Genomic DNA, 72,089 nt, shown 5'->3' with positions numbered 1-72,089 from the left:
CGTCGACATCTTGCGAGCATACATCACAAGATGGCTGAGAGGGCATGTGTTTCCCTTATACTTCTCAAAGTCATGTACTTTGAATTTAATAGGGATCTTCATGTTGGGTACAACGCACAACTCAACGACACTTTTACCAAAAAGGTCTTTCCCCCTCAGAGTTTTCAATTCCTTGCGAAGCTCAAGGAATTGGTCTTTCATATCATCCATCTTCTCATAAACATCTGGACCTTCAAATGGTTCAGAATGGTAGATGGTATCTTCAACTCTTGGTAATGTATGCACAACGGGAGGTGGCACTGAAAGGACCGGGCTAGATGCCAGCAAAGAAGCAAGGGTAGGAGCGAAACCTTCTGGCATGAAATTGGCAGGCATTCCCCACGGGAACCCGACCGGCATAGATGGCGCAAAGTGGGCTGTTGCAGCAGGCACAGCAGAAGTCACGACCTCAGAAATAACCGTCCTCTGGGGAAGAGTTGTAGGTGTTGGGGAAGACTGGCTTTGGGCAGCCATGAATGACTCCATCAGGGCAGTCAGTCTGGCTACTTTCTCCTTCAGCTCGCGGTTCTCTTGTTCCAAATGATCCATCAGTCTCGATGAGTTGGCTCTGGTGTAGTACCGGTGAGTCAGCTTGTCTTCAAAATAAATGAAGAACACAGAGTTAGACCATAGGACAAGAAGCCTGAAGCAAAACCTGCTTATGTACATGATGCATGCAATGCTTGTGCATATGATTTGTTTTTATATCAGAGGAACTTTAGAGTTTTATTTGCAAATTTTGGGAAATATTAAACATTTATCTCATATGGAACATAATATATGGAAAATATTTTTACATCAAAGAAGTACAGCTTTGGTAACCAAATATAGTACAAGAGAGAAGGAAAATGATCATTCTATGGATCCCTAGAAACAATCATCTAAAGCTCGAGAGACTGGAAGATAAGATGCACGAAGCCTCTTCACCTCCTCCTCGTAGGCTGCCTCCATATCTGCCTTCTCCTTGGCGAGTCGATCGTACTTCCTCTTCCAAAACCTGGAAGACTGAGGAAGTAGAGAAGTCCACGCATCATTAGGATCATCAATAACCTGATGCTCGAGGAACTCTATCAAAGCATCCTTCTCCTTGATCTGTTGAAGCAACTCCTCTCGTTCACAGATCCAAGCACGTGAACGGTCTTCGTCTCTCAACTCCTCTACTTCTTGGTCAGGGAGGGTTGAAGGCCCAACCACAACCAAAGGTGTAGGTCTCGGATACTCGTAAGGCATGAGGTATTCACCAGCTCTCCTCCTAACCCAAGAAGTATAAGGCTCCAAAGCGATACAATTCTTCGGTCCCAGTTCCTTCCTTCCTTTCCTATGGATCTTGCGCCAAGCGCGGGCCATCCTGCCTTTCAAGCCTTGGGGATCTTTACCCTCCTGAAAGAACACACCCTCTAACAAAATGTTATTGGGTTTATCTTTTAGGGGGAACCCAAGCTGACGACGTGCCAAGATAGGGTTGTAGCTAATCCCACCACATGTACCAAGAAGAGGCACATTGGAGAATTCACCACAAGAGTTAATAATCTGCACACCATCATACACACGGTTGTACCAGTATATATCATCATTAGTGAGAGACATAAGTCTCGTGGAACACCGTAGACATCCTTTGTTCTCCTTGAAGGAGACCGTCTGCGGAAAGTGAGAAATAAACCACTTGTACAACATAGGCAAACAACACACAATGGTACCACCACCCTTTGCATTCCTCATATGCAAAGAAAAATAAGTGTTACCCAACAGAGTCGGAACGGGATTAAGAGTAGAGAAAATCCTAATAGCATTCACATCCACAAACTTGTCGATGTTGAGGAATAACACTAGCCCATAGATGAGAAGTACAAATATGGCCTCAAAGGCATCCTCACTCATAGCCTTCCCATACATAGTAGCTTGAGCAATAAGGAACTCAGAAGGGAGACCTTGAATTCCACCTTTGGTAGTCATATGCGCAACAACCAGAGATTCATCCATATACAACATAACATCTATCTCTTGAGAAGTAGGAATATCCTTTAAGCCATTGAATGGCAACTGGTCTAGGATAGGTATACCCACAAGATAAGCATACTCCTCAAGTGTAGGCAAAAGCTGGAAATCCGGAAAAGTGAAGAAATGGTACGAAGGATCATAAAATTGCACCAATACACTCATCAATCCTTCTTCCACCTGAGTAGTCAGAAGAGAAAGAAGCTTCCCAAAACGAGCTTTGAAACCCAAGGGATCTAGTACATAGGATGTCAAATTCCTTAGCTCTTTCAAGTCGGGTTGTCTAAAACTGTACTTCTTTGTACTCCTTCTTTGTCTTTCCATGTCTGAAAATTTGCAAATAGACCTCTTAAGTTCCTTGAAAATTTTCTTATTATTTTGATGATATGGATGCAAATGGGTGCATGAATGCATGAATGCAACAATCACACTCAAGGATCAAGCAAAGCACACCAAACAAAGGTCATGGGATGGATCATGTTATCCTTAATATCAATCATCCATTTTGGTGGATCATGGTTTACACCTTATCAACACCCAAGTTCCATTGATATTAAGGATACGTGAACGGATCAACCATGAATCAAGGGTTTGTTGCAAGTCACGAGCATGGAGTCTCGGTTAAGAACCACCCAAAGGGAGTGTACTAGGGTTTAACCTGCCAAACATGTTCTACAAGAGGTTCCCATAGTCATCATCCCATCTTTCGGATATTATCGGAGAAACGACTACTCGTATTCCAAAAATATTCTCAAGAGAGACTCTTATGAGTGTAGTATCGCGTAACAATCGTATCAAATCTTACACTTGAACGACTTTCGCACTACATCCTAAGAATAGGCCAAGATTGGCTTGGTAAACTAAGGTCCTTGGCTTCTAAGGTCTATATTGGAAAGAGTAATGTCTAACCACAACTACTTGTGTGACATTATTGATCCCAACATGGCCTCCACGAAGTGAATGGACTTGCAAGTCAACTTGCTAAGGAATAACTCCACACAAGTCAACAAGACTATGCCATTCTCCTATCCTAAGTGCACTCGAGTTCGGGTATAGAACTCATCTCACAAAGATCACCAAGCATACAAAGAATTAATATTCAAGCAATTCAATCATTACATACAATACAGTAATCCCAAATTGCACAAAAATATGTCACAAAACAATATACAATACAATACAACAAACTATGAAAAGTAGGCAAAACCCACTAGGAAAATGTCCCCAGCAGAGTCGCCACTTTTCTGTGGCGGGGTATTCGTTACCATTAGAGATATTGATTAAATCCAAGGTAAACCATACAAGTCGAGTCGCCACCGCACTTCTATTTATCCAAAGGAATGGTTAGAAAGCGAACAAAAACCTAAAAGTTTTATCAAATCAAAAACTAGTAAAAATGTCAGAGATCTGGGTAAGGGGGTTGGTTATGCAATGGGAAGGTTTTAAGCACCCAAAACATCCTAGGTACTCCTAGGGAGCCCTTTTCACACTTGTTGTAAGGTTGGTATTTTGTGAAAGTTTATTTGTGCAAACATGATTGAAGAGATGAGAAGAGAATATACAAGTTATTTACATTTTGTGTTTGGATGGATAAACCCATTGCCTACGTACCATCTTAAAAAAGATTAGGATCAAAACCTCGTAGTTCGGGGTAAAAAATCTCAAAATGAGTTGGTGAATTGATTGGTCCAAAATCCTTAAGGTCTTTTGTTATCCAAGGGAGAAAACTCAACCTAAAACCACAAATCCACCATGTGAGGATAGCTTCAACATGCTAGTGAGGGGTTAACCCTATAATAAGCATGGAAGACTCATTGTCCATCACTAAGGATATAGGTGAGTATTACATCTACCTCAAGGATAACTCAAACCTAATAGCTAAGGGTTATGAAAAATTTGATTAAGAAGGTGGCCATTGAAACCACAAAAAGGCATTTGAATGGGTTATATTTACCAATGAAAAGTATGTACAAAATATGGTCAAAGTTGATTTAAGGATTCAATTCAACATAAGTGTTATGAAAAGAGTTTGAAAATCAAAAGCATAAGGCTTAGGTTTCTAATGTTTGAAAACAAATGTTAAATGTTTGCACAAAAGTTTTGGCTTGGGTTAGAGTGGAGGGAAGAAGAAGAATGGCTAAAGTCCTAGACATAAAAGAGATAAGGGATAAGAGAACAAGACCACAAATGGAGTTCCTCTCTTGAGATCATATTGATGATCCAAGTAGCTCCCATCCTTTGGAATATGCAAGCAAAATAGTAGTAAGCTTAAGCAATCAACAATCAATTTAGCTCTGGGAAAGTTCCTCAATGGCTCTTAGATCTCTCTCTCTCTTAGAAGCTCATGGCAATGGTTCCTCACTTAGGCTCAATGTTGGAATCCCTAGCACAAGAACACGCACATTAAAAAGTTCCATCAAATAATCAAGAATGAACAAGAAGGTGTTTTAGAGATTGGTTCTTTCAAAGTTCTCTTCAACATTTATAGCATTCTAAAGGCCCAATGCCTAGTTGCTCTTGGACTTTTATAGCACTCTAAAGGCTCAATGCCTAGTTGCTCTTTGACTCCACATTTGCATAGGGAAAGTTCTAAAGTCTAAGTCCATTTTGTCCATTTCTTTGCATTTGGTCCACAACAATTAAAACAAAACACAAGCATAATGATATATACACAAATATGTGCTCAAGTGAGCAAAAGGAAAATTGCATTAACATAAACATGTGCTCAAGTGAGCAAAGGAAAAAAGCAAATGAATAATATGTACAAGAATAATAAATTGCATAAAAGTAAAGGGCAAAAAGTAAATGTTAATTGTTAATGGTTAATGTTAGTAGTTAGCGTGCCATAAGGCAAATTTAGCGCTATGTTAAGCAATCGTAATTGGACTTATGTAGAAGTCACAACTATCTGAGGCCGGTCAATAATAATGTAGGCAACAACACAAGTTAGAAGTCTTGATTAGTGAACCAAGTTCCAACAAGTTGCCATGCCAAAAAGAAGATGAGAAATGATCTTGTATTGGTTTAAGTCCTTTGCATGATTTAAGAAGCAATCTATCCTTAATGCAAAGCCATTCACTTGATCATTTGATCAAGATGAATTAGATTTGAATCAAGGAAGATTAAACCTCCCTAATCAATGCCAACTTATCAACCTTTAACTCATTGATCAAAAAAGAAAAGAAGAAGAAGAAGATGAAGGAGATGGATAATAGAAATGAAGAAAATAAAGTGCATCCAATGAAAAGGAATGTACCAATCCATAAATGTTGACCAAAGATTGGGAAGATCAAGGTCAAACCCTCAAAATCAGAAATGAGATGAAGATTGGAAGTCAAGAAATAAACAAAATATTTTTGGCATTTTTAATATTTGAAAATAAACTTGAATTAAAATATTAAAGAAAGGTCAAACTTCAAAATCACCTCAAATCAACTTTAAAAAGTCCAAGTGAATTATCCCAAGTTTAACAAGGTCAAACAAAGTTTGACAAAAAATTTCAGCATTTTTAAAAGTCAGAAACTATTTTTTATCAATTAAAAATGAAGAAAAATAACCTAATTGAACTAAAATCTCAAATAAATCTCAAATCAATTAATAAATTGATGAGAATATTTTTCATAGATCTATCATCATTCAAAGAGGTTGAGAAAATATTTTTGTATTTTTTGAATATCAAAAACTATTTAAAATGAATTAAAAATAACCAGAAAAGAGAAAATTCACAAAAAAAATCAAATGATAAAATAAAAAATATTAAAAATCATTTTTAGAAACTATAATTAAAAAGAGAAATAATGCAATTGGTCCCATATTTTTTGGAATTACAATGAGAGAGTTATGAATTTTTGAAATAAAATGGAATTAAAGAAAATAAATAGAAATTAAGGAAAATAGAAAAATCGGGAAGCGTTGGATGACTTCATTAATTGACGTGGCAACATCCAATGGATCAGGAGCGCGCATGTACCATAGTCATTAGTCAACTGAGAAACGTATTGAATCAAAAAAGTCATAACAATGGAGCGTGGAGATTAGATCTGGAGATTGAGATCAATGGATCACATTGAATCTGGCAATGAGACGGTGGCCAGTGCCACCGTCTTCTCTGGTGAGCTCCGGCGAAGGTCAAAAAATGCAGAGACTCAAATGCTCACTAAAATGGACGATCCAGGCACCATTCGAAAGGTGAAGTGATGTACATCACTCCTATATCACTCACTTCCACTCTAGATTCCTATTAAGAGAGAAATCAGAGATGGAAGTTTGGTGATGTTCAACTGAACTTGCTCGATTTCAACAATTAAGCACTCAATAATAATGTCTCTATAGAGAGGACTTCAGACCACACAATATCAAGGTTAATGGATCAAAGAATAAGGACATTCGAAGCAAAAACCAGTTGATCCAAACCTTTGGATTATGAAGATTTGAGTCCCTTTCCTTGGTTCCTTTTGCAAAACAGAACTTCAATAGATCAAATGATGAAGGTCTAGGAACTTTAGATATGAAAATTCAACCAAATGCAATTGAATTTCAGATCTGAATTTTTGAAGAAAGATGAACTTGTTCCTTTAGGTATGGCTAGGGATTCAATCTTGCAGCATTTCAAGCGCCTTCAGGTTGGAGAATTATGAAGCATAGCACATGTATTTATAGCTGAAATGGATGCAAGCAAGTGAGGAACTCGTGTGCATGGCAAATGGATTTTTCATTGCATGGGTTTGTGTGATCATGTGGAAGGCCCAATGAAGACTGAAATGACCTGCTGAGTTCATTTGAATTGCAAATGGACGTGCACATTAAGTGTAAACAGCTCATGCATGGCAATTTGAATGGAATTTCACAAAATGCACTTAATCTTCATGTCTTCGAAAATGGTGCTTCCAAACTCCAAATGCCACCTTATGAGTAATGGTTAGAGAGCTTGTTGCATAAGGAACAAATGATATGTTGATCAAAATTTCAATTGGGCCTTGGAAATTAGTGAATTTTGAGTTTAAAGTGTAGGGTGCAAAACATGCATGAGTGAAGTTTCCAAATTTGGCCAATGTTCAAGCCCTTCTGTCTCAATGATGCAAGCTCCAAATGATAAAACCTTCAACATTAAAGTTGTATATCTTTTCAATACAATCAATTTGGACTTACAGTTTGCATCATTTGGAGTTTTAATGAAGAAGTTATGGGCACTTGAAGTTGGACTTTTTTCCATTTCAATGACTTTGGTCCAAAGTGACCTATAATGTCTTGCATTATCACATGTATTTCTTTTGATATTTTGAAATTTTTCTCAACATAACATTTGAAGTAGACACAATAATATTTCCAATGCACTTGGTTCCAACTCAAAATCATAAAAAATGAATGAGTTATGTTCTTGGGAAGTTGACCCAAAATTAGGGTTTCAATCAAAATAACCTATAATGTCTTGGAATGGAAGATGACTTTCCAAGCTTCAAATCAAATTTTGATGAACATTAAAGTTGTTCATATTGTCCTTAATAACATTTTTTCTCTTGGGATCATCTCCATTTGACCAACACATAAAAAGTTAGGTCTCAGTGCATTTCAAAATAGTCAGATGAATTGACTGACCAACTTCTCAAGTCCATGCCTCAAATCTTGATGAATTGATGATTGAGGGCACTCAAATAAGTTCAAATATGCATGGAATAGTGGATTAAATAATTTCCCTTGATTGTATTTGACCATGGGCTTAGGTTGCTTCATGAGCAAGGCATTGTTGATGATCAGATGAATTAGGGTTTCCTTGGGAGATAAACCTCAAACCCCTTGACTTGCTTTGATCAAAATGATGAATTGAGATACTAGGGAGGAATATTTGATGGATGAGAGCTTTGGGAACCATTGCCATTCTTGCTTTCATCTTCTCTTGACTTTATCATTGCACAAAGGATATCCTAGAAGCTTCTAGACCTTGTGATTGCTCAAGCTACAAACAAAAGATGTTAGTGACATATTTTGTGTTTTTGGTTAATAAATACAATGAGAAAAGTAATGATATACAATTCAAGCATGCTCGGTGATCTCAAACCACTCACAAGAGGTCCCACCTAAAGACAAAGGGAACCCAGATGCTTATGATCCTTAAGGCTTTGTAAATGCAATGTTATGATGCCATGAGGGATCTTAGGGCCAAAATCGGGGTCTTACACATGCATAATCATAGCATTCAGATATTCATGTTGCATACTTTGCCATATATCTTTGCTTGTTATCTCCTGTTATTGGTGAAATATTCTCCCCAAGCAGATGTTTGCGCCTGATCTCTCCATATAGAGTCAACCCCACAGGCAGAAAGTGTTTATCTTTCTTTCTTTCTTCCCCACTAAGTTATGTCCTCGTGGATAATTATCATTTCAGTTTCCTCCCCAGTTGTGTATCTGGATGGAATTACTCCCCTGAGTTATATCCTCACTGGGTTGAGTCTTGTTTAATTGTGTCTCTCCAGATTGTTCCTGGATTGACTCGTCTTCCTGTTATTTCCCCTGCAGTAACCAGTAATTGTCCATCTTTTTCCCCAGTGAATTTTGTGGCCCTCTACCCAGTAACCGGTAGTTGTAAGTCCTATTTCTGTGGTTTTCTACCCAGTAACCGGTAGATGTAATCCCCTATTTGTTGGTTATCTTTATCCAATATTTGGTATCGATATTCCTTCGTTTTAAGTATACCACCCAGTAACCGGTGATATATCTCCTTGATGGTTGCTTTTGTTAAGCAATTCATCCCCCGTCGAGTCATCTTTCATTTACCCTTGTTTGGGTAATGATTGTTTCTCTTTTTGACTGGTCATCATTTTATACCCAGTATTCGGTATCTCGATGTCCTTTCTTGTCAGTCGATTTATCCTTTATTAACCGAGTAACCGGTTATGGATAATCTTCCATGCGAGTATATTATCTACGTTATAACGGTAATAGATAATATGTCTCATGCGCTCTTCGGTCGAAGTCTTTTTCTTCCCCAGTTGAGGAAGATTCGTATCTCCTTGTGGAATCGAATGCCCATCCTGTAAGTCGAGTTTGCTTTTTCAGCCCTCCTTTCAGATGATGAGTGTCTTGGATATGTTCCCAATTCACGCCTGGTTGGTCACCTATTATATGCCTAGTAGTCGGTATCCCTGGTGTTCCTTCCTTCTGCTCCCTATTATGACTTTTTGTCCCCTGTGGAGTCAGATTTTCCTGAGTTGAAATATGCCTTTTAGGTCTTCCTCATATGTTTCGGGTGATTGATATCTCTCACCCTTATACCGGTCTTAGATATTCTTTCTCCCTGAGCGTGTTGTTCTCTCACCCAGTAACCGATGTTTTAATAGCATGTCTCTCTTTGAGTTTATTACCCGGTAGCCGGTAATATCTCATTGTTTCTTCCTCAACTGAGTCCTTTGTGGACAACTCCGTCTAAGTCCGGATTTTTATCCGAGGTATTCTTTATGGATAGTTTCTCTGTATTGGCATATTCCCCAATACATGCGTCTTTGCGTCAGCTTGAGTCGTTCCACCAATTTATTTTTGGGGAATCCCTTCGTGTCTCCCAGCAAATTTTCAAGTCGTGGCCTGCTCACGCATTTTTACCTTTTTTCTCCCCAGAGTCTTTGTCTCCCTAGTGAGTGTGTTACTCCTATGGATTTTTCAGTTTCTCCTGATTTCTTTTTCTTCATGGCAATGATTCACCATGAAGATTTTCTTTGCATGCATACATTTGCATCATGAGGTCTCTTATGGACCAAAATTCGTCTCTTTGTTATTATTTAAGCCCATTCTACATCACCGAGACGAAGATTTTAACCTTCATATCTCGGCTAGAATTAACTTAAATAGGGGCATCTGTAAGACCCTAATTTTGACACCTAAGATCCCTCATGGCATCATATCATTGCTCAATGTATTGCCTCAAGGATCATAGCATGTGTAGCTCCTTAACCCTAGGGCGGGACTTGTGTGGGTTGGTTTGAGACCACCAAGCATACTTGTATTGTATATTATTGCTTTTCTTATTTTGATTACTAGCCAAAAGCACAAAAATATGTCACTAACTCTCTTTGTTTTGAAGCTCAAGTAATCATGTGATCCCCTGCTTCTAGGAGGCTCCTATGCTCAATGAAGTGGATAAATGAAGATGAAAACAAGCATGAAAATGGTACACAAAGTTCCTAATCATCATATATGTCTCCCAAGTATCTTAATTTGTCAATTTGATCAATATAATCCAAAGGGCTTGAGGATTGTTTCCCAAGGAAACCCTAATTCAACTGTGCCTCAACTGTGCCTTGCTCATGAAGCAACCTCAACCTATGATCAAATTCAATCAAGGGAAGTTCTTTAATTCATTATTTTATGCATATATGAGCTTATGTGAGGTTCCTCAATCACTCATTCATCAAGATTTGAAGTTTGGCTTTGAGAAGTTGACCAGTCAAGTCATCTGACTAAATTGAGGATCACTAAGACACAACTTTTGATGTGTTTGTAAAATGAATATGACCCCAAGAGAAACAATGTTCTATAGAACCATATGAACAACTTTAATGTTCATCAAAAATCCATTTGAAACATGGAAGGTCATCATTCATTTCAAAACATTATAGGTCATTTTGACTGAAACCCTAATTTTGGGTCAACTTCCCAAGGACATAACTTCCTTATTGTTTATGATTTTGAGGTGATACTAATTTCATTGGAAAGCATAAGATGTCTACTTCGAATGTTATGTTTGACAAAATTTCATAATCCTAAAAGAAACACATGTGATAATACAAAACATTATACGTCACTTTGGACCAAAACCATTGAACTTGAAAAATGTCCAACTTCAAGAGCCCATAATGCTCTCATTGAACATCCAAATGATTCAAAATATAAGTCCAAATTTATCACATGGAAAATATCTACAACTTTGATGTTGGAAGTTTTTCCATTTGAGGCTTTCATCATTGAAACAGAAGGGCTTGAAGTTGATCACTTTTGGTAAACTTTTTCAAAGGGAACCTAGACATGTTTTGTACCTCAAACTTCAAAGCCAGTTTTCGTAAATTTCCAAACTCCAAATGGATTTTTGCCCAACATAGCTTTTGTTTCTTATTCCAAGAGCTTTCCAACCATTACTCACATGACCATGTTTGGATTTTGCATGTGTGAGTTTTGAAGAGCTAAATGTTTATGTCCATTTTGCAATTCACTTTGTAACTTGATGTGCAAGAAAATACCAAGCCACGTCCAATTCATTTGCACATGAGTTCATCTTGTATTTCCATCCATTTTTGGGCTTTGCACGCGCCTGTACAGGCCCATGCATGGAAGGTCCAATTTTCATGCACACGAGCAAGGCACCTCATTGCATCATCTCCAACTATAAATAGATGTGCTTGCTCATTCAAAAACCAACCTGAAGGAGATCTGAAACTCTGCTGGATTGAAACCTCTCCCTCACTCAAAGGAATTTCAGTTTTCATTTCTCAATTTCAAGCTTGAATTTCAACATCCTTAGTTGATCTTCAAGTCTTAATTCCTTAGCCTTGCATCATCATTACATTTCCAGATCAAATTGGGATCAAAAGCTTGAAGAGATCGTGTTGTTCAAAGCTGCATTTCAGAGGTATATCACCAAACTATTTTGATCTGGATCTTGATATACAATGTGACTTGCTTTAGTTTGAATTGTTTTCTGAAGTCCTCGAGCAAGAGGCAGGCCAGTGGTGGTCTTAATTTCATGAATTATGACATTTTAGATCAAACACCATGATCTTCAATCTCTTGTTTCTCTCTAAATAGAAACATTGAGGAATATCCAAGGTTACAGTGGTGATGTACATCACCCCAACTTCATTTTGATACCTGGCTTGTTTATTTTGGTTAAGTTTTGAATCCCTGCGCATGGTGGCCGAAGTTGGTTCTCTGGCCGGAGAAGATGGTGGTTTCCACCACCATCCCCACGTGGATGCTTCTGGTCCTTTGGATCTTGGCAAAACGTTATAATCGTGACCATTGATTTGTTTGACTTGTTTTAATTGCAAATGTGATGCGCTTGACCAAAGACCATGGTGAGACCGCGCTTCTGGACCGTGTGATCATGCCACGTCAATTAATGAGACAAATCCAATGGCAGCACATTTTTGCTATTTTGCTATTTTCTGATTATTTCCATTTAATTCCTTTTATTTTCAAAAATTCATAAATATTTTATTTGAAGTCACAAAAATATGAGACCAACACCAAATTTTTTCTTGAAAAATCTAGTTTCATATTTTGATTTTTAATTATTTTTGTGACTTCATTTAATAATTTTTGTGAATTATTTGGTTTTTAATAGTTTTAAATCATTTTAAAACGCTTTTTGATATCTGAAAAATCCAAAAATATTTTCTTAACACATATGGATCATGATAAGTCAATGAAAAATAGTCTCATCAATTTCTTAATTGATTTGAGATTTATTTGAGATTTTAATTCATATTGTGTTATTTTATTTGTTTTTAATTATTTTAAAATAGTTTCTGATTTCAAAAATTGTTGAATTTTTTTGTATGTTAGACCTATGAGAATTTAATTGGACTTGTTGAAGTTGATTTGAATTGAATTTGAGGTTTAACCATATTTTGTTCATTTTAATATTGCTTTTATTTTAATTCCAAAAATACCAAAAAAAATATGTTTGACTTGTTGACTTCTAGTCTTCATTTCTCTTCTGTTTACCATTGGTTGATGATGATTTGATTCACTTTTGACCAATTGTGTTTGACATTTGAATTATCTTTCCATTTCATTTTCATCTTCATCTTCATTTCTTTTTATTTTTGGCCAATGAGTTAATGTCTTATGGTTAGCCTTGACATATGAGAGGCTTAACCTTCTTTGATCCAAATCAAACTCAACTTGATCCAAGATCAAGTGAGTTGCTTTGTGTCCAAGGTAGGTTCCTTCTTGGTCAAGCAAAAAACCTAAAGTCCATACAAGACCTTTCCTCTTTTCTTTTGGCATGGCAAGTTGTAGGAGCTTGGCTTACTAGTCATGATCTCTAACTTGTGTTTATTTGCCTATAGTTTTATTGACCGGCCTCAGATAGGTGTGACTACTACATTAGTCCACTTACGATTGCTTAACATAGCGCTAAATTGTCTTATGACAAACTAACATAACCACTAATTACTAATTTTAATTTGAGCATTTAATTTCTTGTAATTTACTTTAATGCACTTTACTTCTTGATCATTTATTCATATTGATTTTCATTTTGCTCACTTGAGCACATATTTTATGTTTATGTCATTTTTCCTTTGCTCATTTGAGCCCATTATTGTATATAAATATATTGTTGTCTTGTGCTTGTTTTTGTGTTTGTTTGTGTAAATCCAATGCAAAAAAGGAGAAAGGACTTAGAATTAGGACTTTACCTATGCTTAAAGGAGTTCAAGAGCAACTAGGCCTCATGCCTTTAGAATGCTAAATTTGTTGAAGAGCAACTAGGCCTCATGCCTTTAGAATGCTAAATCTCAAAGTTGACTTCAAAGGACCCCTAATCTAAACTCATTATTTGTCCATTCCTCTTATTGTGTGGTGAACTTTTTGATGTTTGCTATTGTGTGATAGTGATTCCATCTTGAGATAGTAAGAAGGACCATTGTCATGAGTAGCCAAGCTATGAGAGACAAGCCAAATGGAGATCCTAGGAGCTTGAATGTATATTTGTTTTGATTGCTTGTTGCTTGCTAAGTCCAAAGGAAATGAGCATCTTGAATCATCTCTATGATTTCAAGAAAAGGAACTCCAAGGGTTTTATCTTCTCTCTTATCTTTGTATGCTTTAGGACTAGCCCTTCTCTTCTTCTCTCCACTCTAACCCAAGCCAAACTCTTTGAATGCTCTAGGCCTTATGCCTTTGACTTTTCAAAATCTTTTCATTAATACTCATCATGAATAAATCATAATTCAACTTTGACCTCATTTTGTAAATACTTCTAAACTTGTAAATACAACTCACTTCAAGTTGTTTGTGTGGTTCCAATGGCCACCTTTGTTAAAACCTTTTCATAAACATTAGTCATAGGTTTGAGTTACCATAGTGGTTGATATAAATCTCACCTCATCCTTAGTGATTGGGTTATAAGTCTTCCATACTTATTATAGGGTTAACCCCTCACTAGTATGTTGAAGCCTTCCTCACATGGTGGATTGTTGGTTTAGGTTGAGTTTTCTCCCTTTGATAACAAAAGACCTAAGGCTTTTGATCAAATCAATTCACCAATCTTTGTGATTTTTACCCCGAACTACGAGGTTTTGATCCTACCTTTGTGATGGTACGTAGGCAATGGGTTCATCCATTCAAACAACAAAATTTGTAAATATAACCTATTCTCTTCTCATCCCTCCAATCTTGTTTGCACAAATCTTTTCACAAATACCAACTCACAACACACATTTGCAAAAAGGGCTCCCTTAGAGTACTAAGGATGTTTTGGGTGCGTAAAACCTTCCCATTTCATAACCAACCCCCTTACCCAGATCTTTGACATTTTTATTAGTTTTTTATTTGATAAAACTTCTTACTTGGTTTTTTGTTCGCTTTTTAACCTTTCCTTTGGATAAATAAAAGTGCGGTGAAGACTCGAAATTGTATGTTTACTTTTGATTTAGTCAATAAATCTAAAGGTAACGAATACCCCGCTACACCCACATATCCTTCTCTTTCTTCATCTTGGCGAGTGCGTCTTCCAACTCCTCTACATCTTAGTTATGGAGAATTAATGGCTCAACCACAACCATAGACATAGGTCTTTCACAAGTATACGACATGTTTAATTCCAAAGCTCTCTTCTTCACGTAAAGAGTGTAAGCTTCCAAAGTTACACAGTTGCACAGACCAAGCTCGGATCTTCCTTTCCTATGCATATTATGCCAAGCATGTACCATATTTTGCTTTAAATGTTGGGGATCTTTACCCTTTTGAAAGAAAATACCTTCTAACTGAGTGTTATTAGGTTTGTCTCTCAAGGGGAACCCAAGTTGACGAAGAGCCAAAGCAGGGTTGTAGTTGATTCCTCCTTGTGTACCAATGAGAGGCACATTAGAGAATTCACCACAATTATCAATAATATCCAAGCTACTAAATGAAGAATCATACAAAACTATATCATCATTAGTGAGAGACATAAGTCTTTGGGACCACCGTAGACATTGTTTGTTTTCCACAAAAGCAGGTGTCTGAGGCAAGTGCGAAATAAACCACTTATATAGAAGAGGAACACAACACACAATAGTTCCACCACCTTTAGAATTACTCAAATGCAAAGAGAAGTACATATCACCTAATAAAGTAGGCACATGATTCCCAATTAAGAAGATTCTAATGGCGTTAACATCAACAAAACCATCAATGATAGGGAACAAAGCTAAACCATAGATGAGCAACACAAAGATAGCTTCAAAAGCGTCCATACTACCGGCTTGAGCAAAGGCAGTAGCTTTCCCTATGAAAATCTCATAAGTAAACCCAAACACTCCTCCTTTCTTCACCCAACGAGCCTTCGAGTTGATCTAATTCCATTTGATCTTGATCTGAATTTGATTGCTTTCTCCTCCTCTTGCTTGCAGAAACCAAATGAGATGAAAAGGGAAGTGAATTTTAGGAGTTTGAACTTCCAAACAGAAGATGAAGTTCAAGCTCAATTTCAAGAGAAACCTTCAGAAATTCTATGACAGTGAGGGTTTGAATTGGTCTAGCAAATCTTGGGCAAGGTGTTGATGATGAATCTGAAGCCTTAAGCTTGTTTAAATAGGCAATGCACTTGATATTTGCACCACTTGAATTTTGGACAAATTTGGAAACTCCTTTGCATGGATGCATGAGCAATCATTTGGGCCTTAGGGATGATGCAATCCACTCCCAGTTTGTGTACAAGGTGTGCTGAATGCATCATGTGTAAGCATGCAAAATAATTTGATCACTTGAAATCCAATATTTCCAAAACACTTTCCATGATGAATCTATGCGCAAGTCCCTCCATTTTGATCCAAATGAGATGATCTTAGATGTTTTGGAAAGGCGAGATCAACGGGAACAAAATTAATGTTGAACACTTTTTAATTTAAAGCGTGGATCATGATTAATTTTGAGGTGGGAGTTTGGAAAATCAAACATATTTGAAAATTTTCTAAGTCCCAAGTCAAATGTTCACTTCTTCCACCTTGAATAAATTTTTCTAGAGACTTCATATGAGAAACGTTCCTTCATAAAAGTTGTAGCTCTCTCAAACCTATTAAATTTGGTAAAAAATTTGACCTCATTTGGATTTGGCATGAGGGAGTTATGCGTTTTAGAAGTTGAGGAAAATCACTTGTTCAATGGTATTGGCCCAAAATGACCTATAATGTTTCCTCTTGGCACATGCATTTGCAAGTTGAATTTGCACTTCCTCCAAAAATCAAAGTTGAAGTAGACATATTGAATTTGATCATGAAATTTGAATGTATTTAATCTCATAAAAAATTGAGCAAGTTATGGTTTTGCGAAGTTGACCTCCAAACTAGGGTTTAGACAAAATGACCTATAATCTTTCACCATAAAAAAAAGACTTTCCAAACAAAAATAGATCTTGACTTAAACATGAAAGTTGTTTGTAATGTCATTTTGAGTAACGTTTATCTTGGAATCATTTTCATATGACACAAATTATAGGAGATAGGGTCTAGGGAACCCCAGTTTTGACTAGTTGACTTCCTCTGGTCAACCACCATGAACCATCTTGCCAGCTTGACATTCTCTTGAATTTTGGGACTCATGGAGGATCATATATGGATAAGAGTATGTAATGTGAAGTATCCCTTGAAATATTTGATCAATTGTTGAAGAAACTTGTTGAAGAAGTTACACAAGATACCCAGATGAATTAGGGTTTCCCAAGCAAACCAACTCCAAACTCTTGATGATTTCTTGATCAAAATGACATGTGAAGATCATGGGGACCCATATATGATGTCTAGAGCCAATGTAAACCAATTCTTGATTGAGCTCCTTGCATTGAGGGTCTTAAACCCTATATATGAACTTGATAGAACACCTGTGAGCATGTACACTACCTACAAAAGCAACAAACTATACATCAACATATTTTTGGTATTTTGGTTAGTAAAGAAAGAAAAATGAAGTATGATATAACCAAATGTGCTTGGTGACCTCTCCCAATGCAAACCCAATGAACGAGGGGGGTAAGAAGGATGCCAAGTTGTGATCCCAATGCTAATGCATATGATGAGATAGCATGAGGGATCTTAGGGTCAAAATTGGGGTCTTACACATAGCATTCTAGTAAGTGAGATTGTAAGTCTCCCATTATTCATGGCATTGTATGGAAACTTGACCTTTTTTCCTATCATGAGAGCTAGTGTCATACTTGTTGAATTATCCAAGTTGGAGCCCTTCTCATGGAAGATGTCTTGGTTTAAGGATTCATACTTGTGAATGAATCGTTGAGTGTTCTCCAAAGAATGACTTAATCAATTAAAACTAAACACTAACCTTTGACTAACCACTGACTAACTCTTATTCATTACGCTTTTACTTTCAAGTCATTTGCTTTATGCAATTTAAATTTCAGTCATTTACCATTCATCTGCCATTTACATTTCATATAACTTGTTTATGTTTCAAGTCATTTTCACTTTGGTCATTTGAGCCATATCTTGTGATTGTATATATTTATGTGTGTGTTCTGTTTTTTGTTTGTGGTCTTAGGACCTTAAAACACCTAATAACAATAAAAACCCTAAAAAACATTTGGTGGACTATTGGACTTGATATGAGCTTTTAGACATAGAATTAGGCAACATTCCCTGTGCTACAGGACTTGGCCAATGCCAACATCTGAGACTGAGATATCTTTGACAATGACTTTCATCTGATGTAAACCTTGGAAACCTTGGATTTATCTGTTACTCTGTCTTTGTGCTTATTTGCATTATTATTGTCTATGTCTGATGTTTTGTTCTGAGTTTATCAAGGAATATTTCATCTGCTTCATTGGAAGACACTGAAGACTGCTAGCTATTGGAATGCTTGTTTGGATATGGCCAGCTTTATTTGATGCCTTGATCTTCATGATGTCTGGATATTGCTCATTGCTTATTGCTTGTTGCTTGATTAAAGTCCAAAGGAAAATGGGTTTCTATATGACATTCTTGTCTGTTGGATTGCATCCCATTGGTCAAATCTTTTCAACTCTTAACTTTTAAATTTTTGCTTAGGTTAGCCTCTTCATCTCCTCCCACTTCTTTAATTTCAAAATCTCTCCCTCTTTTCAAAAACTTTCTTTGCTTGTGATTTCAAACTTAGACATGTTTTAATGATTAGAAACTTTGGCCTTATGCCATTGAATGTTTAAACTTTTTCTTAAATCATATTTGTAAATAAACTTAACCATATTGACTTAAATTTCAAAAGACAAAAAGAACCGACAACCCCATTCAAATCTTTGGCCTTTTGTGCCTTTTTACTTAAACTTTTTGTTAAAATTAAACCACCAACTTCTTTGAAATTTTTACCACGAACTATGGGGTTTTGATCCCTCATTTTTATGTTGGTACGTAAACATGAAAGTCTTGTCAAACACGAAAAGATAATCAATGAATTTCTTTATCATCCCCACACTCTATATTTTGTCAAACATCATTTATACCCAAAAATATATGCACACAAAAAGGGTCCTCTGTGTAACCAACCCCCTTACCTGAAATCTCTGGCATCTTATTAGTTTTGATTTGAAAACTTCTTATCCTTGGGTTTTGTTCATACTTTTCCCTTTTCCTTTAGAAACAATAAAAGCGCGGTGGCGACTCTGATTTTATTGACGTTCAGCTTATCCATAGCTTGATGGTCATGAATTTACCGCTACAGGCAGGTATTAGCACCCAAAGTGTCCTAGGTACTCCTAGGGAGTCCTTTTTTGTGTGCAAGTGTCTTAGTTGAAAAGATATTTGCTGAAAATTGAATGTGGGGATGAGAAAAGAATTCCTCTATTACATTTTTGTATTTGACAAGACCTTCGGTCTTATGCTTACGTACCAACATAAAAATGAGGGATAAAAACCTCGTAGTTCGTGGTAAAAATTTCAAAGATTGGTGGATTAATTTTAACAAAAGCTTAAAGATCTTTTGTTATCAATGGCAGAATACTTAACCAAACATCCACCAATAATGAGTGCTTTACAACATTTAAGAGGGAGGGCTCGAACTTGGATTCAATCAACAAGCATGCCACTAACCCCTAATAAATGGAAAGACTTATAATCAATATTTCATGGAATGGGATAATTATATCTCAACCAAAGATAACTCAAATATAAATGCTCTCTTTTGAAAAAAAGTTAAAAGAAAAAGGCACAAAATGGCCAAAAGGATTAGATGAGGTTGTTAGTTCTTTTTGTCTTTTTGAAAATGTGGTCAATATGATTAAGTTCATTTACAAGTTTGATTTAAGAAAATATTTTGAAAATCAATGGCCTAAGGCCAAAGTTTCTACTCATTAAAACAAGTCTAAGTTGAAAATACAAACAAAGAAGGTTTTGAAAACGAGGGAGAGATTTTGAAATTAAAGAAGGAGAGGAAGAAATGAAGGGACTATCCTAGACAAGATTTAAAAGTTTAGACTTGAAAAGATCTAACCAATGGGAAGCATCCACAAGACAATGGTGTCAGATAGAAACCAATTTCCTTTTGACTTTTTAGCAAGCAACAATCATAATCATCCAAGCAATTAATGAGAAGACCAAATGGTATCAAATAAATATAACCAAACATCCAAGCAAGAACTCCAAAAGCAAGCAATCTTCAATGTCTTTTTAGATGTATCAGATGAAAATTCCCTTGAAACATACTCAAAGAGAAAGCATCAGATAATATCAATAAGATCAAAATAAAAAATCAGACAAGAGAGAATGAATATAACAGATGAAACAAAGGAGTCTCTCAAGGCTTGTATCAAATGAATGGCATTGGCCAAGAAAAGGTTTCAGATAATGGCATTGTCTAAGTTCTTCCATAGCTAATGGATATTGTCTACTCTAAGTCCATAAGTCCATATCAAGTCCCAGACAGAGGTCCAACAGTCCACCAATACATTTTTTAGGGTTTTTGTTGTTATTAAGTATTTTAAGGACCTAAGACCATAAAAAAAACAAAGTCATAAGCTCACAATATATCACAAGCACAAATAATGGCTCAAGTGAGCAAAGTGAAAATGACTGAAACATAAACAAATTGCATGAATGTAAATGGCAATGAATGATAAAGTGCAAGAATTTAAGTTGCATTAAAGTAAATGGAATTAAAAAATAAAGTCAATACAAAGAGATGTTAGTGAATGTTAGTGGAAGAAGAAAGTTGTTCAAGTCATGTTTTGGAGAACACTCAACCATCCACTCATAAGCATGAAGATATGAACCTAGACATCATTCATGAGAAGGGCTCTAACTGGGATAAATCAACAAGTATGCCACTAGCTCTCATAAATGGAAAAAAGGTAAAATCTTCATATAATACCATGAGGAATGGGAGACTTACAATCTCACTTTAAAAAATGCTATGCCTTCGGGACAAATTTAGCTTTATGTTAAGCAATCGTAATTGAACTTATGTAGAAGTCACAACTATCTGAGGTCAGGCAAAAATAATATCGGTGTTAATACATGGTAGAGACAAGGTATAAAGAACCAAGCTCCTAAAGCATACCACACACAAAAAATAAAATGGGATGGACCTATCTCAATCAAGCTCATGTTGATTCATCTGACACAAGGTCACTGATGAATCAACTAGCATTTTATCCTTGAGAAATCATTGGTCATGAATGGATTGGGAAAGAAAGAGATGAAGATGAAGAGATGAGATGAAAGATATTCCAAATTGATCAAGGGATGAACTTCATTTTATCAATACTATCCATTCATCTTGAGGGATGAAGTTCAAACTTCATTAACCCTATAAATACAACAATATTGATCAAATGGAAGTCCAATTCAACTAAGATCAAGGCCAAATAGAAAATGAGTCAACACAAAGTTAATCAAATAGCTCAACACAACTTTAAAACAATTAAACAAATTAAATTCAATTTTTAAAGGGGAAAAACCTCAAATCCCTTTAAATCACCAAACAAATGGCCAAGGGATTTATAGTCAAACAAGGTCAAAGGACTTTAGAATATTTTTTTTGGCATTTTTGAAAAGTCAGAAGTATTTAAAATTAATTAAAAACAAGTCAAAAATCACAAAATTCACTAAAAATATCAAACTCAATCCAAAAAATAATTTTAATTCAGAAAATGGAAGAGAAAATTATTTGTAAAATTTTGGTGAAAGTCCCATTTTTTTTATTAATATTAAATTTTAGTGAATTAAATGAGAAAATGGCATTTTAAAAATTAAAACAGAAAATCAATTAATCAGGAAAAACAAGGGTCATCAGATCTCCCTCATTAATTGAGGTGGTAGACCTAATGGCCAAGCGCATCATGCCCACCATGTTCCAAAGTCAATGCGCACGCATGGATGGTAATCAGATTGGATGGATGAGATTATAACATTGACCAAGGATCAGATGACCTGCATTGAACCAGCGCACCACCGGAGCCCTAGCTCCGGTCATCTTCTCTGGCTAGGTCACCGAACTGGTCAAGACCAAAGCATCACCAAAATTGATAGATCATATACTGTTTTGAAGAGAAAACCATGAGGATCTCGAATTTGACCTCCAATTTCTCCAACCCTCACTCTATAAAAAGATACGTGGAGTTGAAAAATGAGGTTCCATAACTGAGTTGCTTCGATTCAACCTCAAAGCAACTCAATCTTATTACCTACATTGGCAGGACTTCAGCCAAGCAAAAATCAAGCAAAAAGGTTGAGAAATAAGGGAGAATCAAAGAAGGAAAGTTTGAGAAATTTCACCTTCGGGTGATGAATTCTGAGCTAGATCTCGATTCAAATCCACTTGGCCTTGCTTCCTCTTGTTTGCAGAAGATGATTGAGATGAAAAAGGATGTGAACCCTTGGATTTCTAGTTCATAAACAAAATTTGAGCTAGAAACTCGATTTCAAAGAAATGTTCAAGGTGTTATTTCAATGGAGGTTGTGGGGTTGCTGGGCAGAGCTTGGGCAATGTTCTCCCTAATCCCGAGGCAATAACAATGTATTTATAGGCTCTTCAATTCATTTCCACACCATTTCAAATTTGAATCCAAAAATAGAAAGTTGTGTACATGACTGTATGGGATGTGCTTAGGCCTAAATCATGATGTAAACCACTCCAAATTCGTCCACAATGGATGCTGATATCATAACATGGAAGCATGCAAAAGAGATTAACATTTGAGTTCAAAAGTTGCCAAATTGGGCCATGCAAAGGAACCATACACAAGTCCCTCAATTTTGATCCAAATGCAATGATCTTGGACTCTTTAGAAAGCTACCATTAAGGGGAACAAAGTTAATGTTGGGGATTTTTCCATTTGAAGCTAGGAACATGATGAATTATGGCCTTGAAGTTGGAGGAATCAAACATACTTGAAAAGTTTCTAAGTTAAAAGTCAAATGACCCCTTTTCCCACTTTGAATAACTTTGGCTATGAGATTCAAATAACTTTGGTTACTTCTTCAAACTTGTAGCTCTTTCAATCATATTCAATTTAGTCGCAAATTTGACACCATTTTGAGCTTGCATGGTAGAGTTATGTATTTTTGAAGTTGAGGAAAATTGTCTGTTCAATGATGATGATCCAAATGGACCTATAATGTTTTCGTATGGAACATGACCTTGCAAGTGGAATTTGACCTTTATTAAAGAAGAAAAGTTGAAGAAGACGTCTTGAAATTGATCATGCAACTTTGATGATCTTCATATCATAAAAATTGAAGAAGTTATGGTTCTTGGAAGTTGATCCTCCATCTAGGGCACAAACAAAATTACCTATAATCGTTCACCATAAAAAATGACTTTCCAAGCAAAGTTAGCTCTTGATGCCAACATGAAAGATGTTTGGAATGTCATAAAGAGTGACATTTATCTTGGAATCATTTTCATATGACAAAAATTGTAGGAGATAAGGTCTAGGAAACCCTAGATTTGACCAATTGACTTTTCTGGTCAACCTCCTTGAACCAACTTGCAAACTTGAAGTTACTTTGCTCTTTTGGGATCATGGAAAATTATATATGCATAATATGATGTACAATGGAGTATCCCTTGATATCTTTGACCAAATATTGAAGAAACTTGCTGAGGAAGACACACAAGATACCAAGATGAATTAGGGCTTCCTTGGCAAACAAGCTTCAAACTCTTGATGAATTCTTGATCAAAATGACAAATAAAGAGCATGGGGATCCATATATGATAATTTGAACCATTGTGAACCTTTGCTAACTTGATCCTTTGTACTGAGGGTCTCAAACCCTAGTTGTGAGCTTGATGAAGCAGAAGTGGATACACACACTACCTACAAAAGAAACAAAGCTATACTAGACATATATTTGGTATTTTGGTTAGTAGACAAAGAAAAAAAAGTATGATACAATCAAATGCTTGGTGATCTCTCCCAATGCAAACCCAATGAATGATAGGTGAGGAGGATACCAAGGTGTGATTCCAATGTAAATGCCAAGTTATGAGATGGCATAAGGGATCTTAGGGGTCAAAATTGGGGTCTTACACTAACACCAAAAAGGAGGGATCAAGAGGCTTGAATCAGAGTTATGGTGGCTTTTGTTTTTAACCATTTTGGGAAATTTTTCACTTTTCACATGGCATCGGGTTTGGAAATTTGAGAGGTTTTTCCATCCAAGTTGACTTCCAAACATGTCACACTATGATATGTAATATGTAATATGTTGGTGGATCAAAATGAAAATTCTTGTTGACTTGGTATGGTTTGTGCATCAAGATGATTTCCAATTTTTGAACCAAGGCCAAATGAAATTGGCTCGTGCATTTTGCATGAAATTTGTGCCAAATGTTCCTTGCCATGTCCTCGATCAGATGCAAAATGAACCAAATCAAAAGTAGTTGTGGTTTGGAAATGTCAATGTGGTAAAGTGGTGGTCTTGATCATGTTTTAGGGAATGCTAGACACATTGGACCAGCTTGGCCAATGCAAAAATTGAGGTCCTTGATCAATGAATTAGGTCTTCGACCTTGAAACAAAATTGAAGAAGAACTTAATTAGGACATTTGGATCAAATAAGATCTTGAAAATCTTGTAAGATGAAAAAGTTATGGACTTTGGACCAAATCATAGGCCATTCTTGCCAAAATGTGACCAACCAACATGACCTAAAAATGTGACTTTGTGATTTCTTAATTTTCAAGGCACGATGGTGGATATTTGAGGCTCATATGATCATATCATGATGTAAAATGAGGTTTGGAGCTTTGTGGGATTGTTTTAGGTCAAGTTCATGGGTAAAATCAAGGCATTGAAAGTCCAAAGTTCATGACCAAACCAAGTACTTGTAACATGAATTGAATGAGTGGTTGAATGGTGAATTATGGTTGAAATTGTATTAAATTGATGTTGCATGAGTGGTGGGGTGATACGGTGATCAAATGAAGCAAGGTCGTTGATTAAAGGATGCCCAAATTAGGGTTTCTTGAACCACAAGTTTCATCAAGGACAATGATCAGACAAATTAGGGTTTGATGATGCAAGGGATGTATTGAGATGTTTCAAAGGTTTGGGGTATGAAAAAACTTTGGCTTTTGGAGGTCCTCAATGGCATGGTCAAGATTCAAGGTAAACCATGACTTGTACAGGCCAAAGAGGGCCAAGAGCTAGGGTTAAGGTCCTTGGGTGACCAGATGAATCTTGATGTATCTTCAAAGGGGAATCACCATACAAATTGGTTTTGGAGAGTGAGAGAGATGACTTGAATGATCCTCTAAGCTTGTTGGATGTTTGAGGATAGAGATTAGGGTTAAGGTGGCTTGGGCACACCTCAACATGATCAGAGGGCCTTGAGCTTCACAGATGAACCATATGCCTTTGGATTGTGGGACGTTGTGGATCATTAAGTGAAAATGCATATGAGATGACATGTGTGGGATGCATACTCATGAATTAGGGTTATAGAGGGTGATATGGAGGTAGGGAAAATTTGAGGGTATGACGGTTTTCCCTATTTAATCTTCTCGGACTTGAATGTATGGATATCATCGACTTCCAATGCATTCAAGGTAGGAGATGATTAAATAATAAAAGGAGTAACCGAAAATTTTCCCTGCTATGGGTGAGAGTGATATGATTTATTGGGAATTATGTATTGGAAAGTGTTTACAGGATGGCAAATAATCTTAATATGAGACCAATTGCTAGGGGGAATGAATATGGTTATGATTGTGCATGCAATGCAATATATGCAACATAAGTATCCTTTCAAATAGAAAACCTCGGTGGCTTCAAGAAGAAATATATAGAAGAAACTCCATTGGGGAATGAGAATTACTATAAAGAGAAGGTGACTTCCTTAGCAACGGTTGGGGGGAAATAATGGTGATTCCTAGAAATGGCTGGAACATCTAACTCTGACGGGGATTACTAGATTCAATGATGATTTCTAAGAATGGCTGAAATACCTGAGTCTGTGGGGACAAAAGAGGTTCAGTGACAATTCTTAGCAACTACTAGAATACCTGACTATGGGAAAAAAGAAGTCGTTCAACGATGATTCCTAGCAACGGCTGGAATACATGACTCGATTGGGGATGAAAACATAATGGCTCAGTGATTTTTCCTAGTAACAGCTAGAAAAACCTGATTTTCTTTGGGGATAAATTAAGAGAGTAGAATGACGATTCTTAGCAACGACTAGAATACCCGACTCTGCTGAGGAAATAAGAAGTTCAGCGACGATTTCTAGTAACGAATGGAATACCTGATATCCGTTGAGGAGATCAAACAATTCAGCGATGATTCTTAGCAACGACTAGAATATCTGACTCTATTTCAGGATGATTGAAAGTTCAGTGAAGATTCTTAGCAACAACTAGAATACCTGACTTATGTTGGGGAAAGAAGTTCAATGATGATTCTTAGCAACGACTATGAATATCTAACTCGGTTGGGGACAAGATGAAAGTTTTAGTGAAGATTCTTAGTGAAGGCTAAGAATACCTGACTTTGGTTGGGGATAAGATGGAAGTTTTAGTGAAGATTCTCAGTAATGGCTGGGATATCTGATTCTGCAGGGGAGAAAAGAAGTTCAACGACGATTCTTAGCAACGACTAGAATACCTGACTCTTCTGGGTAGAACTTGAGAGGAAACAAAGCAGTTCAATGACGATTCCTAGCAACGACTGGAATACCTAACCCTACTTGGGGAGGAAATATCTCGGGAATGAAAGTTGACTTTACTAGGGAAAATCCCTAACAACGTCTGGGAAGTTCTGAAATCTGACGGGGACAAAATCGTAGCAATGACTGGGACAGCCGGAATTTGATGAATTAATTGAGTAAGATTGGACTGTGAATCTCAGAGGATATTATGATGAAATGTTGTGTATGTGAGATGCTGATGTATGTTCATGCTATTGAGGAATATACAAATGTAAGGTTTGTAGGTTATGTCAAGTATGATTGGGCTTTGCGGGGGATAATATGTTAGGAGTGCCAATGATGATTGGGCTTGGAATTTGCTTGGGGAGAAAAGACTGACTTACCGACATCAAAATTTGGATCTTCTGATGTAATGTCTTTTACTGGGGGTCCTCCTGCTGAGGAGTTTCTGATTGGTCCAATGGGATTTGTGGCGTTACAATATTGACGTATACCAAGCATGCTGGACTTTAATTACCTTTGGATACTTTTGGAAGAGAAGCAATTTCGATGTTTTTCCCTTAGAAGTTTGTTTCATTTTTTTTAGTAAAAAGTTTGTTTTTACCCGAAATGTTCTATTGTAATGTCAATTAAAGAAAAGTCACTCTTCACAAACAAAACAGGAAAAGTAAAAGTATTGAACATGTATGATGGAATCGATTTTATTGATAAATTGATCCCAAGAATGGGTGATTTGGATAAGGAAACAATTCCTAAAAGAGGTGATTGAAAAAAGAAATTGAAAAACTATAATGGAAATGGAAGTATCTTGGATTTCCACCAAGTTCCAACTCGGCTATAGTTCTTATGCCCTTGAAGGTCCTTATATCTTGCTTTAGAAGGAAAGTGATTGGATTGACTCGCTGAGGAGTGCAGAAGATTCTTCGTAGAATGCAACCTCTCACTTTTATGAATCCCTAATTTTTGCCTAGTATTTTTTCAACTTATCGAACTCTTTTTTTTTTCATGCGTAGTATTTTTTGAATGTGTCTGTGTTCACGAGGGATGTAAGATCTTCACCATCCATAGTTGCAAGGATTAAGACTCCTCCAGATAAAACCTTTCTTACAACATACGAGCCTTCGTAGTTCGGTGTCCATTTGCCCCTAGGGTTAGTATGAATCGGTAGAATCTTCTTCAAGACTAAGTCTCCAACTTTGAGGTTGCAAGGAAAGACCTTCTTGTCATGTGCCGTCTTGATGCGCTTTTGGTATAGATGGTTGTGACAGATGGCTTCCAGATGCTTCTCATCAATGAGGTTAGCTTGGTCAAATCGGGATTGCACCCACTCGGTCTCCTAAAGCTTGACGTTGCTCAAAATCCTTAAGGAAGGAATCTCTACTTCAATAGGCAGGACTGCATCCATGCCATACACAAGAGAGAAGGGGGTTTCCCCAATGGAGGTACGTATGGAGGTACGGTATCTATGCAACGCGAACGGGAGCATTTCATGCCAATCTTTATAAGTTTCCATCATTTTCTGCACGATTTTCTTGATATTCTTGTTGATTGCCTCAACAACACCATTCATATTTGGCCGATAAGGTGATGAATTGTGATGCTTGATCTTGAAGCTTTGACAAAGCTATTTTATCATCTTTTTATTGAGGTTAGATCCATTATCAGTAATGATCCTGTTGGGGACCCCATAATGGCAGATGATTTCTTTCCTTATGAACCGAGCCACCACTTGTCTTATGACGTTGGCGTACAGGTCTGCTTCCGCCCATTTAGTGAAATAGTCTATGGCTACCAAGATGAAATGATGTCTGTTCGAGGCAGTTGGCTCAATGTGTCTGATCATGTCAATGCCCCACATGGCAAAAGGCCAAGGCAATGTTAGGACATTTTGTGGTGCTGGCGGTACATGGATTTTATCAGCATAGATCTGGCATTTATGGCACGTTTGGACGTGGCGGTAGAAATAAACCTCCATGGTCATACAATAGTAATCGACCCTCAAGATTTTCTTCACCATGGTGTATCCACTGGCATGCGTCCCAAAGGAGCCTTCATGGATTTCAATTATAATCTTATTTGCTTCTTGCTTATTCACACATCTAAGCAAAACTGAATCATAATTCCTCTTGTACAATATCCATCCGCTTAAGAAGAACTTGGATGATAGTTTCCGAAGATACTTCTTGTCGGTGATGGATGAATTCTCTGGATACTCTTGGCTCTTCAGGAACTTCATGATATCTTAGAATCAAGGGTGGTCGTCGGCTTCATCTTCAGCTGCCAAATAATTAGCAGGCTCGTCCAAGTAGTTAAGATGGAAAGATGGTGCTTCATTCTTCCATTTGACCTTAAACATGGATGAAAAAGTTGTCAGGGCATCGGCCAACTGATTTTCCTCTCTAGGGATGTGATGGAATGTAATTTTGTTAAAGTATGGGATCAGCTTTAGGACGTGCTCCTTGTAAGGTATGAGCTTATAATCTCGATCTTCCCAATCTCCTTTGACATGGCTGATGACCAAGGCTGAATCTCCATAGACTTCAAGATTTTTGATCCTAAGATCAATTGCAGCTTCAATATCAAAGATACAAGCCTCATACTTTGCCATGTTGTTGGTACATTCAAAGCACAACCTTGTAGTGAAAGGTAATTGAAAGCCAATTAGGGAGGTTATAACTTCCTCAATGCCATTTTCATGAGCATTAGAAGCTCTATCAAATACCAATTTCCATCAAGATCCGGGTTCTAGTCCTTCCTCGGGTCCGAGGATATTGTAATCCCTTGTCAGCATAATATCCTCACCATGGAACTCAAAACACAAAGACTAGTAGTAGTCCTCCAAAGGTTGACGCGGAAGATAGTCTGGCAGTACACTCCCTTTGATGGCTTTTTTAGTGACATGTTAGATGTCGTACTCAATTAAATCCATTTGCCAACGAGCCACTCTACCGGTTATAGAAGGCTTCTCAAAGATGTACTTGAAAAGATCCATCTTGGAGATTAAGAGCGTTGTATGGGTGAGCATATATTGTCTTAGGCATTTGGCAGCCCAAGCAAGTGCACAACATGTGTTCTTAAGCATCAAATACCTACTCTCGCAATCAGTAAACTTCTTGGTTAAGTAGTATATTGCATGCTCATTCCTTCCGGTTTTGTCGTGTGACCGAGTACACATCCCATATATCCTTCAAGGACTCTTAAGTACATGATCAAAGGTCTGCTAGGAACATAAGGCATCAGAATTGGAGGTTCTTATAAGTACTATTTGATCTTCTCGAAAGCGTTTTGGCAATTGTCATTCCAAATGATGGCTTAATCCTTTCGAAGTAGTTTGAAGATCGGCTCACAAGTGGCCTTAAGATGAGATATGAATCGGCCGATGTAATTCAATCTTCCAAGAAACCCTCGGACCTCCTTCTCAGTTTTACGTGCAGGCATAGCTTGTATGGCCTTTACCTTTTCGGGATCCACTTTGATGCCTCGTTGGCTGACAATAAAACCTAGCAGTTTGTCGGATCTTACCCCGAATATGCATTTACTAGGGTTAAGTCTCAACTTAAACTTCCTCAAGCATTCAAATAGCTTCTCTAAGTTAACCAAACTCTCCCCCTTAGTTTAGGACTTGGCAATCATGTTATCAACATACACTCCAATCTCTTTATGAATCATATCATGAAAAAGTGTCACTATTGCACGTTGTTATGTTGCACCGACATTCTTTAAGCCAAAGGGCATGACCTTGTAGCAAAACGTTCCCCATGGGGTGATGAAAGTAGTTTACTCCATGTCATCCGGAGCCATTCTGATTTGGTTGTAATCAGAGAAGCCCTCCATGAAGGAGAAGACAGAGAATGGAGCGGTGTTGTCCACTAGTAGATCAATGTGAGGCAGCGGGAAGTCATCTTTGGGACTTTCTCTATTCAAATCTCTGTAATCCACGCACATATGTACTTTTCCATCCTTTTTGGGCACGGGCACGATGTTGGCGATCCACTAAGAGTAGTTGGAAACTGCTAGGAAACCTGCGCTTAGCTGCTTTTGTACTTCCTCTTTTATCTTCATAGCCATGTTAGGGCGAGTCCTTCTTAGCTTTTGCTTCATAGGAGGTGAGTCTTCCTTGAGGGGTAGATGATGGACCAAAATATCAGTATCGAGACCAGGCATGGCTTGGTAAGACCATGAAAACACATCCATGTATTCTTGTAAGAGTTTGACCAACTTTGTCTTCACTCCTTCTTGTAGAGTTGAGTCTACTTTGGCCTCTTTAGCTTCTTCTTCCATTTTGAGATTGACCACTTCTACCGACTCTTCGTGTGGTTGAATGACCTTTGACTCTTGCTTGAGTAGTTGTGCTAACTTTTCTGGGAGCTCGCAATCTTCCTCACCATCTTTGTTGGCATGATTGATTGGATTATTGAACACATAAGGGACCATAGCGGAGTCGTTATTGATGGAAATCAGAGGGAATCTGCATGAATCATGATTCATGCTTTTATTTTGTGAAAGGAAAATGAATGAGAATTTAAAGAACCATTTGTAGGGCCCTCATCTTCACCATAGGGCGCCTAGGATCAGGATATCTTCTAGGGTCGAAGAACCTCTCTGGCTTACCCGCTTGATTATTATGGATGGCTTTATGGACATTTTGGTGATGCACTCTCCTAACCCCCTCCAGATTCTGAGCTGCCTTTTTCTCGAAGACAACACTGCACCTGGGGCATAACATCACCTCCGATTTCTTCTTTTGGCATCTCCAAAGGAAATCTGACAAATGTTTCTTTTTCCTGAGGAAAGGCGACCTTATTGTATTCCTCTTGTTTATCTTCATCACCGACTTCCATTGAAACTTCTCGAGATACCTCCACCATATTAACTTCCATGTGGATATCCTCAGTAATAGCCAGCTTTTGGAATTGTTTTTGAAGGCCGTCAGTAGCCTTGTCCAGCTGAACGAAAGTATCAGCAGTCTCTTTAGTGATCATTACTAACTTTGAATCTCTAGCATCCTTGATATCTGAGGCTTCAACATTTTCCTTCTTGATGTCCTTTGTACCCCTTAAGGCCAAACCATCATGAGGTGCTTGCTCGAAGTGCTCTTGTATTTTAACCATGATAGGCTCATGGCTGAAGTCTTCAGTAACTTCGGTCATACAGAAATCATCAGCAGTTTCAATGAAATTCACCTCCTCTGGCTCAATATAATGAGCTTTAGAAATTTGTAGAGGATCAGAGTCGATTTTCATCTGGCTCCGTGGCTTATCACCGAACTTGAGTTTTCCCTCATGGATTGCATTCTGCACCAGATCCCTGAAAAGAAAACATTGAGACGTTTTATGACCCAAAAAACTATGGTATTTACAAAACCCTCGTTTCTTTCTTTTTTCTAAAGGAGGTACTTTAGAACCCGGAGGTACTATCATTTGACCATCTTTGAACAGTAAGTCGAAGATTTCATCACATTTTGTAACGTCGAAAGTATATGTTTTCTTAGGAAACCTGTCATTCTTTTCAGGTTCAACAGGGTTTCTCCCGTTCGAAGGGGCCAAAACTTTGCACGCATATGGTGGCCCCTGTGTCAACTCAGCAAGATCAATCTCAGTATCGTCGAAGTCTGGAACTTCAAGGCCTGAATCTTCATGGTCTTTCCTAAAATCGACACAGGCTACCCTTTTACCTTTATTTGTTCTAGCCTTTTCCTCTTTTAATCATTCTACCTGTCGAACTCTGCCAGCCAACTAGGCCATATCCCTTAGGTATTGAGTATCCAACTTCTTTCTAATCGAGTAATCAACGCCCCCAACGACTATTTCGACCAACTCATGCTCTGGCACTTACGTAAAACACTTGGCTTTGAGTAGTCAAAATCTATTCAGGTAGTCGTCAATTGGCTCAGTGAATTTTCGTCTGACACTAGTCAACTCTTTCAAACTTATCTTTGTTTGCCCCATGTAGAATTGTTCATGGAACATTCTTTCGAGCTGGTTCTGTGAATGGATCGAATTCTGGGGCAAAGTTGTGAACCATGTAAAAGAATTCTTGGTAAGAGAACTTGGAAAATATTTCATCCGAAGATTCTCGTTATTTGACATATCTCCAGCTTCAATTAGGTATCTCGCCACGTGTTCGACAGTAGACTCAGTAGTATCCCCAGCAAACTTGGTGAATTTGGGGATTTTGGCCCTTAGGGGCGCATTTGTCTGTAAGACATATTCTACCAAAGGCGACGTATAATTGGGTCTTCTAAGACCAAAAATCACTCCATTTCGAACCATAATTCTCTCGACTATAGCGGATAGATTATTATCTACTGCCACACCATCATGTCGAACTTTCCATATGATATCATCGACATTCTAATTCCTATTTACCATTAACACCCTTGGTTCCCTGTGCATGTGTGGTTCGATTCTAGGAGGTACTACTATTCCTCCTTGATTTTATGGGATCTGATTAATGGTGAGGTCTTCCTTAAGCGTGGGCTCTTGATTCTCTCTTACCCAATCCTTGGGCAGGGGACGTTGGTGTTGAGGTATACCAAGATACTCAGACATTCGAGCCACTTGTGTTATCATCTGTTGATTCGACTGAGTTGTATTCTGAATCAAAGGATTTAGCATAGTGGCCAAAGTTTGAGTCAACATCTAGACCATTTCATGATTGCTTTCGTCCATTTGTTGCCTCCATACCGTCGTAAAATTGTTGGTATGAGTGGGTAGTTGTACTGGGTGTCTTAAACCTAACTCCTGATTGGTTCGACCCATGTTTATCCCGGACCCTTGTACTGGTGAATTTATGTTAGCCACTGGTTCCGAAAAACTAGAACCCACATTCTGTAGATTGGCCATCATTGAAGTAAGCATTCCATGCAGCTGTTCTCGACCACCAAATGGTATTGAAAAACCAGGGGGTACCAACGGCCTATTTGGGATGTACCTAATCGATGAAGGAGTATGGGGAGGTCCCCTAGGTCCAACATAAGTCAGAATTGGTTCAGAGTGGGAGATCGAATGCGTAGTCATCGAACTCACCATAGACAAAACTATTTTGGATGCATGTGTCGTGCCTGTATTTTCCCCCATCAAAGAAGAAGGAGGCATTATGCTTCTAGTTGATGGGTTTTGAGAATTCTGAGTTTCTGGCGGATTCATATTCGCCATCCCCGTCTGTGGTTCTCTCCCTATTCGTCGTTCGTCGTTTATGGCTATTTTACCACTTCTTAAAAGCATACAACAATTCTTTTCTCAAACAAAACTTAGCAATCAAACAGAACATTAGCACTGGTCCCACTGGGCGTGCTAATTTGTTTACCTTGAAAAATGGTAAACAACCGCTGATCTTCCAAATTTCTAAATTTGGTCACTTACAGGATCGATCAAATTGATTCTAGGACATGTGTTAAAGTTCTCGTAAGCGTAACATTGATAAATGATCGAACTAAACGTCAAATCGAAGCGTTAAATAAAAACTAAAGACAAAAGAGTGACTTGAACAAAAGAACAATCTTAAATCAGTATTTAGAACTATTAAAGAAGAAGTAAATGACAGGATTTTTTGTAGAAGGATTGAAAGCAATCAAAAAGGTTGGTAAGTGCTGAAATCTTTAAGAATGTAAGGTAAAAGTTCAAAGTAACGAAAGGAACTAAAGATCTTTAAACTTGTAAATGACAAAGTAAGAAATAAAGTGTTTGAGAGTAAAAAGCAAGGAAAGATATTTTTGAAAGAAAAGTAAAGATAACTTTGTAATGCTTTGAAATGATTAAACAATGGTGTAGACAACGTACATTCTGCGTTTTACAGTTCTTCTTCACACGAATACTTAGTAAATTTATAAGTTTTTGTACACAATTTGACATACTTTTCTAACTCTAAGACCCTATATTTATACTGGATCGAAATAACCGCTTTGAGGGTTCTTCAATCACATCGATACACGTGGCGTCCTGCATGCGTATGTTCGCTCACTCTACTTCCACGTGTATCCTTGCGGTTTCTAACAAAGACACTCTTCACTCCTTTATTTAAATTTCAAATCTTTGATTGAAACCGTTTTTTAACCGCTCCTTAAGGAACTGCTCCGAAATTTCAGCTATAAGGTTGATCTTTACTTAATCAGCTAAGCCAGTCTACCTTCAGCTGGTCGAATCACCTCTTAGTCGAAGCCAGCTGTACATGTTTTCCAATTTTGGTAATTTTGAAGTAGGCGTCGAAAATTTGAGCTAACACATCCCAATAGGGATTCTCCATTCTACATTCACTACCAAGGTTGATAAATGGATTTTTAGGTTTTTGAAGTTGGCCATCACTCAAGAGATGATGCAAATAAGATAAAAGTGAAAGGTTAGAAGCAAATGCTTATATGTTTTTGTAGATTCTGAAGAATCAAGAGCAAGCTGATTGAGAACAAAGATTTTAAAGCCCAAAAAGTTTCAACAATGCTCGCAGGAATCACAAAGAGAAGAATAAAATTGATTTTGCACAATGACGAAAGAAGTCGATAAAGAGAAAACCAATGTTGGGTTCTCTATTTGTAGGCATAGAGAACGCCAATATCAACAACATAGAATCAATGGAAAATCAAAAGCCACGACTAACATGCATGACAAAGCCTTGATTCTGTAACGTCACTCAAGTGTACTCAAGTTCCCTAAGTGTGTTACCTCTTTACCCTATGTGTGCGAGGATACATGGTGACCATCCTCGAGGTAAATGCATTACTAATAGTAAGGATAAAGACTTGTAAGACAATTGTTTTAGACTAACTAAAGGTCCAATAAAACTAGCCCAATAAAACTAGCCCAACTATGTGGCCCAATTCAAATTAAAACTCTATTGAGCACGATATTGGAGCACATCACCATTCTCTTATAACGAGAATAACATTTTGATTAAAATGCCCGTATTTTTATATTTATTTTATAATTACAAAATAAAAATATCTAATATAAATAATATTAAATTTAAAATTAAATTAATTAAATAAAGAAAATAACCAACGACCAGTGGCGGAGCCAGATAAAAAAATTTGGGATGACCGCTAACGTAAAATAAAGATTATAAATAAAATTTAAATAGTATTTTAAATAAAACATTAAAGTTAAAATAAATACAAAGTTAATTACTAAAAAATTAAATTACATGACTTAAAACTACCTTAAAGTAATGCTTTACGCGTTCCGAGTGACATGAAATCGTCAATAATTGACTCCAAACTAATGCTTGCACTAATCTCCCTTTCAATATATACTGTCATGTTATCTCCAAGAAACCCATCATCCATCTTGTTTCTCAACTTAGTCTTAATAATTTTCATTACTGAAAAAGAACTCTCAGTTGTGGCCGTAGAAACGGGAAGAGTCATGATAAGACGAAGTAGTCTATCAATCAAGAAGTAAGTTTCAGCTTGTCCAGGTGCAACCAAACATGAACATAGTTCTTGAATATTTGATAAATTATTCAAGTTTGATACTTGACGAGCAACAAATAGAAAATGTTGGAGTTGAAATTGCAAATTATTCTTCTCTTGATCACTAAAATCCATAGGATAATATTTTTCAACTAAAGAACAAATAGTATCAATGCTAAAAGCTTTATATCCATCCTTAGGAGATAAAGAACAAGAAAGAGTTAACAAATCCATTGCCTGCTCACTGAATCTGCTATTCAACTCTTGTAACTGTGTGTCAATGGTAGTGAAAAAGATTTCAACTTTAAAGTAATGTTGAATTGTGACTTGATTCTCTTCAAGACGGGAGTGTCCAAATCTTGTTGTTGAATGAACATCATTAAGATTAGGAATCTCAATACCATGCTTTTCACAAAAAGATACCATTTTAGTAAACAATATATCCCAACCATTTTCTCTCAAACCTTGAATAAGATGTTTTGTTGAACGAACCAAGTTCATAGCATTAACTACATCTTGATTTTTTTTGTAAGGCTTGACAAAGCATATATGTTATTCCCATGATTTCTTTCATCAAGTGCAAAATAAATATAAAATCAAATGCCTTCAAGTAATTGTAACAACTATCTGCATCCCCATGTGTAGCATAACTCCCTCTATCTTTTGCAATTTTTTTTTAAAACTAAACAAGTTGCTTCATACATGTTTATCAAGCTAGAAATTGAATCGTAATGTGATCCCCAACGAGTATCTCCAGCTCATTTCAATGTACCAACTTGATTTGCACCTTTACTAGTTACAATCTCATCAATCTCTAACAAATAAGCAATTTCTTCTAATTGGGCAGCTTGTACCAACTTGTTATGTTCTTCTACAAAGGATAGTTTTCTAAATGAATTTGATATATTAGATGCCAATCACTTTAATCTGTTCCGATTCCGGTGTCGTCGTGCCGGTAGCAAACCCATATGAGAAAGAAAGGAAAGGTAGGAGCGTTTTGCCTTATCTGTATTTTAACCTAACTTTGAATGGAAAAGAAAAAATAAAAATTAATTTTAATTTAAAATAAGGATGTTTTAATAATTTAATATATATGAATTAAAAAAAAACAAAAAGTTGAGGGGTGGTCGTGACCTTCCCACGTCCCCCCTCAGTTCCGCCACTGCCAACGACTTACTTACATTTGTTTTGTCAAATAGTTATGGGTTCAAACTCACACATCTATCCTGCAGAGTTAATAACTGAACTGACTTAACCGAACGACAATTCATTTGTTTATTTCGGAAGAAAACAATACAAATGAACATTACGAGAAAAGAACTTGTAGTCCCATCAATGAAGGATTTATTTTTAAAAATTAAAAATAATACATAGTATAAAATTATTTTACACTATCATTTAATAAACTTGATAAACGTTTATTATTTAACAATTTATATCACTAATTTAAAAATATCATTATGATTTTGCGTAATACATTTAACTGTATTATATTGTATTGTACTGTATTGTATTGGTTCACAGTGTAGTGCGTTTACTTTCTTTTTCTCTTATTTTAATAACAAGCTATTTACTGAAACCTCATTGAAGAAAAAAAAAAGAGAAAAAATGGCAGGAGCGTAAAATCGGTCCCTAGCAAGTTGGGGGCGGAAACAAACAATGGAGGAAAGAACATCCACAGCAACAGAGACAAACGACGACGATGTTTGGTCCAAAGACACAGTCCCCAAAGTCTTCAAACTAGTTTCTTCCTCCACTTCATCTCTCACTCTCACTCACACCGACCTCGTTTCTCTCCTCCTCGTTAGTCCCTTCCTCTATCGCACCCTTCTCTCTTCTCAACCCCTCTGGCAAGTAAGTCTTCACATCAATCTTCACTTTCCCTTTCCCCTTCATTCTTCTATCATTAATGGATTCTTCTTCTTATTACTAGTTACTCAATTTTCGTGAGTTGAATAATTCCGGAAATCGCCTTATAGCTGCTCTTTCTCTGGTACGTTAATTATCCATTTTCATTCAATTTAGATGAAATTTTATTTGTGATTAATACTGTTTTGCTATGGAATTTAATTGTTTATTCTTGTAGCCTAGATATAGCCATGTAAAAGAGATTAACCTTGAATTTGCAAGAGACATTGAAGACACACATCTCATACTTATTAAACAAAAGGTAACCATAGTTGACAATGTTTGCCCAATGATGTAGAATATAGATTGAATGTGATTTTCTGACTTAATTATTTTAAGCATTTTTAGTGTTTTGATTCTCTTCAAAGCTTGGAGTCTTTAAATCTCAACGTCTGCCAGAAAATATCGGATACCGGAATTGAAGCGATAACCAGTTGTTGTCCTCGGCTAAAAAACTTTTCCATCTACTGGAACGTCAGGTGCGTTAAGTTTTTTATTAACGCGCAATGTTGGTAGCAGTTGAAAATATCGGTTTGGATTTAATTTTTGAGTGTTATTTCAGGGTAACTGATGGTGGACTAGTGCATATAGTGAGGAATTGCAAACACATTGTTGATTTGAATATAAGTGGTTGTAAGGTACATGGTGATACCTTGGAGTTGTAATTTTATATCACCTCACTATTGAATGTTTATTTATAAAGAAATGCATGCATACAGTGCGCGTGTGCGTGTGTGTCTATGTGTGTGCCTGTGTGTGTCTATGTATGTGCGTGCACGCTATTCAACTAAAATCAATTTTGAATATCAAGTTCGTGACCGTGAAGTATATTGTATGCACTAGAGTTCTGAATCATCTTGTTAGAAAATGATAGTGTTTTTTTTTTTAAATTTGGTACTTGTGTCTTTTGAAATAAGTGGTTTGATATGATAATTGCAGAATATTTCAGATTGCGGTGTACAATTTGTTGCTGACAATTACCCAAAACTAGAGTCGCTAAACTTGACAAGGTATAGATTGTAAATATCATTACTCAAATGATGAGTTATATATTTTTTTTACCGTTTTGCATTAACTGTCTGAAATTGTTTGTGTTGAGATATCTGAAATTATGTTATAGATTTAGATGATTCGGTGTTGATCTTAACCCCTAATCAAGGGATTTGATTGTTCATATTTGATTAGTATAAACTATATTTGAGGTATTAGGTATATAAGTTATCTCCATTATATGTTGCTCAACATATACACTTCCATTCAATAAGAGACTTCTAACTCACACTTGATACATCAACATTCTTTCCCTCAATTGTGAGACTCTTCGCGTCCTTGATACAACATCCGGAACCACTTCCGCTCTCCCTGACCCCCATCGAGTCATTCCAGCCTCTGATACCTCTGTCAGAACTTCAGGGGAAGCCTAAAACACTGGGGTAGATCATCACATTGGACTAATGAGCAACCACACAAGTGAGGTTGGAACTAGCTAGATGCATATGACACGCACCAACTGCAGGGGGAGTGTTGAGATGTTTGAAATTATGTTATAGATTTAGATTTGATTTGATGTTGATAAACTTTCTATTTCTTGAGGGTTCGTAACGTATATATACATCTCATAATTTGACACCTAGGTGCGTCAAGTTAACCGACGAGGGACTGAAGCAGTTATTGCAGAAATGCCTATCCCTTCAAAGTTTGAATCTCTATGCAGTGTCTAGGTAGGAATTGAAACTCAACCTATTGAAGTTCAACTTATCTTTCCCTGAAAATTCACCGTATTACTCTTATTCAGTTTCACAGATGAAGCTTACAGGAAAATCGGCCTTCTGACACGTCTCACGTTTTTGGATCTCTGTGGTGCCCAGGTAAAATCTTCGGTCGTTGAAGATTTCTCTGGACAACCCTATATAACGCAAACTACTAATAGAAATAAGTTTCGCTCGCAGAATCTTTCCGATGAAGGACTTCAATGTATTTCGAAATGCAAGAACCTTGTATCCCTCAATCTGACTTGGTAAACTCATGATCAACTTGAATATCAGTCTATCTCATTTTATGAAAGTAATCGAGCTGTATCTAATTTTACGTGATAGGTGTGTACATGTAACTGACGAAGGGGTTATAGCCATTTCACAGAGTTGCACCTCTCTTGAATTTCTAAGGTATTATCATATTTTGAGAAGTTTATTGCACTTGGATAACTGTTTTCCTAGAATCACTTTTTGGCTTGATGTATTGGATGGCCATATTTGCAGCTTATTCGGAATAGTTGGCGTGACCGATAAATGTCTCGAGGCACTCTCAAAGTCATGTTCTAACAGCATTATGACACTTGATGTGAATGGATGTATTGGCATTAAGGCAAATTCCTATTTCAAACCAATAACAAGTTTTAACCGAACCATGTTGTCGTCTAACTGTTCCTTGTTTTTCTTGCAGAAACGAAGCCGCGCAGAGTTGCTTCAGTTGTTTCCATATTTGAAATGCTTTAAAGTGCATAGTTAATTTCTGGTTAGTGAAACTTTGGTAACAAAAGTAGTTATTTTTTTTATGGGAGCAAAATAATCTCCGAAGCTATTATTTTTAAACTATGTAACATTGACACTTCGGATTGAGTACGCATTAGGTGTGTCCAACTACACACGTACTTACATTTAATTATACATTATTTTTCTTCAAATTATTATTGTGTTCATGTGATAATAGTTATTTATTTGTGAAGTAAACAGAACAACTCTCATTAGCTTAACCATTTAAAAAAGAATACTACCATTAAAGAGTGATTTCAAAGTTAATACCATAGTTTAAAACTATTAAAAGTTAGATGATTTCATTACCTCTCAGCTTAATAAAAAAAAGCTTGATTATTGTTTTCAACATAAGAATTTATTTTATACCAACTATCAATGGTTAATGTATATAAATTTTCTTACAAATTAGCATTTGCATTCAATAATTAAAAAAAGTAAGCATATCTTTGGTGTGGTTGTGAGTTTTTAGATTTTTAATTTTAAAAGTTAATTTTAAAATTAAAACTTAATTGAAAAAATTAGATTTGAATTTGATTTTTTTTTCATATTTGGAAACAGTTTTAAACTAAGAGAAAATAGATATGCAATGTAAAATTATTTTACACCGTTAATGTATTACTTTTAGTCTCTTAAACTAAAATAAAAAAAATCTTAAAATTGATCTTAAAATTTTTTCCCTTTTATTTTGAACCTTGCTGCATCATATTCCCTTCATCTTTTCTTATCCCTCCCAATTTCCTACACTTTACATTGATTTCTTGATGTTCATAAGTCTTATATAAGATGGGCCATTTTATCATTAGGATTTTTAAAAGGAGACTTTTTTATCTCATCCTATGGGGTAGAAAAAGACCCCATGAAAAATCCAGAATACCCTTCAAATTCTAGATATGCATCTCCGGACGTATCTTGTTAAAATCAAAACGTTAACTAATCCGGAGATACATCTCCGAAATATATTAACACATACATCATACATTCCTCTCAAAAACGTCCATTTTACACGTTAATTGTTTTAAAGATGCATCTTTGTACTCTACAATGTAGATTATGTTTGTTTTATAGTTACACAGATGAAAGTGATGATTTATAAATGTTAAAAACCCTGTTATGTGATGTGATTTAAACCATACAATCGATATGAAAAAATGACATATAAATCCAGATGGTCCAAAAATGACATATGTAAATAAGGTTGAAATACACGATAAAGTAGAATGAAGTGAAAATAAAATACAATCCGTAATGAATCAAAAGTACAACTACTATATACTACTACGTATGTCGGACTACAGCTCCTCTGGCTCTTCGTGCTCCTCAGCCTCCTCTACCCCCGTCCTCTGACGATGTCTCTGATACATCAATGCTTCTTGTGCCTCCATAATAATGGCATCTAGGACCTGCCTCACCCCAAACCCATCAAGGAAGATACGCTTGTCAATTCCTTCCTATGCAATCTCCATTATGCGAGGACATCTAGGCAAGACATCATGAGCATGATCTAACTGTGCATGCTCTTCCTCTAGTATCTCCTGAGGAGCTGACCTTAATAGATCTTCTGAGAAAACCTGCACCATATACAAATGTGACACCCTGAAGAACCATCAGATGTACCCATCGATGTAGCTCTAGTCGCTCTCTGCTATGGTACTTTGTGTCTCCTCCGGTACCATATTACTAAGATAATCATAAAACATGACATCCATCTCTCTACGTGTCATAGCAGGAGAAATAGAGACAACGGGGTGTCTGAGAATAGTCTGAGTGTAGCCGAACTACCGCATGACGCGCTAAGGAAGATGAGGAAATGTGAGACGTGAGTTGCAAGCCAACCATCCCGAGTATAAAACTATATCATCAAATGGTCGTGTCTCACAGTGATCAACATAGTTGTTGAAGTGCATATCCTTAGCAACCAAACGATCAAGATACACTCTGAACGACTCTATCTCCTGGTTCCCTATGAGTGGGGAAAATACAGAAGCACACGACATATCCTCAATGCAAGTCGGTACACACGACCATCTGGAGATGAGAAGGAAGTGCTGGAGGATCCAAGCTTGAAAAGTAATGGAACACAGGAATCATAAGTAAGGATGTTGCAAAAAATGCAATGAAAATGACAGAAATATTAAAAGACCAATAAATACTACTGTCAGTAATGTGATGTTTCTTGTGACCTACTTCGTCTTCCACCTATAACCCTCTGATAACTTCGAGTACAAGTAGACCAAACAAGCGACTCCCAATTGTATTCATCGATCCGCTCGAAGTACTCAAAATACCGTAGGTAGACGACATATGTACAAGTGGCACTCTTGTCCATAAAAATTGTAGTGCCAACCAAATATAACATGTATGCTCTTACGCTCTATGGATCCCCACCTGCTTGTTATCACCTCTAGCCTCTTCAACTCTAAGGATCTCATATGTATATACCTTTTATAGGAATTTAAACCTAGCATGAACCCCTCTGGTTTTTTCAAACTCCCTTATGGAATCCTCTAGGTCAACTCCCAGATAATCTACCATCATCTCGAGTGCCTCTCTCTGGTAATCCTCACATTATCTAAAAGTTTTCCCCTGATCGAAAGATGTAGCAAACAAGACACATCATCGAGTGTGATAGACATCTCACCAAGCGGGTGATGAAATGACGAGATCTCAACGTGCCATCTCTCCACGAATACATTAAGCATCCCGTGGTTGACCGTAATATAACCGGTCATGGACAAGTCCTTCATCCCAGATAGGGACAAAATAGCCTGAAACGACTCCTCATTCGGGTGAGGCAAGCCAGTAATCTTTCGCACATGGTTAATAAACTTCAACGATTCACGATCTTGCATAAAAATAAATCGATGTCAGAAACATGGAATATAATAATAAATGTAATTTAAAAAGAACGAATCAAACTAATGTCACCTCTCCGTTCCAGATATGTATGGAAGGATGGTCTGGGTACAGAGGCAACACTGACAACTCTACAGGGCCTCCTCCAAGTGCCTGAGGTGGCTCATCATCCTCAGTAATCTCATCAGTCAGAGGTGGCACTGGCTTAACTGAAGGAGAAGGGCAATCCAAGACGCAACGGAAATTAAATTTTTCTCCTTTAGTGATCCTTACGAATGGGCATGATCAGTGATAAAATAGTTACCTCTTGTGACGATTGAAACCTTTGATGAAGATATACGAAGCGATCACGAACGTTGAACGACGACAACGCCTCTACTCAGTCCACACAAACGGATTCCTTCAATCTCAGTGCTAGCTGCTACGAATGAAGGCTTTGAGTGAGAGAGATAGATAGATAGATAGAGAGAGAGAAAATGAAAATGCAACCGCAATTAATGCTTCTGCACAAGGGTTCTATTTATAGAACCACTGATGTGGGCTTCAAGCTAAAAAGCCAACTTAAGTGTATGTGGCCCATATCTTATAATATGCCCAAAATCACTTAAGCGCGTGGTACATTACCAAATTTCGTATTCTACTTAAGTACACCGTATCTTACGATGTTCTACAATTCACTTAAATGCACCGTACCTTACGGTGTTCCTTAGTTACTCTATCTCTCATCAATCCGTCCTTTGTGTGTGACCCTGTAGGTTTTCGCGACATTGGCAATTATATTAAATCATGCATTTAACATAATAAACAGTGAGCGGTATCTAGCAACACATCACTGCTACCCAAGATACGAAAATGTCATGTGATCTGACAAATCCTTCTGTGATAATACTTATGTATATAATTACCTTTTTGCCAATATGTCTATATTGAACACAAGGCATAGACCGTGTCATCCTTGTCCAGTTCAATATTGGGCCCATAGACATTTATCATGTTACGCAGGATGGGCAAATTCCATCTAGGTCACTCATGTCCCTCATCATGCTTCGTGGAGTACCCATCAACTGTCTTTATGGTTATCCAGTTAAGGACAGCGTTTGATCAACAATAAAGCACTCGACTCTACATCTAGGGTCCATAGTGGTTTCAGGTCAAAGGGTGGTATACACCATTATCACCATGAGAATAACTTATGACACTTTGCATAATATTCTATATACTATTCTCATAGCGGGTCAATCCAGTATAAATATTACTCTTAATATTCATACCTATGTTTAGGACTTGATAACTCCTTATCCATGATCCATGAGATGTGATCATCAGTCTATATACATAATAGCCTTAATGCTTTAATGTTATCCCACTTCACAATAAAGCTCGACTACGGATACTTTAAGAATAGTGTCTTTATGTTTAGTGTGATCTCATGATCAAGTCACACTTGATACATTAAATGGACTAGCTATTCTAGGGACTTTATTAAACAAACATAATAAAGAAAAAGCCTTTTATTATTAATAAATAATTCGATACAAGTACCATAAGTATTGGCCTCTAGGGCTTACACCAACAATCTCCCACTAGCACTAGAGCCAATCAGGCATACCCCTAATGCCCATAGATCTAGTATGGCCATCATGCTTCTGCTGCGCAAGAGGCTTTGTCAGTGGGTCAGCAATATTGTCAAGTGTGGGTACTCTGCATATTTTCACATCTCCTCTATCTATTATCTCTCGAATGAGGTGATAACGCATAAGTATGTGTTTGGATCGTTGGTGAGATCTAGGCTCCTTAGCTTGTGCGATAGCACCATTGTTATCACAATAGAGACCAATGGGATCCACAATGCTACGAACTATGCCAAGTTCACTAATGAAGATTTTGATCCAATCAGCTTCCTTTTCTACACTTGAGGCAACAATATACTCGGCCTCGGTTGTAGAATCAACAACTTTATCTTGCTTTGAACTTTTCCAGCTCACGTCGCCACCGTTTAAGCAAAACACATAACCAGATTGCAATCTAAAGTCATCCTTATCTGTCTGGAAGCTAGCATCGGTGTATCCAATTACAGCCAGCTCTTCCTGACCTCCATATATCAAGAATGAGTCCTTAGTCCTTCTCAAATACTTAAGGATATTCTTGACAGCTACCCAGTGAGCATCACCAAGATCAGATTGGTACCTACTCGTTGCACTTAAAGCATATGAGACATCTGGTCGAGTACATAACATGGCATACATGATAGATCCTATTGCAGATGCATATGGAATCTTATTCATGCGATCCCTTTCTTCCTTAGTTGAAGGGGATTGTGTTTTTGATAGACACAGGCCATGTTGCATAGGTATGAATCCTTTCTTGGAATCATGCATATTAAAGCGTCTCAGCACTTTGTCTATATATGTACTCTGACTTAAGCCAAGAAGTTTTTGTGATCTATCTTTATAGATTCTGATTCCTAATATATAGGCTGCTTCACCCAGGTCCTTCATAGAAAACATTTCCCCAACCAAGACTTTACTTGTTGTAGGGTAGGGACATCGTTTCCAATGAGTAATATGTCATCTACATATAATACCAGGAAAACGATCATGCTCCCACTAACCTTCTTGTAGACACAAGGTTCATCTTCGTTCTTGATGAATCCATATTGTTTTACTGTTTCATCAAAACGAAGATTCCAGCTTCTGGAAGCTTGCTTCAATCAATAGATTGATCTTTGTAACTTACATATCTTTTGGGCTTCTTCAGGTATGTCAAATCCTTCAGGTTGTGTCATGTACACATCCTCAAGAAGATTCCCATTAAGGAAAGCAGTTTTGACATCCATCTGCCATATTTCATAATCATGATATGCAGCAATAGCAAATAAAATCCGAACAGATTTAAGCATTGCAACTGGTGAAAAGGTTTCATCATAGTTAACCCCATGAATTTGTTTATATCCTTTTGCAACCAGTCTTGCCTTATAGGTATGTACCTTACCATCCATGTCAGTCTTCTTTTTGAAGACCCACTTGCATCCTATAGGGTTAACTCCTACAGGAGGCTCTACCAAGGTCCAAACTTGGTTTGTGTACATGGAATCCATTTCAGATTTCATGGCTTCTAGCGACTTCTCAGACTCGGGACCAGTTATAGCCTCTTGGTAGGTCACAAGCTCATCTTGGTCCATGAGTAATACATCACCTTGATCAGTTATGAGATATCCATATCTCTCAGGTAGGTGACGTATCCTGTCTGACCTACGCTGGTCTTGTTCTACTTAAGCAGGTTGCTCTTCCACAACTACTTGTGTTTCCTGCTCTAATTCCTCCATAGGTGTATCAATGCTTTGTGATTCTTGAATTTCTTCAAGCTCTACTTTCCTCCCATTGATTCCTTTGGAAATAAAATCCTTTTCTAGGAAAACTCCAGTTCGAGCGACAAACACTTTGCCCTCAGAAGGATTGTAGAAGTAATACCCTCTTGTTTCTTTAGGATACCCCATAAATAAGCATTTGTCAGATTTGGGCTCAAGCTTAGTTGAAATTTGTCGTTTCACATAAACTTCGCAACCCCAAATCTTCATATAAGACATATGTGGTTTCTTACCACTCCATATCTCATATGGTGTCTTCTCAACCTTTTTGGATGGAACACAGTTAAGTGTGTAAGTTGTTGTCAATAGTGCATGTCCCCAAAAGGAGTTTGGAAGATCGGCGTGACTCATCATGGATCGGACCATGTCTAACAGGGTTCAATTTCTTCTCTCAGATACACCATTCCATTGGGGTGTTCCAGGAGGAGTAATTTGGGATAGGATCCCACACTCTTTCAGATGGTCATCAAACTCTAGGCTTAAATACTCACCACCTCGATCTGATCGAAGAGTTTTAATATTCTTACCTAGTTCATTTTGTACTTCATTCTTGAATTCCTTGAACTTTTCAAAGGACTCCGATTTGTGTTTCATTAAATACACATAACGATATCTACTGAAATCATCAGTAAATGTGATGAAGTACTGAAAACCTCCTCTGACTGGTATGTTCAGTGGTCCACATACATCAGTATGTATGAGGCCCAAAAGATCATTCGCTCTTTCACCTTTTCCTGTGAATGGAGACTTTGTCATCTTTCCAATTAAACAAGATCTGCATGTCTCATATGATTCATAATCAAAAGAGTCCAAGAGTCCATCTTTATGGAGTTTGGAAATGCGTTTCTCATTTATGTGGCCTAATCGACAATGCCAAAGGTAAGTTGGATTTAACTCGTTAGGTTTCATCCTTTTAGTATTAATGTTATAAATAGGCATTTCGAGATCAAGGACATATAGTCCATTGCTCATTTGTGCAGTAGTATAGAATATATCATTCAAATAAATTGAGCAATAATTGTTCTTTATTATAAATGAAAAACCAAACTTGTCCAAACAAGAAATGAAAATAATATTCCTGCTAATTGCAGGTACATAATAACAGTTCTCTAACTGAATTATTAAACCACTAGGTAAAGTCAGTACATAAGTTCCTACGGCTAAAGCAACAACCTTTGCTCCATTGCCAACTTGTAGGTCAACTTCACCTTTTGCCAAATCTCTACTTCCTTTTAGCCCCTGCACATTTGTACAAATGTGAGAACCGCATCCAGTATCTAATACCCATGATGCAGAAGTAGATAAATTTATTTCAATAACAAAAATACATGAAGTTGAAGTCTCTACTCCATTCTTCGTATCTTCCAGGTACTTTGGACAGTTTCTCTTCTAGTGTCCGATCTTACTGCAATGGAAGCAGGTGCCTGCCTTTGCTATGCCTCCACTAGGCTTCAAAGCAGCAACAGTGGGTCTGGGTTTGGCAACTTCCTTGCCTTTCCCTTTATCACCCTGCTTGGTGGGCCTTTTGTTCAGTCTCTTTCCATTTCCGATCATCAGAATGGACTTTCCTTTTGACTTCAAGTTTTGCTAAGCAGTCTTTAACATGGCTAGCAGTTCAGGAAGAGATTTGTCCATATCATTCATATTGAAATTTAGGACAAATTGACTGAATCTATCTAACAACGATTGCAAGATCAACTCAGTCGCAAGTTCGTTTCCGAGGGGAAAACCCAACCTTTCAAGGTTTTCCACGTACCCAATCATCTTGAGAACATGGGGACCTACAGGGGCTCCCTCAGCTAACTTTTCTTGAAAAAGGGCTTTTGAAACTTCAAACCTTTCATGCCTTGCTTACTCTTGATAGAGCATCTTCAGGTGTTCGATCATATCGAACGTTTCCATGTTCTCATGTTGCTTTTGCAACTCTGAGTTCATGGTAGCCAGCATGAGACAAGCAGTTTCATTGGCATCATCGACATGCTTCTTATAAGCATCTCTTTTTGCCTTAGGTGCAGAACTAGGATGGTGGTTCCATTGACCGATCAGCGGACGGGGGTCAAGGGCGCAGCGCCCCTTGCGGGGTTGTAGGGGCAGCGCCATCGTTTTGCATCAACACAATTCTTGCGCAGTCACAAAACGGAAACCCCGAGAATTCTGACTCTGTGAATGTGACGACCGTCACAAGCATGTTACGACCGTCACATCCAGCTTGTTACGACCGTCACAAGCCCATGACGAACGTCACGCGGCCAAAATAGCAGAAACGCCTAGAATTCTGGATCTGTGAATGTGACGACCGTCACAAAGCATGTGACGACCGTCACAAAGCTTGTTACGATCGTCACAGGTCCATGACGAACGTCACGCGGCCAAAAACAGCGCTTTGAAACAGTCAACAGACGTGTTCCAACAAGCCCTCAATTCACAACTCCTTGACAGCACAACCCTTGTGTCGTCACTAACCCTAATACACCAATTTCAGACCATCAAACACACCTTGATTGTTGATTCAGTATGATTGACCAACAGGTCATTGCTTCACCATACTAATGTCGGATTCCGAAGCAAATGACCATTGATCACTCAAAGGAAAACAACCATTAAGTGTTTGAATGAACGAAACAAAAACAGTATATCATATATACCGTACTTTGCATTAGGATTACTTATATCATATATATAACTTGATCGATCTTAATTGCGTAACCTATGGACGATCGATGTATCGCTGCTTCACCATACTAATGTCGGTTCCGAAGCATAGTCAACATCAATCATCCAAATCGTACACATATGATGCCAAATTTAATTACTCGTTTATTCTTTGATTCATTCTGTCTTTTAATCATATTAATACAGAAAATAAACAGCTATCAGATTTAGGGTTTCGTAAGTGGCTCTGATACCACTGAAGGAGAAGGGATATCCAAAACGCAGCGGAAATTAAAATTTTCTCCTTTAGTGATCCTTACAAATGGGCATGATCAGTGATAGAATAATTACCTCTTGTGACGATTGAAACCTTTGATGCAAATCTACGGAGCGATCACGAACGTTGAATGACGACAACGCCTCTACTCAGTCCACACGAACGGATTCCTTCAATCTCAGTGCTAGTTACTACGAATGAAGGCTTTGAGTGAGAGAGAGAGAGAGAGAGAGAGAGAGAAAACGAAAATGCAACCGCAATTAATACTTCTGCACAAGGGTTATGTTTATAGAACCACTTGTGTAGGCTTCAAGCTAAAAAGCCCACTTAAGTGTATGTGGCCCATATCTTATAATATGCTCAAAATCACTTAAGCGCGTGGTACCTTACCATATTTCGTATTCTACTTAAGTACACCGTACCTTACGATGTTCTATAATTCACTTAAGTGCACCGTACCTTACCGTGTTCCTTAGTTACTCTATCTCTCATCAATCTGTCCTTTGTGTGTGACCCTGTAGGTTTTCACGACATTGGCAATTATATTAAATCACGCATTTAACATAATAAACAGTGAGCGGTATCTAGCAACACATCACTGCTACCCAAGACACGAAAATGTCATGTGATCTGACAAATCCTTCTGTGATAATACTTATGTGTATAATTACCCTTTTGTCTTTATGTCTATATTGAACACAAGGCATAAACCGTGTCATCCTTGTCCAGTTCAATATTGGGTCCATAGACATTTATCCTGTTACGCAGGATGGGCAAATTCCATCTAGGTCACTCATGTCCCTCAGTATGCTTCGTGGAGTACCCATCAACTGTCTTTATGGTTATCCAGTTACGGACAATGTTTGATCAGCAATAAAGTACTCGACTCTACATCTAGGGTCCATAGTGGTTTCAGGTCGAAGGGTGGTATACACCATTATCACCATGAGAATAACTTATGACACTTTGCATAACATTCTATATAGTATTCTCATAGCGGGTCAATCCAGTATAAATATTACTCTTAATATTCATACCTATGTTTAAGACTTGATAACTCCTTATCCATGATCCATGAGATGTGATCATCAGTCTATATATATAATAGCCTTAATGCTTTAATGTTATCCCACTTCACAATAAAGCTCGACTACGGATACTTTAAGAATAATGTCCTTATGTTTAATGTGATCTCATGATAAAATCACACTTGATACATTAAACGGACTAGCTATTCTAGGGACTTTATTAAACAAACATAATAAAGAAAAAGCCTTTTATTATTAATAAATAATTCGATACAAGTACCATAAGTATTGGCCTCTAGGGCTTACACCAACATTAACAGCTTCATCAATTGCAGGTGGCACAAGCTCAAAAATCTCATCAGTCGGAGGTGGCATTAGTGCCTCAGGTACCACCGATGACTCGGGTACCTCTGGCGCCTGAATAACTGAAACTTGTCGCTTGTAGTAGGATGGAGACAATGTTGCGTTGGTATGTAAAACTCGTCTCCTACGGGAAGAAGAAGACATAAAAGCGCGAGCCTTAGAAGTAGATGCATCTGCGTGGCTAGAGTGAACAAGAGCCTCCAAAACCTAACTCTTCTCCTTCTGTACTAATGCGTGGTGTGCAATCCTCTTGTGCCTTAGTCTATCGTCTCTATAATCCATAATGCTTGTAAGTAAACCAGATAATTTCTACAAGAAACCATACAATCAGTAAAATAAAAAATTAAAACATACTGATAAGTTATGGAGATGCATCTTCGGGTAATGGGAATCCAAACGTTGAGAAATTCTGGAAATGCATTTCTGAAATTTTCTACAACTCTTCAAGTCTTTCAATGGAGACAATGCACACCACCAAACCCCAAAAATAATGGTTTGATCATTATTTTCAACAAATAAACATGTTTTACAGTATGTATAAATTATCATTTGTGCAATTTCTACTCATTTCTTACCTAAATCATCTATTTCTACTCAATTACACAAAAACTCAAAAAACTTTTCAAAACATCAAGAACTTACAAATTTAGAGTTTACTTCAGTGTTGGATGATGTCTCTGATGTACTTGATGTTGATTGAAGAACCTTTGAGTTTGGTTGTTTGATTTTGGACTTGGTTGATTGAAAAAACTTTGAGAGTTTGAGATTTTTTTTTGTTTTTCTCTCTCTCCAGAAATAAGGAAGGAGAAGGGTTCTGGCGCAATTTAAGCTTTAATACCGTCCGAAGATGCATCTCCGAAATGATTTTAAAGATGCATCTCTAGAGTTTTTTTTAAGGTTAATTCAGAATTCTATTTACTCACGGTGCATCCGAAGATGTATCTCCATAAATTATGAGTATTTTTATATTTTTACGTGGTGCCTTAGTAATATATAGGGTGCATTAATAAATTCTCTTTAAAAGGGGAGTTTCGTTACACCCATGTATTTTTGACAAAATCTGTAGAAATTCAAAATTTTCCTTTCTAAAAGTTATTTTTCGAATGTATTTATATATTTCAATTGGTTTTATTTTATTAATGTAAAGAGAAGGATAATGTGAGTAAGAATGTCATCTTTTTGGAAGTTAACTTATGGAGCCCAAATAATATTGTATATTAGGGTGGTGTTCGCTACATCCCATGTAGTGATCGCACACCTTATGGAAATCCCAAATTGTCATTCGTATCATTTGGATTTAAAAATTTGAGCGTTCATATTATACACCATATCACTTCATCAACACTCTCATAAGTGTTTTCTTATAATGAGGGTGAGTTCGGATTTCAAAATCCAGACAAACTAGTGGATAGTTTTTTAACTCATTAATGTGTGTTTATTTTATAACACATGGATATGTCCGAATTTTAAAATGGTATCGGGGGATCTCCTTCTGCATCTAGTGTAATGTAAATATGTGACACACTATAAAATCATTGGATGTAACCGTATACCGTACTCCATGAACGAGGAGTTAGCAGGCAATATGGATCCTCTAGGATTACATGCTCGTAGTACTCCGCAAATATCCCATTAACATCTTTGTGGAGGATAATAGCAGGAGCAATAATTATGAGGTCTTTGGGTATACCCCGCAGATACCCCAAACTGCTGCAATACTCGCTCAGGTAGATGGTGGTACATAAGTCAAGACCCACAAGTCAAACATCTAAAGTGCATGGATATCACCTTTACGAGTCATGTCTCACAGTGCTCATTGTACGACATGAAACATATATCATCTGGCACATGCGATAAAGAGAAACTCGGAACGACTCGGTTGTCGGATTCCCCTTGAGTGGGACAATTGAGCAGACACGTGGCAATTCCTAAGAGTATTCTTTAACATATTCCCATTTGGAGAGACGTAGAAAATGCTGGTGGACTCATCCCTGAAAATGGTTCAGATGAAATATTAGTAAAATTGTAACACAAGTATAATGTAATTAATATCTGTAAGGGTGCAAAAAAAAAGACTGTAAATAGAGAGTTGTCTGATGTAATTTGTCTCGTCCTCTATAAACTAGATTTAGCTAACTTGGAGTAGAGATAAACCAAACAAGTTCCCCCCCCCCCCCCATTTGTACACGTGAATCCTCTCAAAGTCAATGGAGTATTTAATGGAAACAATGTCGACATATGCCTTACTTTTTCCATAAATATGCATGTGCAAACCAAAACCATGAAATATGACCTCAGTGTCATGCTATATGATATGCGTCATGTGCATCATCACCCGCAACGTCCACAATTGCAGTTAGGTGGTTTTCATACAACTTCAGCAGGAATGGAAATCTAGCATGACATCCTCTGGTGTCATCCATCTTCTGTTGGGATTTACTTAAGTTGGCTCCTAAATATGTCACCACCATATGTCTAATGCATCAGGTATACTGATTCTAGAGTAATCTAATAATCATTTTGTATTCTAAAGATGTAGGAGACATGATACATCATCAAGTGTGATGGTCATCTCATCGATCAGAAGATGAAACAACGAGGTTTTTGCATGTCATCGGTCCATAAATGCAGAATATAAACCATGGTTTATATGACCATATCCAGACCAACATAAATCCTTCATCCCAGATAGCTTCAAGACATCCCGAAACCATGGTTTATTAGGTAGTGACAGCTTTGCAACCTTCCTACCGTGGTTAATACATTTTAATGTATCACAATACTGAAATAAATAAATACATCATCATTAGACAAATCAATTATTATAACACAGGTGTTTAAAGAGTAATTAAATATTTATGCTACCTCTCCATCCCACACGTGCCTAGCAGCATGACGTGCATATAAAGGTAATAGTGAAAGGTCTGACGGGCTTCTTGGAAAATTATTGAGCACGACTACATCAGGTATAACAAAGGCTATTTCTCCCCAGCGGATTCGTTTTCACATTTCCTCAGGAAGTCTATCCTTGATATGTTCATCCTAACCGATGACGGATATTCTTTCCCCTTTGAGTCTATCCTTGATATGTTCATCTTAACCGATGATGGATATTCTCGTTCTGGTTTTCTGCACAGTAAAAAGGTAGTTGTAATCCCTATTTCATTCCCCAGAGGGATAATCCTTGATATGTTCATCCTAACCGATGACGGGTTTCCTCATCTTTGCGGTCTTCTGCCCAGCATCCAGTAGTCGTAAATCCCGCTTCTCCCTCGGAGTCTATCCTTGATATGTTCATCTAAACCGATGACGGATATTCTCTTTTTGGTATTCTATCCAGTAACTGATAGATGTAATTCCTACTTTTTTTTCAGCAGTCTATCCTTGATATGTTCATCTCAACTGATGACGGGTATTCTTCTCGTTGAGTCTATCCTTGATATGTCCACTTTAACCAGTGGCGGATATTCTCCTCTTTGCGGTCATCTACCTAGTAACCGGCAGTTGTAAATCCTATTTGGCTTTTCCTCAGCTGGTTATTCTTACCCAGTAACTGGTAATGAATACAACTCCTATTTCCCTCAGTGAGTCATCCTTGATATGTTTACCCTAACCGGTAACAGATGTCCTCTCTATCAGATTGTGTTATCTCCTTACCCAGTAACCGGTAGTGGATAATATACTTCTGTTACTCCTATATCGAAGATCTTTTCTTCCCTAGTTAAGTTCGAGTGCGTATTTCCTCAGTGGAATCGCCATTTCTTGTTTGGTTCAGGCATTTCAACTTTGTTCTGATTTACCTATTTCCCCTGCATATTTTTCCTTTTATCCCTGGCTGAGTCTTTCCATTGATTTATTTTAATGGAATCCCTCGTGTCCCTCGACAGTTTTAAGTCGTGGCCTGGCCTACGCACAACCTTTTATCCCCTAGGGTCTCTGCCTCCCTAGTGAGTTTTCCTTACGGAGTGCATTATACTCCTGTGGACTCTCAGTCTCTCTAGATTCTTTTCCTTTGTGGCAACATTTTCCCCACAGAGAATATTTTTAACATTTCATATCATATGCATCATGAGGTATCTTAGGGACCAAAAATTGTTTCTATGTGTTGTTATTTAAGTCCATTATACTGAGTCGATACGAAGATTTTAACCTTCATCTCCTCGGTTAGAACGTACTTAAATAGGGGCAGCTGTAAGACCCCAATTTTGACCCTAAGACCCCTCATGATATCTCATCATATGCATTAGCATTGGGATCACACCTTGGCAACCTCCTTACCCCTTACTCATTGGGTTTGCATTGGGAGAGATCACAAAGCACATTTGATTGTATCATACTTCATTTTTCATTATTTGCTAACCAAAATACCAAAAATATGTCAATGTATAGTTTGTTGCTTTTGTAGGTAGTGTGTGTGCTCATTTATGCTCTATCAAGCTTATATCTAAGGTTTGAGACCCTCAATGCAAGGATCTCAATCAAGAAATGGTTCACATTGGATCTAAGTATCATATATGGATCCCCATGATCTGCACATTTTATTTTAATCAAGAAATCATCAAGAGTTGGAGTTTGTTTGCCTTGGAAACCCTAATTCATCTAGGTGTCTTGTGTGACTTCTTCAACAAGTTTCTTCAATAATTGATCAAATATTTAAAGGGATACTTCACATTACATCATTTTATGGATATATGATCCTCCATGAGTCCCAAAAGTCAAGAGATTATCAAGCTAGCAAGTTGGTTCACGGTGGTTGATCAGAGAAAGTCAACTGGGCAAAACTGGGGTTCCCTAGACCCTATATCCTACAATATTTGTCATATGAAAATGATTCCAAGAGAAAAGTTACTCTAAATGACATTCCAAACAACTTTCATGTTTAAGTCTAGAGCTATTTTTTCTTGGAAAGTCATTTTTTATGGTGAAAGATTATAGGTCATTTTGTCTGAACCCTAGTTGGAGGTCAACTTCCCAAGACAATAACTTGCTCAATATTTATGAGATGAAATCCATTCAAATTATATGATCAAATTCAAGATGTCTAACTCAACTTTTATGTTTGGAGGAAGTGAAAATTCAACTTTAAAATGCATGTTCCAAGAGGAAACATTATAGGTCATTTTGGGCCACTACCATTGAACAAGTGATTTTCCTCAACTTCTAAAATTCATAACTCCTTCATGCCAAATCCAAATGCAGCCAAATTTGTGACCAAATTGAATATGTTTGAAAGAGATACAACTTTAATGAAGGAACTTTTCTCATTTGAAGTCCATAAAAAAGTTATTCAAGGTGGAAGAAGTGAACATTTGACTTGGGACTTAGAAAATTTTCAAATATGTTTGATTTCCAAACTTCCACCTCAAAATTCATCATGATCCAAGCTTCAAATGAAAACATGTTACACATAAAAGTTGTTCCCCTTGATATCACCTTTCCAAAAAGTCCAAAATCATCTTATTTGAATCAGAATTGAGGGACTTGCACATGGCTTCATTATGGGAAGTGTTTTGGCAAGATTTGAATTCAAATGATCAAACTCTTTTGCATGTTTCCACATGATGGATTTAGTACACTTTACACACGAATTGGAAGTGGATTGTATCATTCCTAAGGCCCAAATCATTGTCTATGCACCCATGCAAATAAGTTTCTAAAATTGGCCAAATTTCAAGTGGTGCAAATATCAAGAGCATTGCCTATTTAAACAAGCTCAAGGCTTCAGAATAATGATCAACGCCTTGCCCAAGATTTGATAGACCAATTCAAACCCTTACTGCCATAGAATTTCTGAAGATTTCTCTTGAAATCGAGCTTGAACTTCATCTTCTGTTTGGAAGTTCAAACTCCAGAAATTCACTTCCCTTTTCATCTGAATTGGCTTCTGCAAGAAAGAGGAAGAGAAAGCGATCAAATCCAGATCAAGATCAAGTGGAATTGGATCAACTCGAAGGTGATTTTTCAGAAACTTCATCTCTTCGATTCTCTCTCAATTATCAACCATTCTTGTTGATTTTTGGTTGTTTGAAGTCCTATCAATGTAGGAAAGAAGATTGAGTTGCTTTGAGGTCAAATCGAAGCAACTCAATTCATGATCCTCAAAATTCAAATCTATGTATCTTTTTATATACTTGGAATTGGACAAAATTGAGGCCATATTCAAGCTCCTGAGCATTTTTTCTTTAAATCCATGTCTTGCTTTTTCATTTTGGTGATGGTTGATGGTGGACCAGTCCGGTGAGGTCCACCGGAGAAGAAGACCGGAGCCCTAGCTCCGGTGATGTGTTGTCACACATCTCAGCCATAGGATCCAGTTTAAACGTTTTAATCTCGTGCATTGCTTTTCATTATTAGTGTGTGGGATAGTTGACTGAAGCACATGTGGAACGCGCGTTTCCATCCATCTGATCTGTCACCTCAATTAATGAGGGAGATCAGATGGCTCTCCCTTTTTTGAATTTCTGAATATTTCATTTAATTGCTTATTTTTAATTAATTCATATTAATTTCATTTTTAATCCAAAAAAATATGGGACTTTCACCAAAAAATTTCAAATATATTCATCTTTCACGTTCTGAATTAAAACTATTTTTTGGATTAACTTTGATATTTTTCATGAATTAATTGTTTTTGTGCATATTTTTAATTGTTTAAAAATACTTCTGACTTTTCAAAAATAATGAATTTTTTTGTCCAAGGTCCTTTGACCTTATTTGACCTATGATAAACCTCTTGGCCATTTATTTGGTGTTTTGAAGAGGTTTTGGGTTTTTGATCAAACATTATTTAATTTAAATGTATTTTAATTTGATTTTTAATTGATTAATTGTGTAGGAATTATGTTGAGCCATTTTTATTGACTTGTGAAGTTTTACTATGTGTTTGGGTCTTGGTCAAGATTGATTTGACTTTTGTTGGATTAAAATCATTGGATTTAGGGGGTTGATGAAATGTACATTTCATCTCCCAAAATGAATGAATGATTTTAATTTGATAAAATTCCTCCCATGACCAATTTGTGTTTCTCTCTCCCCTCCCTCTTCATCTTCAATCTCATTCTATCTCATCCCTTCCATTGACCAATGAAGTCTCAATATCCTAAGGATAATCGATTCATCATTAACTTCATGTTAGATGAACCAATACAAGTATGGATGAGATTAGGTTCGTCCTTTGATAATTTTCTTTTTTGTGTGTGGTATGTTTTAGGAGTATGGTTTATTATACCATATCTCTAACATGCATTAACACCAAAATCTTTATTTCCCGACCTCAGATAGTTGTGACTTCTACATAAGTCCAATTACGATTGCTTAACATAGCGCTAAATTTTGACCCAAAGGCATAGCATTCCAGTAAGTGAGATTGTAAGTCTCCCTCCTTTCATGGTATTATATGGAAACTTGGCCTTTTTCCTTCCTTTGGAAGATGTCTTGGTTCAAGGATCCATACTTGTGAATAGAGGGTTGAGTGTTTTCCAAAGAATGACTTAATCAATTGAAAAGCAAAAACTCCACTAACTTCTAATCAACTAACAACTTGACTAACTTTTATTATTATTGCTTTTAATTTTAAGTCATTTACTTTATGTACTTTAAATTCAAGCCATTTATCATTTCATTTGCCATTTGACATATCATTTAACTTGTTTATGTTTATGTCATTTTTACTTTGCTCATTTGAGCTATATATTGTGATTGTATATATTTGTTTGTGTACCTTGTTTGTGTTTGTGGTCTTAGTACCTTAAGATACTTAATAAACAATAAAAAACCCTTAAAAATGTTTGTGTAGACTGTTGTATTTTATCTAAGCCTTGGACTTAGAATTAGGCAACATTCCCTATGCAAAAGGACTTGGCCAATGCCAACATCTCTGAAACCAAGTCATTGAGAAGTGAGCTTTCATCTGATGCAAATATTAAGATCCTTTTGAGTTCATTTGCTACATGGTCTTGATGTAAAGGTTACTTTGAACCTGGATCTAATGCCTTATTCTGAGCCATTCGAGGAGTATGTCATCTGATACATGGGAAGATCAAGAAGAAAACTGTGAAGTTGTTAGCTTGGATGTGGCTATCTTTATTTGATGCCTTGCTCCTCATATTACTATTTTCTTGTTGATATTGCTTGATTCTAAAGTCCAAAGGAAAAGTGGGTTTCTATATGACATTCTTGTCTATTGGATTGCATCCCATTGGTCAGATCTTTTCAACTCTTAAATTTTAAATTTTTGCTTAGGATTAGTCTCTTCATCTCCTCCCATTTCTTAAATTTCAAATCTCTCCCCCTTTTCAAAAACCTTCTTTGCTTGTGATTTCTAAACTTAGACTTTATTGCAAATTAGAAACTTTGGACTTATGCCATTGCATTTTTAAAACTCTTTTCTTAAATCAAACTTGTAAATGAACTTAACCATATGGACTTAAAATTTCAAAAGACAAAAAGAACTAACACTCATTCAAACTCTTTTAGGACCTTTGTGCCTCTTTTTAAATTTAAATTTTGTTAAAAGCAATCCACTCATTTTGAAATTGATACCATGAACTACGAGGTTTTGATCCCTCATTTTTATGTTGGTACGTAGGCACAAGTCTGAAGGTCTTGTCAAACACAAAAATATAATTAATGAATTCTTTTCTCATCCCCATACTCTATTTATTGCAAACATCATTTTATACCAAAACACATACACACATAAGAAAGGGCTCCATAGGAGTACCTAGGACACTTTGGGTGCTAACACCTTCCCTCTGTGCAGCCAACCCCCTTACCTGTTGGGGAGTAGTCCTCAGTGGGTTTAGCCTACTTTTTTATGTGTATACATTTGTATACTTGATGCTTGTATATTTGTTTGTGTGATATAATCTGTTTGTTGTGCTTGGTGATCTCTGAGTGGTGAGATAAGTTCTAACCCAAACTTGAGTGCAATTAAGATAGGAGGATGGTATAGTCATGTTTGACTTGTGTGGAGTAGTCCTTAACAAGTTGGCTTGAGACCCATCTACTCAGTGGAGACCCTTTTGGAGTTATTGATGTCACATAATTTATTTGTGGTTCGGCATTACTTTCTCTGATTTGGGGTCCGATAAGCTGAGGACCATAGAACATTTAACCCCACTTGGCCTATTTAGGATGTAGTACAGAGACTGCTCAGGTGTAGACTTGATAACAATTCTTACGTGATACTACACTCAGACGAGTTTCTCTTGACAACATTATGGGTTGATGAGTCGGTCATCCTAACCTATAATATCCGATGGATGAAATTAAGACTCTGGGAACTTTTTAGAACATGACCTACAGGTTTTTATTCTCAGTACACTCCTTTGGGATGGTGCTTAACCCGACTCCGTGCTCGTGACTCACAACAAACCCTTGATTCTTGGTTGATCCAATTAAGTCTTGTCAATATCAATGGAACTTGGGTGTTGATAAGGTGAAAACAATAATCCACCAAAATGGCCGATTGATCTTGACAATGACTTAATTTATCCATTGACCTTTGTTTGTTTGCTTTGTGTGTGATCCCTTATTTTTGATTGTTGCATTCATGCATTCATGCGCATCATAACATTCATCACACAAAAATAACTTCAAGGAACTAAGGTTTTATTTGCAAATATTTTCAGACCATGGATTATGGACGAAGGAACACTAAGAAGTACAGTTTCAGATGTCCCGACTTGAAAGAGCTAAGGAAACTATCATCTTTTATATTAGATCCCTTGGACTTCAAGCAACGTCATGAGAAGCTTTTATCCGTGTTATCTACTGATGTAGTTGAAGGGCTCTTGAGTGTTTTGGTTCAGTTCTACGACCCTCTCTACCGTTGCTTCACTTTTCCTGATTATCAGCTTATGCCTATGTTAGAGGAGTATGCCCACCTCTTGGGAATACCCGTTTCTGACAAGGTGCCTTTCAGTGGATTGGAGGAGATTCCTAGATCTCATATTATAGCTGAAGCTCTTCATCTAAAGAAGTCTGAGATTGAGGCTCATTGGGTGAAAAAAGGAGGAATGTTTGGGTTAACTTTTGAGTTTCTCATAGGGAAAACTAATGTCTTTGCTCAAGCCGGTAGTGTGGATGCTTTTGAAGCCATATTTGTGTTACTCATCTATGGTTTGGCTTTGTTCCCTAACATTGACGGTTTTGTTGATGTTAACGCCAATAGAATCTTCTTGATTGGGAATCCTTTGCCTACTCTATTAGGTGATATGTACTTCTCTTTGCATTTGAGGAATTCTAAAGGTGGTGGAACTATTGCGTGTTGTGTTCCTCTCCTGTACAAGTGGTTGATTTCGCACTTGCCTCAGACGCCTGCTTTTGTGGAAAACAAACAATGTCTACGGTGGTCTCAGAGACTTCTGTCTCTCACTAATGATGATGTAGTTTGGTATGACTCTGCATTGAGTAGCTTGGATATTATTGATACTTGTGGTGAATTCTCTAATGTGCCTCTCATTGGTACACAAGGAGGAATCAACTACAACCCTGCTTTGGCTCGTCGGTAACTTGGGTTCCCCTTGAGAGACAAACCTAATAACACTCAGTTAGAAGGTCTTTTCTATCAAGAGGGTAAAGATCCCCAACATTTGAAGCAAAAAATGGTACACGCTTGGCATAATGTGCATAGGAAAGGAAGATCCGAGCTTGGTTCGTGCAACTGTGTAGCTTTGGAAGCTTACACTACTTGGGTGAAGAAGAGAGCTTTCGAGTTGAAGATGCCTTATGCTTGTGAGAGACATATGTCTATGGTTGTGGCTGAGCCATTAACTCTCCCTAACCAGGATGTAGAGGAGTTGGAAGACTCACTCGCCAAGATGAAGCAAGAGAAGGATATGTGGGAAGATCAGTTCCATTCTTTGAGCCGAAAGCATGAGGAGTTGCAACTTGAGTCTAAGGACAAAGATGCGCTTATTGAACTTCTTGAAGACCGAGCAGTGAAGAGACAGAGAGAGTTAGAGGGTCCATCTTCCTCTAGTATGCCTCAGTCTTCTGGTGCTTGGAAGAAGATTGTTGACCAGCTTATCCTCGAGAAGGTTCAGATGAAGACTTCTTTTGAGTCCGAGATTCTAAGCATCCGAAGGAAGTACGTGCCAGCAGCCAGATCATCTAACACTGTTGTTAGGGGATCCTTAGGATGATTAGTATCCTTTTCTCTTGTATTTGTATTTTGGTTTCTGAAATTGTACTCAGTGTAGCCCTTCCAAATTATGTGAATAAAAGATATTTTTATGGTCAATCAAATGGTTACTATTGTTGTTGTATATATCTGCAAATAAAATAGTACGTTCGTTGAAAATAAAAATAAACAAAAGCATTGCATTTCATGCATCATTTGTATAACAGGTTTTCTTCTGCCAGATGTCTTATGGGTTATTCTTCTGTGCTTCAGCCAAGCTGACTCACCGATACCACACTCGCGCCAATCAACCGAGAATCATAGAACATTTGAAGCAAGAGAACCAAGAGTTGAAAGATGAGATTGCTCGTCTAACTGCTATGATGGAGTCTGTTCTAGCTGCTCAAAATCAGTCTTCTCCAACTCCTGCAACTCTTCCTTCTCAGAGGACTGTCACCTCAGAGGTTGCTACCTCAATTGTGCCCTGTGCTGCTACTCAATCTGGTCCATCTATGCCTGTTGGATTCCCGTGGGGGATACCACCAAATTTTATGCCTGAAGGGTTTGCGCCTACATTTGCTTCTATGCCAGCATCTAGCCCGACCATGTCCGTGCCACCTCCAGTTGTTCACACTCTGCCTCGTATTGAGGAAACCATCTATCATTCAAAGCGGCTCCGATGTTTATGAGAAGATGGACGAGATGAAGGATCAGTTCCTTGAGCTGCGAAAGGAATTGAAGACATTGAGAGGAAAGGACTTGTTCGGTAAGAGTGCTGCTCAACTTTGCTTAGTGTTGAATGTCAAGATCCCGATGAAGTTCAAAGACCCTGACTTTGAAAAGTATAAGGGAAATACCTGTCCGCTTAGCCACCTCGTCATGTATGCCAGAAAAATGTCAACGCAAATTGATAATGATCAGTTATTAATTCACTACTTTCAAGACAATCTGACTGGTGCCGCTTTGAGGCGGTACATGGGGCTAGATAGTGCAAGTGTTCGCACATTTAATGATTTAGGTGAAGCTTTTATGAAACAGTATAAGTACAATGTGGACATGGCACTTGACAGAGACCAGCTAAGGTCTATGTCTCAGAAAGATAAAGAGACATTTAAAGAGTATGCCCAGAGATGGAGAGACCTTGCTGCTCAAATCAATCCTTCGTTGGAAGAAAAGGAGATGACCAAGATTTTCCTTAAGACCCTGAGTTCGTTTTATTATGAACGAATGATTGCTAGTGCCCCCAATGACTTTACCGAGATGGTAAACATGGGGATGAGATTAGAGGAAGGAGTCCGAGAGGGACGTCTGTCTAAGGAAAAGGTGTCATCAAGCAAGAAGTATGGAAGCAGTTTCGCCAGAAAGAAGGAAGGTGAAACTAATGCAGTGTCAGTAGGGAGGCAGAGGAGGCCTCATGTAAAAAAAAATCCGCAACCGCGCCAACATCATCATCAGGTTTCATAAGTTATTCCAGTATTTTCAAACCATTCAAACACTCAATCAATGCAAGTTTAACAACAACGTCAACAACAACTGCAACAAAGAATCAATAACTATAAAAACAACAGCAATAATCAACAACAACCAAACTTCGAGGGGAAGAAGGTCTCTTTTGACCCTATTCCTATGACATACGCCGAACTTTATCCATCTTTGGTTCTCAAGAACCTACTTCATCCAAGGAATCTGCCTCAAATTCCATACCCACTTCCATGGTGGTATAAGCCCGAACTCCGTTGTGCCTTTCATCAAGGAGCTCCTGGCCATGATATAAAAAATTGTTACCCATTGAAGTATGAGGTCCAGAAGCTAGTGAAAAGTGGGATGGTGTCCTTCGAGGACCGTGTGTCGAATGTAAAAGCTAACTCGTTGCCCACTCATGGTAATTCCTCTGTTAATATGGTAGATGGTTGTCCAGGAAATTTCAGAGTATTCGATGTGTGACGTATTCGTCGATCCTTGGTGAAGATTCATATGACCTTGTGTACCATCAGTGAGTGCGAGCACAACCATGATGGTTGTGCAATTTGCAGTGTAAACCTCTGTGGGTGTTTAATCGTCAAGAGGGATATCCAGAAGTTGATGGATGAGAATGTAATCCAAATTCAATAGTCGAGGGATATAGACGATGTCAATGTGATAGTACTCGTGTTCAAGACCCCTGAGCGTGTAATAATTTAGTTTGACAGCAGTAGCAGTAACAACATCAACAAATTGGTATCGCCGTTAGTAATATGGTTAACGGGCCCCGTCTCGTATGCATCCGATAGAGATGTTCCTTATCAGTATAATGCTACCATGGTAGAGAACGATCAAGAGGTTCTGTTGCCTACGACCAATTCTGTTGTGAACATAGTCGATATTATGAAGGTGACCCGTAGCGATCGTGTTTTTGGACCTGTCTTTCCGAAAGAGGTGATAGAAGATGTGTCTGTTGGTAAGAAGGTTGAGGTACCTATGGTGAACCCAATTAGCGTTCCAACATGTCAGTCTAGTGAATCCAGCAAATTGAAGCCTAATGATGATGATGAAGTACTAAGATTAATCAAGAAAAGTGAATTTAATATGGTGGAGAAGCTACTCCTAACTCCTTCGAAAATTTCAGTGTTGTCTCTGCTCATGAATTCTGAAGCGCACAGAGAAGCACTGCAAAGAGTGTTGGAGCAAGCCTATGTCGAGCATGATGTAACTGTGGATCAATTTGACCACATTGTGGCTAACATCACTTCCTGCAACAACTTGAGCTTTTGTGATGAAGAACTTCCCGAGGAAGGTAAAAATCATAACATGGCACTACATATATCGATGAACTGTAAGGAAGATGCATTGTCAAATGTGTTAGTTGATACCGATTCTTCTTTGAATATACTCCCCAAATCAACTCTGTCTAGATTATCCTATCAAGGCGCCCCGATGAGGTATAGCGGCGTGATTGTCAAGGCATTTGATGGTTCTCGCAAGACTGTCATAGGAGAAGTGGACCTTCCAGTGAAGATAGGTCCGAGTGATTTTCATATTAATTTTCAAGTAATGGATATCCACTCGGCCTATATCTTCTTGTTGGGAAGGCCATGGATCCATGAGGCTGGAGCTGTGACGTCTACTCTGCACCAAAAGTTGAAATTTGTGAAGAATGGCAAACTTGTCATTATGGGTGGAGAGAAAGCATTGTTGGTAAGCCATTTATCGTCTTTTTCATATGTTAAAGCTGAAGAAGAGGTTGGAACTCTATTCCAAGCTCTATCTATTGCTGAAATAAAGAAAACTGGGGCACCCATGTCCTCTTTCAAAGATGCGCAGAAAATTATTGAAGATGGCAGTTCAGATCAGTGGGGGCGTATGGTAGAGGTCGCCGAGAACAGGAACAGGGCTGGATTGGGTTTCCAGTAAGGGTTGTTTAAAGTCAAAGGTGAAGGAGTGCAACCGAGTTTCCGTAGTGGAGGGTTCATCCATGGTAATGAACAATACTCAGCTGTTGTGATCGAGGGTGATGAAGATGAAGACTGCACCAATTTTGTGACGCATGGAAAGACTTGCAACAATTGGGTTGCTGTTGATGTTCCAGTTATTCTCCATTGCTCTAAGTAATTTGTTTTTTCATTATTTTTGAGAAAAATCCTTCTCCTATGCCTAAGGGAGAAGTGAACATTGTTGGGCATTTTTCAATTTTTATCATCAATAAAATGTAATTCTATTCATCCACATCTATGATGTTTTATTTTTACTTCTTGCTTTTCTGAAAATGGTAATCACATAAAACATGATTAAATAAATAACAAAATTGTCCATCTGCATAATATCTGGTCACAATTCACTTCTCTAAAATCAAAATATCAAATCATTATGCAGGTTGGTTTCTAAACCCATTGAATACAATGATCCTACTCCTTCTCCAAACTTTGAATTCCCTGTATTTGAGGCTGAGGAAGAAAGTGATGAAGAAGTGTCTGATGAATTATCCCGTCTACTTGAACACGAGGAAAAAGTCATTCAGCCATTCGAAGAGCAGATTAAGTTAGTCAACTTGGGTTCCGAAGATGATGTGAAGGAAGTCAAGATTGGGTCTCAACTATGTCCAGAGGTTAAGAAGGGGTTGATTGATCTTCTTTGAGAGTATTCAGATGTGTTTGCTTGATCCTATCAAGACATGTCTGGTTTGGATTCTGAAATTGTGGAGCATAGATTTCCGTTGAACCCAGAATGCCCGCGAGTCAAGCAGAAGTTGAGGACGACTCATCCTGATATGGCAGTAAAGATCAAAGAAGAAATGCAAAAGCAGATTGATGTCAGGTTCCCTGTTACCGCTAAGTATCCGCAATGGGTGGCCAATATTGTGTCTGTTCTAAAGAAGGATGGAAAAGTCCGCATGTGTGTCGATTATAGAGATTTGAATAAAGTCGAAAGATGATTTCCCTCTGCCACACATTGACATGTTGGTAGACAATACAACTAAATTCACAGTCTTTTTATTTATGGATGGATTTTCCGGCTATAATCAGGTCAAAATGGCACTCGAAGATATGGAGAAGACCATATTCATTACACCCTAGGGAACATTCTGTTATAGAGAGATGCCTTTTGGTTTAAAGAATGTTGGTGCAACATACCAGAGAGCAATGACCACTCTTTTTCATGATATGATGCATAAAGAGATTGAAGTCTATGTTGATGACATGATTGCTAAGTCCAGTGATGAAGAAGAACATGTTGAGCATTTGTTGAAGCTATTTCAGCGTTTGAGGAAGTACAAACTCTGCATGAATCCCAATAAATGTACTTTTGGTACTTGTATCGAATTATTTATTAATAATAAAAGGCTTTTTCTTTATTATGTTTATTTAATAAAGTCCCTAGAATAACTAGTCCGTTTAATGTATCAAGTGAGACTTAATCATGAGATCACATTAAACATAAGGACATTATTCTTAAAGTATCCGTAGTCGAGCTTTATTGTGAAGTGGGATAACATTAAAGCATTAAGACTATTATGTATATAGACTGATGATCACATCTCATGGATCATGGATAAGGAGTTATCAAGTCTTAAACATAGGTATGAATATTAAGAGTAATATTTATACTGGATTGACCCGCTATGAGAATACTATATAGAATGTTATGCAAAGTGTCATAAGTTATTCTCATGGTGATAATGGTGTATACCACCCTTCGACCTGAAACCACTATGGACCTTAGATGTAGAGTCGAGTGCCTTATTGCTGATCAAACATTGTCCGTAACTGGATGACCATAAAGACAGTTGATGGGTACTCCACGAATCATGCTAAGGGACATGAGTGACCTAGATGGAATTTGCCCATCCTGCGTAACAGGATAAATGTCTATGGGTCCAATATTGAACTGGACAAGGATGACACGATCTATGCCTTGTGTTCAATATAGACATAAGGGCAAAAGGGTAATTGTACACATAAGTATTATCACAAAAGAATTTGTCAGATCATATGACATTTTCGTGTCTTGGGTAGCAGTGATATGTTGCTAGATACCGCTCACTGTTTATTATGTTAAATACGTGATTTAATATAATTACCAATGTCGCGAAAACTTACAGGGTCACACACAAAAGGATGGATTGATGAGAGATAGAGTAACTAAGGAATACCGTAATGTCCGGTGTCCTTAAGTGAATTGTAGAACATCGTAAGGTACGATGTACTTAAGCAGAATATGAAATATGGGAAGGTACCACGCGCTTAAGTGATTTTGGCATATTATAAGATATGGGCCACATACACTTGAGTGGGCTTTTTAGCTTGCAGCCCACACAAGTGGTTCTATAAATAGAACCCTTGTGTAGAAGCATTTGTGTAGTTGCAATTTCGTTTCTCTCTCTCTCTCTCTCTCTCACTCAAAGCCTTCATTCGTAGCAGCTAGCACTGAGATTGAATGAATCCGTTCGTGTGGACTGAGTAGAGGCGCTGTCATCGTTCAACGTTCGTGATCGCTCCGTAGATCTACATCAAAGGTTACAATCGCCACAAGAGGTAACAATTCTATCATTGATCATGTCCATTCGTAAGGATCACTAAAGGAGAAATTTTTAAATTCCGCTTCATTTTGGATCGCACTTCTCATTTAGTGATATCAGAGCGGTTTATGAAACCATGCATCTGATAGCTGTTTATTTTCTGTATTTTCTGTATTAATACGATTAAAAGATAGAATGAATCAAAGAATAAACTAGTAATTAAATTTGGCATCATGTGTGTACGATTTGGATGATTGATGTTGACTATGCTTCGGAATTCGACATTAGTATGGTGAAGCAGCGATACATCGATTGTCCATAGGTTATGCAATTGAGATCGATCAAGTTATATATATGATATAAGTAATCCTGATGCAAAATACGGTATATATGATATACTGTTTCTGTTTCGTCCATTCAAACACTTAATGGTTGTTTTCCTTTGAGCGATCAATGGTCGTTTGCTTCTTGATCCGACATTAGTATGGTGAAGCAATGACGTATTGATCAATCATACTGAATCAACAATCGAGATGTGTTTGACGGTCTGAAATTGGTGCATTAGGGTTAATGACGGCACAAGGGTTGTGTTGTCAAAGAGTTATGCGATTAGGGTTGTGACTGCGCAAGAGTTGTGCCTTAAAGTATCAAGTGTTGATGCGAAAAACGACGTCGATTTCAAATGAATTGTTCATTAAAATTTTCGGCACGGGGCGCTGCCCCTACAACCCTGGCTAACTCTGCGTAGTGTGATTGGTCGCCGAAATTTAATTTGGTTTTAATTAATTTAAAGAATTAAAATTAATAATAATAATGTGTTTATTATTATTGTCTTGTGGTGATCGGTTATGGCCTTAGTTATCCTTTATTTTGTTTTGGATTTTTAAAATACGACTTGCGTGTCGTGCCTCTCTTTTAATCTCTTAATGTAACTTCTTTTCTCATCTCATTCCCTCGTATGTAAAACGAGTTTCTTTTATGTAATGTAATGTTATGAAGAAAGAGAAGAATTCAATATCAAAGGAGGACAACCTTGAAGATTTTGCTTGGAGAAGCTTAGATCGTTATTAGGTTAGCTTAGGTTCTCTCATTGGCTTGGGAGAACAATCGTGCTAGGGGCCATAACTGTTTCATTATGTATGTTGATGCATGTGAATGTATGTTGATTCATGTGAGAGACGATTTATATGATAAGTAAGCCGGTGAGATCAGAATAATTGTAAATTCCCTCAAATTAAATATTAAGTTTATGCTTTCCAAGTTTTAGCACTCATCAAGACTAGTATCAGATAATATAGGTTTCGCCTACGCGAGGTTCATGTTCTATATTAGTAAGGTGCGATGGGATAATTGTAATATCCAACTGCTAAAACAATGGGTCAAACTTAACTAAACAAACTATAATAAGATTATATATGTTTAGAAGCAAAAGTTGGAAATGATCCATGTGATGGATTGGAATAAGGAGTTATTCACCCAACTAAAATATTCGAGAGTTGTATTAGATACAATTGGAAGGAGTTCCTACCTAAATAACCTAGTTTTGTGTAATCCGCCTACGTGGACTTAAAACAAAGTGAAATCTGGATCTCGACCCACTAGAAAATCTTCCAACGGGATTTTCTGAATCAAATGGTGAGGGTCATTTGTTTTGAGTAATATAGTGGGAGCATATTTAATTAAAGGCCTAATTAAATATGTTATTGATACTTATATTTTCATTATTTTCATGTAGATTACCATGACAACAAACACCTCTAATAACATTTTGCGATCAACCCTTGACAAGGAAAAATTGTATGAGGACAAATTTTTTGGATTGACACCGAAATTTGAGGATTGTCCTCAAACATGATAGAAAGCTGTATGTCTTGGAGAAACCTGTTCCTGAAGAGGAACCTCCTAGTTCTACACCTAAGCCAGAAAGAGATGCTTATAAGAAGCATGTCGATGATGCCAATGAAACTGCTTGTCTCATGCTAGCTACCATGAACTCAGAGTTGAAAAAGCAACATGAGAACATGGCAGCATTCGATATGATCGAACACCTGAAGATGCTCTATCAAGAGAAAGCAAGGCATGAAAGGTTTGAAGTTTCAAAAGCCCTTTTTCAAGGCAAGTTAGCTGAGGGAGCCCCTGTAGGTCCCCATGTGCTCAAGATGATTGGGTATGTGGAAAACCTTGAGAGGTTGGGTTTTCCCCTCGGAAAGGAACTTGCGACTGATTTGATCTTGCAATCGTTTCCAGATAGATTCAGTCAATTTGTCCTAAAGTTCAATATGAATGATATGGACAAATCTCTTCCTGAACTGCTAGCCATGTTAAGAACTGTTGAGCAGAATCTGAAGTCAAAAGGAAAGTCCATTCTGATGATCGGAAATGGAAAGAGACAGAATAAAAGACCTACCAAGCAGGGTGATAAAGGGAAAGGCAAGGAAGTTGCCACACCCAAAACCCATTGTTGCTGCTTTGAAGCCTAGTGGAGGCATAGCAAAGGAAGGCCCCTGCTTCGATTGCGGTAAGACCGGACACTGGAAGAGAAACTGCCCAAAGTACCTGGAAGATAAGAAGAATGGAGTAGAGACTTCAACTTCAGGTATTTTTGTTATTGAAATTAATTTATCTACTTCTGCATCATGGGTATTAGATATTGCATGCGGTTCTCACATTTGTACCAATGTGCAGGGGCTAAAAAGGAGTAGAGATTTGGCAAAAGGTGAAGTTGACCTACGAGTTGGCAATTGAGCAAAGGTTGCTACTTTAGCCGTAGGAACTTATGTATTGACTTTACCTAGTGGTTTAATAATTCAGTTAGAGAACTGTTATTATGTACCTGCAATTAGCAGGAATATTATTTCCGTTTTCTGTTTTGACAAGTTTGGTTTTTCATTTATAATAAAGAACAATTGTTTCTCAATTTATTTGAATGATATATTCTATGCTACTACACAAATGAACAATGGACTATATGTCCTTGATCTTAAAATGCCTATTAATAACATTAATACTAAAAGGATGAAACCTAATGAGTTAAATCCAACTTACCTTTGCCATTGTCGATTAGGCCACATAAATGAGAAACACATTTCCAAACTCCATAAAGATAGACTCTTGGACTCTTTTGATTATGAATCATATGAGACATGCAGATCTTGTTTAATTGGAAAGATGACAAAGTCTCCATTCACAGGAAAAGGTGAAAGATCTAATGATCTTTTGGCCCTCATACATACTGATGTATGTGGACCACTAAACATACCAACTAGAGGAGGTTTTCAGTACTTCATCACATTTACTGATGATTTCAGTAGATATGGTTATGTGTATTTAATGAAACACAAATCAGAGTCCTTTGAAAAGTTCAAGGAATTCAAGAATGAAGTACAAAATCAACTAGGTAAGAATACTAAAACTCTTCGATCAGATCAAGGTGGTGAGTATTTAAGCCTAGAGTTTGATGACCATCTGAAAGAGTGTGGGATCCTATCCCAACTTACTCCTCCTGGAACACCCCAATGGAATGGTGTATCTAAGATAAGAAATCGAACCCTGTTAGACATGGTCCGATCCATGATGAGTCACGCTGATCTTCCAAACTCCTTTTGGGGACATGCACTATTGACAACAGCTTACACACTTAACCGTGTTCCATCCAAAAAGGTTGAGAAGACACCATATGAGATATGGAGTGGTAAGAAACCACATATGTCTTACATGAATATTTGGGGTTGCGAAGTTTATGTGAAACGACAAATTTCAACTAAGATTGAGCCCAAATCTGACAAATGCTTATTTACGGGGTATCCTAAAGAAACAAGAGGGTATTACTTCTACAATCCTTCTGAGGGCAAAGTGTTTGTCGCACGAACTGGAGTTTTCCTAGAAAAGGATTTTATTTCCAAAGGAATCAGTGGGAGGAAAGTAGAGCTTGAAGAAATTCAAGAATCATAAAGCATCGACACACCTATGGAGGAATTAGAGCAGGAAACACAAGTAGTTATGGAAGAGCAACCTGCTCAAGTAGAACAAGACCAGCGTTGGTCAAGCAAGATATGTAACACCCCAATAAAATAAAATAATTATTTAAATTAAGTTAATAGTATATTATTAATTTAATCAAATAATTGGATTATTTTATTATTAGAATATTATTATTGGATTTTAATATTTTTATTGGAATAATATATATATGTTGGAAATAAGGAAAAGAGCCCATTTG

The 72,089-nt window shown here is 37.4% G+C and overlaps 1 protein-coding gene across 1 annotated transcript; it reads left to right on the top strand.

Annotated features, from left to right (window-relative positions):
- Positions 1-37,283: 37,283 nt before the first annotated feature.
- LOC127094004 (F-box protein At3g58530) lies at positions 37,284-40,362 on the top strand. The gene is made up of 12 exons (XM_051032885.1): positions 37,284-37,625; positions 37,705-37,764; positions 37,858-37,941; positions 38,028-38,158; positions 38,242-38,317; positions 38,619-38,689; positions 39,314-39,400; positions 39,475-39,547; positions 39,629-39,696; positions 39,776-39,844; positions 39,938-40,043; positions 40,122-40,362. Exons 1-12 carry the CDS (start codon positions 37,431-37,433, stop codon positions 40,185-40,187), a joined length of 1,086 nt encoding a protein of 361 aa, XP_050888842.1. The 5' UTR covers positions 37,284-37,430; the 3' UTR covers positions 40,188-40,362.
- The last annotated feature ends 31,727 nt before the right edge of the window (positions 40,363-72,089 follow it).

The sequence above is a fragment of the Lathyrus oleraceus genome, chromosome 6 (assembly GCF_024323335.1).
Source record: "Lathyrus oleraceus cultivar Zhongwan6 chromosome 6, CAAS_Psat_ZW6_1.0, whole genome shotgun sequence".
In the NCBI taxonomy this organism is placed as follows: Eukaryota; Viridiplantae; Streptophyta; class Magnoliopsida; order Fabales; family Fabaceae; genus Lathyrus; species Lathyrus oleraceus.
The sequence above is the reverse complement of the archived record's forward strand: the minus strand, read 5'-3'. Positions and strand labels throughout refer to the sequence as shown.

Bases quoted from the DNA above. Each gene is read 5' to 3' on its own strand.
- LOC127094004 (XM_051032885.1), top strand. From the start codon at position 37,431: ATGGAGGAAAGAACATCCACAGCAACAGAGACAAACGACGACGATGTT. The intron at 37,765-37,857 runs GTACGTTAATTA...TTATTCTTGTAG, and splicing joins TTATAGCTGCTCTTTCTCTG to CCTAGATATAGCCATGTAAA. The intron at 39,845-39,937 runs GTATTATCATAT...CCATATTTGCAG, and splicing joins ACCTCTCTTGAATTTCTAAG to CTTATTCGGAATAGTTGGCG.